General features: G+C 41.5%; 1 protein-coding gene across 2 annotated transcripts; it reads right to left on the bottom strand.

The window, feature by feature from the left end:
* Positions 1–24,757: 24,757 nt before the first annotated feature.
* rrn3 (RRN3 homolog, RNA polymerase I transcription factor) lies at positions 24,758–61,762 on the bottom strand. Of its 2 annotated transcripts, none has more exons than XM_019355937.2 (17): positions 61,443–61,762; positions 61,143–61,199; positions 60,980–61,069; positions 58,805–58,934; positions 57,693–57,752; positions 57,503–57,566; positions 53,092–53,161; positions 48,611–48,709; positions 46,959–47,054; positions 42,476–42,626; positions 41,969–42,099; positions 39,468–39,598; positions 39,170–39,357; positions 38,244–38,352; positions 37,783–37,935; positions 28,016–28,100; positions 24,758–25,399 (listed from the first exon to the last, which is right to left on the bottom strand). In XM_019355937.2, exons 1-17 carry the CDS (start codon positions 61,536–61,538, stop codon positions 25,250–25,252), a joined length of 1,860 nt encoding a protein of 619 aa, XP_019211482.1. In that variant the 5' UTR covers positions 61,539–61,762; the 3' UTR covers positions 24,758–25,249. The 2 variants fall into 2 exon arrangements, with proteins under 2 accessions (XP_019211482.1, XP_019211483.1); XM_019355938.2 differs by having other exon boundaries at positions 42,503–42,626; positions 61,443–61,761.
* Between the last annotated feature and the right edge of the window lie 10,327 nt (positions 61,763–72,089).

Here is a 72,089-nt window from a genome sequence, read left to right as displayed (position 1 = left end):
AGTAGAATGGGAGGCAGAGCCTTCAGTTTTCAGGCCCCTCTTCTGTGGAACCAACTTCCAGTTTGGATTCGGGAGACAGACACTATCTCTACTTTCAAGATTAGGCTTAAAACTTTCCTTTTTGCTAAAGCATATAGTTAGGGCTGGACCAGGTGACCCTGAATCCTCCCTTAGTTATGCTGCAATAGACGTAGGCTGCCGGGGATTCCCATGATGCATTGAGTTTTTCCCTTCCAGTCACCTTTCTCACTCACTATGTGCTAATAGACCTCTCTGCATCGAATCATATCTGTTATTAATCTCTGTCTCTCTTCCACAGCATGTCTTTCATCCTGTTTTCCTTCTTTCACCCCAACCGGTCGCAGCAGATGGCCCCGCCCCTCCCTGAGCCTGGTTCTGCCAGAGGTTTCTTCCTGTTAAAAGGGAGTTTTTCCTTCCCACTGTCGCCAAAGTGCTTGCTCATAGGGGGTCATATGATTGTTGGGTTTTTCTCTGTATTTATTATTGTGCTATCTACTGTACAATATAAAGCGCCTTGAGGCGACTTTTGTTGTGATTTGGCGCTATATAAATAAAATTGAATTGAATTGAATTGAACATTATCATCCTTCCGGCAGACAAGGGTAGGTGCACAGTATTGCTTAACCAGAAAGACTATCATGAGAAGATTTTGTCACTACTCAGTGATGAAAATACTTATGAGCCCCTGAAACGAGACCCAGGAAGTGGCTACAGGAAGAGGGTGAAAGACTGTCTGAAGCAGTTAGAACAAGACAAGGCTATCGACCGGACCTCATACCACAGGCTGTACCCAGGGGAGTCTACACCAAGTCTGTATGGTTTACCGAAAATACATAAGCAGGGTGCACCTTTAAGACCTATTGTCTGCATGATCAACTCGGTCACCTATAACATCTCCAAGTTTCTGGCTTCGATCCTCAACCCGCTGGTTGGCAGCTCTGAACACCACATCCAGAACACCCTGGATTTTGTTGAGAAGGTGAGAGATGTCATTATGGAGGCAGATGAAACCTTGGTCTCGTACGACGTTACATCTCTCTTCACTTGCATCCCAGTCACGGAAGCGTTGGAGGTAGTCCGTAAGAGATTACAGGATGACACCAACCTCAGCAACAGGACCACTCTCAGCATCGACCAAGTGTGTTTGCTTTTGGAACTGTGTCTTCATTCCACCTACTTCACATACAAGGGTCAGTTCTACAGGCAGAAACATGGGTGTGCCATGGGCTCCCCAGTTTCACCCATCGTGGCCAATTTGTACATGGAAGAAGTGGAAAAGAGGGCTTTGTTATCCTACCCTGGAACACCACCAAGCCATTGGTTCAGATATGTGGATGACACCTGGGTGAAAATCAAATCTCAGGACGTACTACATTTCACGGATCACATTAACTCGGTGGACCGACACATCAAATTCACCAGGGAGGATATGAAAAGTGGCAGGTTAGCCTTCTTAGACTGTGAGATTTCCATCAGTAATGGGGGACATCTAAAGGCTGACGTGTACCGTAAACCTACACATACGGATCAGTATCTAAGGTTTGACTCTCATCATCCACTGGAGCACAAACTGGGTGTCATCAGGACGCTACAACACAGAGCAAACACCATCCCCACTGACACAGCGGCCAGGCAAGCAGAAGAACATCACATCAAGAAGGCCCTGAGTAAATGTGGTTATCCCAGCTGGACTTTTGTCAAAGTGGGAAAGGCACCTAAAGAAAGCTCCAGTCGATCCAGGAGAGAAGGACAACCGCTGCCCAGGCGAAAACCTGTAGTGATCCCGTATGTGTCAGGAGTATCGGAACAGTTGAGACGCATTTTTTCTAAACACCGTGTCTCTGTGGCTTTTAAACCCCAAAACACGCTGCGCCAAAAACTGGTCCACCCCAAGGATCGGGTCCCCCGACACAAACAGAGTAACATAGTGTACGCTGTCAAGTGCCAGGAGGATTGCCAGGATTTATACATCAGGGAAACCAAACAACCTCTAGCGAAGCGGATGGCACAACACAGAAGAGCAACCTCATCAGGCCAGGACTCTGCAGTTTATTTACACCTACAGGCCAGTGGACACTCTTTCAACGATGAGGATGTACACATCCTGGACAGGGAGGAACGCTGGTTTGAGCGCGGAGTCAAGGAGGCCATTTACGTGAAGAGGGAAAGACCATCTCTGAATCGAGGAGGGGGCCTAAGGGTACATCTTTCGCCATCTTACAACGCTGTGATTGCAGCCATTCCCCAACTCTCTGTGAATGGTACTCATGGCCATTGATCAGTGTTCTTTGATCAGTGGGTTTTGGTCAGTGATTGTTGATCAATGGTCATGGAAATTTGCATAATTATGATTAAGGAACTGACCTCACAGCCCATTGTTCCTTCAGTGGGCTGGTTTCAGTCATTATGCAAATGTACTGTTTATAAGGTTTGGGGAAACCTGCAGTCAGCTGAGACTGAAGAAGTCACTTGGATGAGTGACGAAACGTTTCTCCCACAAAACGCTACGTCCAGATGAACAGATTCAACTTTTGGAGATTTACAAAACCACACATACAAACAGAAAATGCACTAACCTTACAGAGATAAGCTCATGAAGATTAATGCATAGACATTTATTTAACTTGGCTAAGAAAACAAACATACGCAATGAAGATCAGGTTGCTAGTTGTATGAGTGTTACAATGGTGTGAATGTTGAATAAAATACACTTGAGTTTGAAGTTGAGGAATAACTCAAAAGAAGCTGTATGACAAGGGAGTGAGTTATGGAAAAGAGAAGTGATTAAAGTAGTTTTAAAAGAGTGACTTAGGAGTGCTTTCGTATTGAGTGATCAAAACCAGTAATTATTATAGAAAGGAAAAGAAAATAATTCAATAATGTGTTAAGGTTTAAACAGGCATTTCTTTTGTCACGGCGACTTGTTGAGATATGACTCAGTATGCAAATTAGCTGAAAGGAGTGTGTGTCTGAGTGGTTGAGGCCTTAAGGAAGGGAAGCAAAGTAGACTGTTCAGAGGTGCAGATTTGGACAAGAAATTTATAATTTAGTGTTGACACATTGTTATAACGTGTTTATATGTTATACTGAATCTAAGTATGGTAAAGTGATTAAAGGGGGACATTGTTGTGTGCAAAACGGTGCAGCTTTTGACAAGGTTTTCAGTGTGTTGAACAGGTGACATTTAAGATTGTTGAAGATTTGTGAGGTTGTTGTTTTTATTTTTTAATAGAGGGAGTTTTAATAAACATGGACATGTCTAAAGGGGGCCCATTATTTTGTAACAGTGCACTTAGAAAAAACCTGACAGGTGATTTTGTTTTGTGTTTGATGAACTAATAATCAGCTCTCTCTTTTTCTCATTTTTGTTCTGAAGCAGGCCTGGAAGAGAGTGAACTAACAGCGCTGACAAAATTCTTGGGAGAACAATCATAAGGTGGGCTTTTCAGATTATAATTGGCTGAGGAGGAGTCTACCGGTGGGGACCTGATTGGTTGTGAGTCTCTGTTTAAAAGGATTGTAGCGATTCAATCCAGTCAAAAGCATAAAGAACTAACATGCTTACAGACACAAACATGACATAGATTTATTTTATAGGGCAAAGGTGGAACACATGTTGCTTTGTTTCTGCTTAGCAACTACTGAGGCAGAAGGTGTTAAAGATAAGTATGCAATAAGTGAACAGGAAACGTGTGGGGGTGAGACGGTGAAACAAAATGTTGTAGATAATGGAAACTTGTCTAACTGGCATTAACAGTAACTTTTGCATGTTATGTATATGCTTGAAGCAAAAAGAGGCGTAAATCCTGATAGAAAATTTTGAAGTGTGCTTTCTAGCGGAGATTTAGGCTGACATGGGGATGGTGTATATTTTACCCTGGGTGTGTTTAATAGAACTAAAAGCGTTGCTCACACACATAAAGAGCATTGAGATTAAGTAAAGTTAATATAAAGGATAAAGCCCAGAACATGATATTGTGAACCAACTTTGAATAATTAAAGGAACATTAGATGAACACAGTAGATTAGTGAGGTGTAGCAGAGAGAGGCTGTTTGTTTTCTATCCCTTACAGGAGAAGATTTCTACTAGAGAGGGACCCAGAAAAGGAGCAGAGACCACTTAAGCATGAAGTGTTTTCAAGTGGGAGCTGGCGTTTTATTACTGGACCACCCAGATGACCTGAGGTTATTGTCTGATTTGCTGAGTCAGAGGACGGCTAGAGAGGGTCAGAGCGAAGGCAGTGGACCTGGGAATGGTGGTTTCGGGGCCCATGATGCCATTAATGGATCTAGAGGTGACAGAGTGGGTCGAGGAGTGACACAAGAAAACGGTGTGGAGACGTCAAGAGAGGGAATTGTAGGATTAAAGAAATTATTTTACTGTTACTGTTCATAACCATCATCTTTATCGTTGCATTAATTATCATTTCATCAAAGCATTTATTGAAGCTGTTGGCATTATGTTATAATTTGTATTACAGGTGTTATCATAATCACATATTAACATGTTTATTACAGGTGCAGTTATAACCACTTTAAATTGTTGAGTTAAATCTATAATCTTAAAAAGCTTATATGCTGAGTATATTGTTACAGTAAAATAGTAGCTGAACACAGGCCTGAGTGCGTTCAGCAACATGTTGCACTAGAGTTTACTTGACAATAGGTGACAGAAGGAGGACAAGTCCATGGGGACCTCAAAGGCCTGAGATCATCACCATATTTGGAAGAGGGTGCCAGAAAGGGGAACTTCTGTGTCTGCATTTATCTCTTAAGATTGATCATTGTCTGTACAAGGGGCAAACAATGTTCTTAAGATGCAAATTATGTGCTTGTAAACGCAAGAGGGGGCGTTATAATACCCTGATGTTATAAAAGGAATCTGAAGTGTATTTTTGGGCGGAGATTTACAACTGATGTTTTGCAGTTTACACCTCCCCACGCTGCGTGTATTCATTAAAATCAATTGTGTTGATCAAGCTCTTCTGGACCATCGTTGTTTTACTCTCGTCCTCAATATCGGACCCTTAACAATACACAGAAAGTTTTGTTAGCAACCGCACAGTTCGCACAACACTAATATTGCCCATTAAGCACTTCCTAAACACTTTATGACAAAGTATCATCACTAAATTATAAATTTCTTCTCCAGATCTGCACTGCTGCATTTTAGTCACAGACTTTATTTAATTATCCTGTGGCTGCTATCGTATATTTTACCAAGCAATTCTTCTCACACAGTCATAGGTATGTTTCTCTCAGCACAAGCTTCACTCATGCACTCAAACAGTAAACTCGAGTTTCTTGTTTTTTGGTTTTTTTTGTCTCCACTCTAACTGACTCTGCTACATCCTGTTCACCCGAGAGATCAAATGATCTGTTCCTAATCCAACAACACTAATTTGCACTTCAGTTAATAACTCAATAAGTTGACAGGACAAAAGAAATGCATATTTAACATATTACCACAAAAAAGTATTTCCTTCACACAGTAATCACTTGTGTTGCTCAACCAGCAAAAGACCTCTTCCAACTTACTATTTTAAAACTACTTTGAGCATTTGATCACTGGTTGGTCATCCCAGTCTCTTTTTCCTTTTCACAAAAGTCACCCTGTTGTCCTGCAACTTTTTGAGCTATTCCTCAACAATGGATAACCTCAGCATTTAAGTCTGTTAAATCTACATTATTTAGCATTTATGTGATATATTAACATTCATGAGTGTAAGCTGGTCTTCATTGCATGTATGGGTTTGTATTCAGATTAATTCATGCATATTTGCACTGAGCTGTGGATTCAAACTGTTTCGCCCTGCTCCTGATTCTCTCCAAAAACAATTTCACATGTTTCTACTTGTGTATGTATGTTTTCTATTCATTTATATAATTATGAGTTTATTTATTTCTTCATTTCTTTATTTATTTTATTTACCTTTCTGTTGCGATGCTCTGGACATTTCAAAACCTCCACAAGTCCGCCACAATTTTCATGTGCTCTCACTTTAACCATCTCAGCTTTCATCTCCGTAGAATATATATTTATTCCGTAACACAAGTTAAATAAGTTGGGGGGGGGGGGGGAGGCAATAAGGTCAGGAGTCATTACCCTACACAGCCATCACTCGACCCGCCAGACCGGAAGTCTAAACTAATATATTAGTATATGCTAGTTTAGACTTCCATATAGCATATTAGCATATTATAGCATATTAGAATTAACTGCCTTGGTTGAGTTTAACGACAATAAACTAACATAATTATCCTGCTGTAGCCAGGTTTCTGTAAGGCAGAGCAAGTCGATTTGTTGATCAATTATTAAGTCATGTACTAACAGAGACTTGGAGGAGAGAGACCTAATATTTAATAATCCACATTTCACTGTTTTACTCTTTGGTTCAGATGTGGATACTGTATTGTTCTTTCTTTGTGATTTTTTATGTTTAAGTTGCTTTTTGCTGGTTTTTAATTTGTTTTTGTCTGTTTGGGAGCTGACACAGTCTCTAATGGGTTTTTGGGGGGGTAGCAGGAGGAGAGAAGCTGCAGAGAGGCGTGTAAGACTGCAACTCTGCTTCCTGGTCCCAAATCTGGATAGTCATATTTTGGGAGTTTTAATAAATTTGGCTAGATTTCTAGAAATGAGAGCTGCTCCATCCAAAGTGGGATGGATGCCGTCTCTCCTAACAAGACCGGGTTTCCTCCGGAAAGTTCCCCAATTATCTATGAAGCCCACATCATTTTTTGGACACCACTCAGACAGCCAGCAATTTAAGGAGAACATGCGGCTAAACATGTCACTCCTGGTCTGACTGGGGAGGGGACATTGTTTTGGCAAAGTTACACACTGATTCAATATTGATTTTAGTGACCTCCAATTGACGTAACCGGGTGTCATTACTGCCGACGTGAATTATAATTCTGCTCAATTTACGTTTACCCTTAGCCAAAAGTTTTAAATTTCCTTCAATGTCGCCTGCTCTGGCCCCTGGAAGACAATTGACTATGGCTGCCGGTGTCTCTAGCTTCAGATGTCTGAGAACAGAATCGCCAATTACCAGAGTTTGACCCCTGGCGGGTGTGTCGCCGAGTGGCGAAAAACGGTTAGACACATGAACAGGTTGGTGGTGTACCTGGGGATTTTTTTAAAGACTATGCTTCCTCCTCACCGTCACCCAGCCGTCCTCTTTCCCCAGCTGCTCGGGGCTTGCCGGGGAACAGCTAGCGGGGCCTACACTACCTTCGGCTGCACCGCCCATAGGGGCCTGGCTAGCTATGGGTGTGTCAAGGGTGCGAAGCCAAGTCTCCAAATCAGTAATCCTGGCCTCCAGAGCTGCAAATATGCTACATTTGTTACAAGTATCATTACTTCTAAAGGAGGCAGAGGAGTAACTAAACATCTGACACAATGAGCAGGAGGGACAGGTGAAGAGGCCATGCTGCTAACGAGTCGGCTACAAGCTAAGCTAAGCTAGCGAAACAGTAGAAACACAGTGAGTGAATACTTTGGCAATAAATTAAAGAGTGAGTACACAGAGAGTGTGCTTCGGATGAAGCATGTGAAGATTATACTATGAAAAAAGAAGTTATCTAAAAGTTTTTAATGAAATTGCTATGCAGATGTGGCGGGGCGGGGCCTGCGGTGCCGTGCAGGGAAGGCGGACGCACCTGCACGGCATCTGCAATCACGCCCCTCCGACTTAAATATTATACTGGGTCCTGTGGTTGGGGTTTGTTGTTGTTATGTTGAGCTGGCAGCGGGAGAGCTGCAGCTCTGGGGTCCGTTCTTCGTACCTCGCTAAGTAAGTTAGCTGGATTTGATTGTTGACGATTTCGCGTGATCTTGGATCGTTCGGTTCTCCGAAGCTCATCCGGGACTTGCTGTCATAGCAACAGATCCGTAAGCGTAAACCTGCTTGGGAGCAGGCTTACTTTATGTAAACAGGATTAGATCGCGGCCACTCAGGTATGTCCGCTTCATTTATATGAAAACAACAGCGATATTTCTCCACTGTTTTTCCATAAATGAATATTATCAATGTAACTAAATGCAGTATTTGATTCTTTTATTGATTTCATACAGATACATACAGGTCATTTCCTAAAAAAAGGGACTATTGATGTGTACTATTAATCATTCTATTTCATGTATTTGATTATTTCAGATGTAATTCATATTTTAGAGTAGTAATAGTAAAACACTTCGTGTAATCAAGATGAGAGACCACGGCTATAAAAGCGAAGGTGGATTTGGGAAGTCTGTCGCAGCCATGTCCTGTCCGTTTGTACGCGAGCAACCCATTGCGGAAGGTGCAAGATTGATAAGGAGAGTTTTCAGAATTCAGCGGATATTGCGGGATAGACAGGATCCTTTAGCTCAGCGCGACAGTGTGCTCATAGAGAGATATCAATTTTCCCGTGAGGGTATTATTTACTTAACACTCTCTCTCTCACACACACACACACACTCTCTCCCTCTCTCTCTCTCTCTCTCTCTATATATATAGATATATATAGATATATATAGATATATCTCCCAACTTACTGTGCATGCTTCAGTCACCCCTTGCATGGGAACAGGTAAAAGTGATGGAGTGTTATATAAAACTACACATAAAAAACCCCACAATGTCAATAAATGTCACAGTTCAAAAAGCCGGGGTGTGACGAGGGGGTGCAGGACCACCACCTGTCTTTATTTGCTCTGCCCTTTTCTTGGTTGCTGTTATAAACAAACAAACAGATTATTTCAGGGTCTCTTTTCAAGAGACTAAAAGCAATATAAGTGATAAATATTACCATTCTGTAGAATATTCTTATATTTCACTTTTACTTGTTCCCATGTTCTAGTGGGTCCTGTTGTGGCTCTAATGTGAAAGAGGATATAATGTAATATAATATAATAAATTACTTACGAGTTTAATTTGTCAGCAACTTTCTGCCAGCCCTCTCTCCTTGCTTTTGCAGCCTTTGCAGTGTTCCCTTGCGTTTTAATTAAACTCTGAAACTCCTGAAATCCCTCAATCAAGAGTTCTTGCTCTGCTGCCGAAAAATACTGAGCGCGCTCCTTCGACATCTTCGCCGACCAATCAAAGGGTTGCCGATCAATGTTTCTACTATCGATGCGTAGCCCCTTTTAAGCCACCCAGTGATCTCAGATTACTTCATCCAGCTATACTAATCGTCAACAACAGGTGTGTTCGGAGAACCGGATTAGCGAGCTCAAAGTTGGCGCGATGATTTGATCTTGGATGTGTCATTTGATCTTGGATGTAGTAAGCGAGGTACGAAGAACGGACCCCAGGGTGCGGATGTACAGCAACCATAAAAGTATTAATAAAGTATGCTGCAAAGCATGAACGTGCACCTGGGTCTGCTGTGGTCATTTACAGCAGATAAGCTATTCAAACACACCGCTGTGTATTGGAACAGGAACAGGAAGTGATACTCTACCGCAGACAGAGCAAACACCAAGTGACAGCGCCACCCAAAGGAGGAGCTGAGATACATATTGATATGGCATACAGCTTGATGTCTTCTATGACATACAGCTTGAGGTCATGTATGGCATACAGCTTGATGTCATGTATCGTATACAGCTTGAGGTCTATGGGTGTATTCTATACCAAGTGAGATACAGCTTGGTATACAGCTGTATCTGTGGCTATGTATCTGCATCTATGGCTGTATGCCATAGATGACCACAAGGTGTATGGCATACACCTTGTGGTCATGTTTGGTATACAGCTTGAGAGGATAGCAGCTTGGTTACATTACCAGTGTTGGGTTCAAATTATTGGGAAGAAAACACAGGAGGAATGCAAGTAACCACACTGGTCCAGAAGATGAGTTCAAGCGATGATTTTAATGAAACACACACGCGTGGGAGACACACCCTGCAGAACATCAAAGGTGGATCTCTCTGACAATGAACAAACCAAAGGTTTTTATAGGGTCGGGTCAATACATCACCCCTTCATGCATTAAGCAGATACAATACTTGCATACGTCAAATCAAAACCACAGACCCCCAGTTAACTTTTTGACCCATTTTAAAAGAACATTAGCTTCCATCTTCCTCCAGGTGCATCTTCCTCCTCAGGAACCGCGAAATCAAGTGGCGACGGCATCGCTGAGCAACCAAGGTAAACAGCTTTAATCTAGCTCGGCATGCAGGACCTGCAGGATGGCATCCACTGTCGTGGTGTTCACGGCAGGAAGTCCTAAGGTGTGGAGCCTCTCCCTCTCAGGGGCCAGGCTGTCAGCCACAGCAACCCTATAGGGGGGTCGTCGTCCTTCAGTGAGAAGCATAGAGGGCAGTGTCAATTCCTCCCGAGATGGTGCCAAAGTTGTTGGAACACCTGCAGGAGGAGCCTCCACTCCCCTGGGCTCGGGCCCCGCCGGACATGATGTCCATTGCCATGTTCAGGGGACAAGGCACGTGGACTGCTCTGAGAGGGAGGAATAGGGGGTGAGCCCACTGCCACAGCTTGGCAGCCAGTTTGCAGAAGGCAGGAGAGCCCAGCCCCTCCTGCCGGTTGATATAGGCCGCCGCAACCGTGCTGTCCGTCTGGGCAATCACGTGGAACCCATGCAACCTAGGCAGAAAGTGCAGAAGTGCCAGGATTACGGCCTGCAGCTCCAACATATTGATATGGCGAGATGTCCATGGGCCGGTCCAGCGGCAGTTGACCCCACAGCCTTCGTGGACTGCTCCCCACACTACCGGGGAAGCATCTGAGGAGACCAGCTAGCGGTGAGTCACTGGACCCATTGCCTGGTCCTGTTGGAGATTGGATGGGTCCCTCCACCACCGTAGAGGCTGGTGGATACCCTGGTCGATAGCCCGGTGGAAACCACCACTGTGGTCTGGTGGGACCACTGTGGACCCATGCTGAGACTTATCAGGCGACAATGGACTGGTCTCATGTGCAGGAGTGCCAATGGGACCACCTGCACCATTGCAGCCATCAGGCCCATGAGGCAGAGAAACAGGCCACCGGTCATCTGAGAGTGGATGCTGAAGTGGTCTAGACACATGCTAAGGGCCCGTCGCTGTTCCGTCGTGAGGGACACTGGGGCACTCCCAGAAAGGCTGATGGTTTGGGATGGTTCCAGCCTGCACTTCTTGGGATTCAGGCGGAGCCCCAGAGCCTGAAGATAGGAGAGCAGGAGGGCAACATGGCTGCGATACTGTTTACTGACGAGGCACAGACTAGCCAGTCATCCAGGTGATTCAAGATTCTCAGGCCCTGCAGTCTCATAGGAGCTAGGGCCACATCTATGCACCTGGTGAAGGTCCAGGGTGCCAGGGAGATGCCAAAGGGGAGGACTCAGAACTCGAAGATCTGCTCCTCAAACCTGAATCAGAGGAATCGCCAGTCCCCCTGCCAGATAGGGATCTGGAAGTAGGCATCCTTCAAATCGATTGTGGTAAACCAGTCCCCCATATTGATGGCCTGATGCACCCTGGGGACCGTCAGCATCTTTAATCTCAGGGGCCCTGAGAGAGGCTAAACATGTAGTGAGGGTGCACTGGAAACGCCTGGCAGGGGCCCTGGTCTGCGAGATCTTCAACTCCCACCCCCAGCAAAGCTTCAATGGCATTCCAAGGGAGCCTGGGTACATTGAGTCTGAATGGACCATGTTCAGCCCCTCCATTGCTGAAGCTGCTGCACTGAGTTGTGACCTCAAGGTGGTTGGTGCCTGCTCTGGTGATAACCCCCAAACCGGAGGGTGGACACCAGAGGTAAAGGGAACCATCAGGCTGAAGAAGGAGTCCTATTGGGGACTGTGGGGTTGTGGAGGCAGTCAATAGGTAGCAACAGTCCAAGCGGAACGTGGCTTGGGATATGGCTGAAGCAAAAACTCTAGTTTGGGAGGAGTTTGGGGAGGCCATGGAAAAAGACTTTCGGACTGCCTCAAAGAGATTCTGGCAAACCGTCAGTTGACTCAGGAGGGTATGGTGATGCTCTACCTGCACGGTGTATAGCGCAGGCGGAGTGCTGCTGACTTCAACTGAGGACATTGATATTCAGTTGAAGTCAGCAGCAGAAGGGCCTCCTTAATCCCACTGATACGTCTTCTATAGAGGAAGTAGAGTCTGGGGACGAGGGGGAGAACCTGTCCATCTCTGTGGAGGTGTGTCCCTCGGGTGTCCTGTGGGAGGTCCTTCGGGAGTATGGGGTGTCTGGCCCGTTGCTACAGGCCATTCAATCCTTATACAACCGTTGCAGGAGCTTCTTCCACATAGCTGGCAATAATTCGGACTCGTTTCCAGTGGGTGTTTGACTCAGCCAGGGCTGCCCTTTCTCACCAATTTTGTTCATAATTTTATGGACAGAATTTCTAGGTGTAGCCAAGTGACAGAAGGCTTCCACTTGGGTGGTCTCAGAATCTCATCTCTGCTTTTTGTAGATGTTGTGGTTCTGTTGGCTTCATCAGGTGATGACCTCCAGCTCGCACTGGAGCAGTTTGCAGCCTAGTGTGAAGTGGCTGGAATGAGAAGTACCTCTAAATCTGAGCCCATGGTCCTCAGCCGGAAAAGAGTCAGGGACAAGTTCCTGACCCAAGTTCAGGAATTTAAGTATCTCAGAGTCTTGTTCACGAGTGGGTGAGGGAGATCGACAGATGGATTGGTGCTGTGGCTGCAGTGATGCGGACACTGTACCGGTCCGTCATGGTGAAGAGAGTGCTGAGCGTAAAAGCGAACTGGATCACCTCTGAAACTGGGCCCCTTAGTATTGGTGCCCCTCAAGGATGTGTCCCCTCACCACTATTGTTCTCCCTCTACACTAATGACTGTACCTCCAAGAACTCAGCTGTTAAACTCCTAAAGTTTGTAGATGACACCACTGTCATTGGCCTCAGTCAGGATGGTGATGAGTCTACATACCGGCAGGAAGTTGAGTGGCTGGTACTCTGGTGCAGTCAGCACAATCTGGAGCTGAACACACTTAAGACTGTAGCGATGACAGTGGACTTCATGAGACATCCCTCAACACTGCTCTCCTCAACATATCAGACAGCCCAGTGTCAACTGTGGAGATCTTCAAGTTCCTGGGTACCACCAAGTCCCTGGACCTGAAGTGGTAGACCAACATCTCCTCCATCCTCAAAAAGACACAGCAGAGGATGTACTTCCTGAGACAACTGGGGAAGTACAGTCTTCCACAGGAGCTGCAGATCCAGTTCTACACTGCAGTCATTGAGTCTGTCCTGTGCTCCTCCATCACAGTCTGGTATGGCGCAGCCCCTAAACAGGACAGGAGAAGACTTCAGCGGACTATACAAGCAGCAGAAAAGATCATCGGCCCCACCCCTGCCCTCCATCCAGGACCTGCACCTCTCAAGAACCAGGAAACAGGCAGGGAAAATCATCACAGATCACTCACACCAGCTCCAGGACCAGGTCCAGTAGCAGACCATGTCGTTGGGAAATCACTCGGTCTGATGGCTTCCAGGCACCACCGCCTCTCACCCCAGCCCCACTGGTGACACTCTCCTAGGACCTAGGCCTTATTGGAAGTTTTCCAGGCAATGGTTTAGGGGTGTCGTTGCCTGTGGCTGCTCCCACTGATTTATAGGGAGGCCCAGTCAGCAGCCCTCAGTCTGCCCACTGAAGCAATGGCCTGCTTTGCAGGTGTCAGTTAGGTAGAAAGCAAAAAGCACAGAAAAAAGTGCTTTTATGAATGGGTGAATGAGTCAAGTATTACGCTAAACCAGGGTTACCAGGGTTTAGCGGACTTCGTACTCTGAGTGCTCAGAGTATCACATCTTCAGTTGTCTGTATTACCTGTCTCCATTAGTTACTGGTGCACTCTTGCTGACACATAGGATATTAAACACATATATAACAGTAATCAATATGTAGCTTTATGGGTAATAATCATATTAACGTCTGATCTTAATATCAGATTGGGGTAGCTCTACGACTTTCTTTCAGTATTTTAGTCCATCTGTACCCCTCTTCAGCCCAGTTTAATCTGAGCTGCATTTAACACCAACAGTAACTCATATAGAGCTGCTCATCACAAGATTGTGGCTTTTGTGTGTCCTGATCATCCTGGTAAGCTGCTTTGCTCATTTGGGGCCAATGTGGCTCAGGAGGTTGATGGTCCAAAAGCCAGTTCCTCTAGCCTGCATGTCAAAGTAAGCTTGGGCAAGAATGTGAGTGAAGTTGCCCCCCCTACCTTCTTCAAATCCAACAAAAGTGGTATCAAACGTTTGTGCTACATTTGTGCTGGTTTGTGCTGCAAAAAATTTCGTTTGTGCCGCTATCATTTTAAAGATATTAAAGAAAATTTCTAGAGGTTGTTAAGGTTCAAAATGTTGAGGAGGAATCCAAAATAACCACCACTGATCCGGCCGTGTGCTATTAGACGGCATTTTAATGAATACACATGTGTGAGTCCGAACGCTGTGCAGATTTCAGCGTCGAACTAACGTACAATAGTCAGACAAAGGTTTTATAGAGTTTCTGTTGTCAGGCAGATCCAGTACAGCATACGTCAGCCTAAACCACAAACGTTCAGTTAACTTTGACATAGTTTTAAAAGAACATCGTCTTCGCGTCGAAGCCAGATGCTTCCTGTCACCATCCTCGGACGCTCGCCTCCGCTGTCGCTTATCTCTGGGACATCTGGTGTACTTCCTGGAACAGACTAACAGGTACGCACCCCCACTTTGCAGCCATACCAAAACATGATTAAACTCTTACCTATATAAATCTGCTCTCTGTACCTTAGTTGACCTCAACTTAGGCAACCAGGCTAAAGCCATCCTGTGTGTAATGATCTTAACTTCTATGTAAAATGTATAAAACAAATGTTTCAATCTAATACAACTACTTGAAGCATAATCAAAAATAAATGCATAATAAAACCCCCTGCTCTTGGCTTACACTCAGACTCGGCTTTCAGTTTCACTTCTGCAAGCCTTGCAGAAGTGTTTCCTGTCTCATTTTGGCACAGAGTGTATTTCCTGTCCCTGCAGTCTACACAGAAACATTTAAGATTATTATATAGGAGCATTGAAAAACATTTAAAATTATAGATTCAACTCCACAGTTTAAAGTGGTTCTTCTTGGACCTGTAATAAAGACTAATATAATACCAATATATTTGAACATCTGAATGCATCTGAATGCAACATCACTATTAATAATGAAATGGTAATGATGATTATACTAATAGCAGCAAATAATAGCAGTAAATATTTCTCCTCTTGACACTCCCTCTCTCGACCGCCATACATTATGTTGGGTCACTCCTTGGCCCATTCATCTGCTTCCCTATCCACCCATGACGTCATGTACATTAGGATCACTTTTCCCACTCTGACCCTCTCTTGGCATTCTCTGACTTAGCGAACCAGACAACCCCATGTCATCTAGGTGGTCTTAATAATAAAAGGCCCGCTCCCACTTGAGAACACTCCATGGGTAAAGTTAGGTTCTTCCTCGGTCCCTCTCTCGTGGAAATCAGGCGCCCTGCAAAGGAAACAAAACAGCTTTTCCTCCTACGGCTCGCCAACTTACTCTGTTCCTCAATTGCTCTCTTTATTCAAACCTGATTCAACCTAATATTACTCAAAACATGAACCTAATTACGTATTTGGTTTTTCGACATTTATTTCTATATCTTAATCAACATCACTCAGCATTTGTAAAACTCTTAAAGCACTGCTTGCACGTCTCTGCATGTGCTTCCTGTTGCTCCTGTGCACAAAACTGTCGCTGCTGCACGGAGCTCTCCCTTAACGTCACCTTTCACAAGAAAAATCATCATAAACACTTATTCTACTAAAGGATCAAAGAAAAACAACCACTTTAATCACTAAGTGTAAGCACATAGTTAATTGCTCCTAGATAAATTTCATCATAGCTAAAAGCTGAACTCTAACTGTATTTTAGAACTCCCATTTCCTGTGTTATAACCTGTTCTAATATATCATTTTATTTCATGTTTGCTGCTCTTAATGTTATGATACATTCTAATTTATACTTTATCAGGCTTAAGCAAAATATATAAGCTTTCTCCCCTTTTGCTTCTACTTTAAAGCAAAAACTTGGTCACTTCAACAAGCATTTGTTATTCTGTAACTGCATTTTATATAATAAGACTAATTTAGAGCTGCATGTGTTATCTCAATATTTTACATGTCACACAATTTAGTTACAAGCTAAAGCCTACATTATAACAACCTATTCTAAAAGTCAAAAAGAGATCACACATTTTCTACTCATAAAATCTTCACTAATCTTCCCCATTATTATTATTCCCACAGTTTCCCTTTAAGTTTGGTGTACAACTTCTTATGAACACCAGCAATTTATCTTCTAAACCGAATTCAGTTCATTTTAATCCTTTCTTTAAAAATAACAATCTCTGCCCCAGTTTTACCATATCTACATTATCAAACAACCCCAATAGTTATAAAATCATACTAAAACCCATTTCAAATTAAACAAATTAAATCTTAAACCCCTCTCTTTTTTGACACATCTCATGTGGCAAAAAACTCAAAATGCTTCACCCAAGCTTAACCAATTAAAAGGAAAAAAGGTTAGTCATTTCATTTCTCCAAACACTTCAGCCATCCTCCTCTCCGGTATGTCGCTCCGGCCCTAAAAACCTGTACTTAAGGAATAAAATCAATTTAATCATCATGTCAAATCTTCTCGAACTCCTGCTCCCTTCGAAGTCTGGATCCTTGGAATTTCCTGGAAACAAAACCTGTACTCAACTCTCCCCCTTTATGATCCAATCTGTGTCATGACAAAAATTAACTTAAACAGAACAGTTATTAATCATGTGTTACCTCAGTTAATGGTAACTTAAGTTTCATAAAACAATGTTTCCCCTATAGCATTTAGCATTCTCCCAACAATATAATGTAATACCATAATCTAACCCCAGTAAAAAAGAAATGTTCTCCAAGCAAACATCAGCAACCCAAAATCAGCATCCCCAGATTTAAGTCTCCCACTTGTCCTGTTTGCCAACCTTTTATTTATTTCCCCCCTTGGTCCAATCACTCACATTCACTCACATGCATTCACACATAACATTTTTTTTTTTTGCTGATACTGCAGCCTTCTGCGCACGTCATCAGATGCTCCACATCAGCAAAATGAGCTCAATCATTTGTTTTATTTCGTTTTCCTTTTTAGGAAAATAGTTCTCTATACTTTTGACTGGATTGAATCGATACAATCCTTTTTTAGACAGAGACTCGCAACCAATCAGGTCTCCTCCGGTAGACTCCTCCGCCGCCAATTATAATCTGTAAAGCCCACCTGATTTTCGTACTCGGTAATTTTGTCAGCGCCGTCAGTTCACTCTCTTCCAGGCCTGCTTAGAACAAAAATGAAAAAAGAGAGCTGATTATTAGCTCATCAAAGTACAAAACAAAATCACCTGACAGGTTTTTTCTGAGTGCACTACTACAAAAATTTTGGGCCCCTCTCAGACATATCCATGTTTAATCAAACTCCCTCTCTTGAAATAGAAACAACAGCCTCAAAAATCTGAAACAATCTCAAAGTTCACCCGTTCACTGCAACCTGGACCTCATCACAAGCTGCACCATTCTGCACACAACGATGTCTCAGGCTCAGACTCAGCCTCAGATATAAGCCCATTACAACAACATATCCTCACTAAATTATAAATTTCCTGTCCCAATCTGCACCTCTGAACAGACCTGACCACCGTAATCAAATCTCCTGTTACTTTACCATTATATTTCACCAAATGATCCTCCCCAGTCACCGCTGTCTCTTGAACTGAAAGCCTCCGACACACACGCACACAGGAAGTGTCTTTGCTCCAGCTAATTTGCATAGTGATTCATCTCAACAAGTCAACTTGACAAAAGAAATACATGTTTAAACCTTACCACATTATTTAATTATTTTCATTTTCTTTCTATACTAATCACTGGTTTTGATCACTCAGTACGAGAGCACTCCTAAGTCACTCTTTTAGACTACTTTAATCACTTTTCTTTTGTTTGTTTTTTTTTTTTTGCATCTATGGCTTCACAGTCTCCCAGACACCTTCCCAATTCTCCAGTTAAGCAGTCAGTTTTCTCTTTCCCCGAATTACTAACCCAAATTTTCATTTCCCACTTTAAATGACAACCCTCCTGGTCTTCAGCCAGGTGTTAGGGCTTGCTTTTCAGGTTCATGGACACATCATGCTGTGAACAATTCAACCAGAAACTTGCCTTAACTTATCCATTGATGTTAACCTACAATTTCCTTCCGACTGCGGCATCTGGAGAACTGGTCCGGGTCTGCTTTACTCCTGAAAATAACCAAACTAAGACATTTTCATTATTATCACGAGTGCTTAAACGACCCACTTCTCTCTTTCCTGTCACAAATACCAGTTATGTCATGTTTATGTCATGAATATGAATGTAAGCATTTTCTTCCTCATTACATTTCATGTTAATTGAGTGTAAGCTGCTTTCTTCGTTGCATGCCAGGTGATCATCTTAATTAAGTGTAAGCTGCATCTTCATTGCATCCTTATGTATTCATATTTAATTTATGCATCTTCTCACTGAGCTTTAGATTCAAACTATCTCACTTCTGATTCATTTCAAAATAATTTCACAAGTAACAACTTGTGTATGTGTGTTTTCTATTCATTAATATAGTTGTCAGTTATTTTCTTTTATTATTCTTACCTTTTCTAATGTTTACCTCTTTGTTATGCTGTGGTGGACATCCCTAAACAATCATGAGTTCAGGCTTCAATTTTCAGTCCAATCATATCCTGTATTCTCGCAGTCAAACTCGTCCAGCTTCATCTCTCACTGGTCCTCTTTCATTCACAGTGTCCTGTTCGGGCTTCAAAGCTCCAGCAAACACAGTCTGTTTCTTCTCTGTTTTGATCTTTCAGTATTCTTCTTCCTTCAGTCTTATTTTCATTTGCTCTGTTTTCTTCTCCATTCATCTTTTCAGTCTTCTCTTCCAAGATTGCTCCAAGCTTGGCAAATATGAGAGTCAGTGCCTTCAAGCAGACACATCACACTGTTCTTCACCAGCATGCATGTTGCATCACGTGCTTTCTTTCATACTGCTGGACTCATCAGTCGTCGTCAGTGTTACTGCTTTCGCTTGCACTGTCTTTTAGCTTCAGTTAATTCTTCAAGTCCACGATGTTCTGTCGGTCTTCATCAGGAGATTGACTGTCCTTGACTGTCCTTGACTGTCCTTTGAGTTTCTTCTCAGTTTCAGGGACAAAGTGAGAGGTGAAGCTATAAATTTTAGCCAAAAAGTGGCCTGTTTTTCCCAATTGTTCCTCTATCCTTTTTGCCGGTTACTCAAAGTTCCATGTTGAGAGAAGTCCACCTGTATTGGCACACTAAAGCATATAATTAGTATCATATTCATTTTTTATCTTAAAACCTCCATTTGCTTCGTCTGCCTAGAGTTAACTCGTCTGTCTCTCCTCTCCAGGTGCGTCACCGTGAGTTTCCCCTTTTATGGGCATGCAAAGTTCCTGTCCCAGACACACACACACACACTTCCTGTTTCTCAGACTCTGCAGAGACCTTCTGCAGGCAACAGGCAGACTCTGTCTCCCTTTAAATTTCACAGTCTACAAACAATCAGTAATTCTACTAAATCTTGATCTAAAAACAATACACCTTCATTTCACTCACACACTTTTGAATAGAGCTCTTTCAAACATCAGGACAACTAACACTTCTCCACACACATCACCATTCCTTAGGTCAGTTTTGTAGCATCAGTCACACAATAATTTCTTGAGTGGGTGTACCAAGTGTATATACTTATGTGTTTTTGATCAGAAAAAATAAACTCAACCTCTCATAACATCACTCATGGATTTCTTGAATTAAAAGCACTTTCAAACTTTAAAACATCCTATTTTACATCACAAAAGAAATATATTTCATACACACTTTTAAATGTTCTAACCTCTTTCAGACGCCATAGATCGTCTCACACCCTGCCTTTTCTCTCAAACTCCCACCTTTTCACTCACTCAGACAAATCACGCAGAGTCACTCAAATCAAATACTGACAGCATTCACACGGTTAAAATCACTCAAAATACACTTTCATATGAGTATTTTGGACATGCTTTTCATCATCAGAAAGAGCAAGTCAAAAGGAACAAAGAAACTGAAACCTCTCATCATCCTTACGGCTGCTCACCACACACACATAACTGAAAAAATAAAACACACCACCATTTATGGCTCAAGAGAGGTTACTACAAGAAAATATATAATGGTCTTAGGTACTGTACAATACACTCAATCTATATACATATGTCAACACTCAGTCAATGACTATACATCCACAGTAATGACTTCAAACTGTATTTATACTCTCGTAATAAGCAAAACCAGCCTCTTATATACAGGCATTTAGCAATATTGGCAAACAATAGTTACAAAGCTCCATACACTCGAAACTGAAAGCAACACCCTTCATGCACGTCACCGCTGCTCATTTACATTCTCACACACACACACCATCAGTGCACATCCGGCTGTGCACTGGTGACCCAGAGACTTCTCTCCCAAAGATCTCTTATTTTATATTACACAGACGTCTTTTTAATTACAACTGCACAGCTTTTAGGCCTCTTAGCTCCTACAAATTTCGATAAATTTAACATAACGGCTCCAACCGATAAGTCCCAGACTTTTTGCGACCAATTCACCGGACCAGCTCCAACCGTTCTGTCCACATTTCTAGCCCTAACTTAATTTACAGGTAGCCAAAAAAGCGCAAAATAGAGGCTCCAACCCCTAGCAATTTTGAAGGTTCCCAAGTTCTTCCCGGTTTGTCGTACCGTACTATCCCTACTCGCCGGTAGGTCAAGGGTCAGCGTCCTGCCCAGGCGCAAGCGTTACCAAGGAGAAAAATGCGCTTCTTAACAGACGCCGCTGTCGTTCTACAAAGATTTAGAGTAATTTGAACCAACAATCTACATCCGAACCAGGATTAAGGACAACCCTCAACAGTTTTGGAGATTCCCCAGTTCTCCTCGGATGTTGCCCGAAACTATCCCTAGTCATCGCTAGGTGAAGGATAAATTTCTCTATCCAGCAGGGAGCGTCACCTCCGAGAAACTTCTTAAGGGTTGCATAACCAATGGGGCTCCAACCCACAAAATGACCAAATTCCCTACCACACTAAATTAGCAGCTCCAACTGCTTTAATTCTCTCAACGGCTCCAACCGTTCTTAATTCTCTCAGCGGCTCCAACCGCTTTTAACTTTCTCAGTACTGTACTTTATTACTTTCATTATCACCAAAATCAAAACAGACATTCACCAGTAATTTTCAGTGAGTAGACTTTAATTTGACATGTCCAATCTGGCACAGTTTGGAAAATTCAACAGGTATGTGCCTTACCTTTGTATAAGCCGGCTTGTCTCTCACTTTCGACCACTGACTCGTATCTGCCCGTCTAATCACCACGGACCCCGGATCTCTCCGTCTACACAAAAATTCCCCCTCTCACCGGACGATGCCCCCAAATGTTAAGGTTCAAAATGTTGAGGAGGAATCCAAAATAACCACCACTGATCCGGCCGTGTGCTATTAGACGGCATTTTAATGAATACACATGTGTGAGTCCGAACGCTGTGCAGATTTCAGCGTCGAACTAACGTACAATAGTCAGACAAAGGTTTTATAGGGTTTCTGTTGTCAGGCAGATCCAGTACAGCATACGTCAGCCTAAACCACAAACGTTCAGTTAACTTTGACATAGTTTTAAAAGAACATCGTCTTCGCGTCGAAGCCAGATGCTTCCTGTCACCATCCTCGGACGCTCGCCTCCGCTGTCGCTTATCTCTGGGACATCTGGTGTACTTCCTGGAACAGACTAACAGGTACGCACCCCCACTTTGCAGCCATACCAAAACATGATTAAACTCTTACCTATATAAATCTGCTCTCTGTACCTTAGTTGACCTCAACTTAGGCAACCAGGCTAAAGCCATCCTGTGTGTAATGATCTTACCTTCTATGTAAAATGTATAAAACAAATGTTTCAATCTAATACAACTACTTGAAGCATAATCAAAAATAAATGCATAATAAAACCCCCTGCTCTTGGCTTACACTCAGACTCGGCTTTCAGTTTCACTTCTGCAAGCCTTGCAGAAGTGTTTCCTGTCTCATTTTGGCACAGAGTGTATTTCCTGTCCCTGCAGTCTACACAGAAACATTTAAGATTATTATATAGGAGCATTGAAAAACATTTAAAATTATAGATTCAACTCCACAGTTTAAAGTGGTTCTTCTTGGACCTGTAATAAAGACTAATATAATACCAATATATTTGAACATCTGAATGCATCTGAATGCAACATCACTATTAATAATGAAATGGTAATGATGATTATACTAATAGCAGCAAATAATAGCAGTAAATATTTCTCCTCTTGACAAGGTCATCGGGGGTCAAGCAGCCCCCCCACTTTAACTTAATTTAAACAAAACTGGTGTTAATCAACTGTGCTACGTTTGTGCTGGTTTGTGCTGCTAAAATTGTCAGTTGTGCTGTTTCTGTTTTTAAAGATATTAATGAAAATTTAAAGGTGAAAAGGTCAACCAGCCCCCCCACATTACCCAAATCAAACAAAATTGATGTCAAACATGTGTGCTACATTTGTGCTGGTTTGTGCTGCAAAATATTTTGTTTGTGCTGCTATCATTTTAAAAATATTACTAAAATAAGGTCTTGATGCATGCTTAATCATCCAGGTAAGTAAATCCCAAAAGGTTGGTTCTGTTCATCTGGACTGAATGAACAATGGGCTGGGAGGTTAGTTCCATGATTGTTAATATGCAAATTAGGGATGGGTATCGAAACCTGGTTCTTGTTGAGAACCAGTTCCCACTGTTTCAATTCCTTGGAATTGTTTGCCATTTTTGCAATTCCCTTGGAGATGTTGATCACTCTATGTTGTAGCGTCCTGATGACACCCAGTTTGTGCTCCAGTGGATGATGAGATACTGATCCATATGCGTAGGTTTACGGTACACATCAGCTTTTAGATGTCCCCCATTACTGATGGAAATCTCACAGTCTAAGAAGGCTAACCTGCCACTTTTCATATCCTCCCTGGTGAATTTGATGTGTTGGTCCACCGATTTAATGTGATCCGTAAATTTTGCTATGTCCTGAGATTTGATTTTCACCCAGGTGTCATCCACATACCTGAACCAACAACTTGGTGGTGTTCCTGGGTAGGATAACTGTCACGGTACTGGGTCTGAGACCCAGTGTTTTCTGTACTTTTGTTTATTTTATTGATTATTGTATTTTTCTCTGTTTCCTGTTTTATTCTGAAAGAGTCTGGTGTGTTTTTGTCATTGTGTTTAGCTTCACTTCCCTGTGACATCATTATGTTTAATTTCAGTCAGCTGTTTCCCCATGTGTTCTCACTTCCCCTGATTACCTCCTGTGTATTTAAGTCCTCTGTTTTCTGTGTTTCATTGTCAGGTCGTCTGTTTTGCTACACCATAGTCTCATCATAGCTTTTATAGTTTGGTCACAGTTTCATAGTTGTCATAGCCTGTTTTCAGTTTAGTAGTTAGTTTCTGTTTTTACCTCAGCGTTTGTAGTGGGGGGTTTTTTTTCTTTCATCAGCCCTAATAAAGGCTCTCTTTTGGTTTAAGTTGAGTTCCGTCTCCTACAGTATCTGCTTTTGGGTCTTGTTTCCAAACACAACAGCATAACCTGCCGTGACAGATAACAAAGCCCGTTTTTTTTTCTTCCATACACAAATTGACCACATTGGGTGAAACTGGGGAACCCATGGCACACCCACGTTTCTGCCTGTAGTAATGACCCTTATGCGAAATAGGTGGAATTAAGAAACAGTTCCAAAAACAAACACAACTGATCAGTGCTGAGTGTGGTCCTGTTGCTGAGGTTGCGGTGATCCTGTAATCTCTTACGGACTACCTCCAACGCTTCCGTGACTGAGATGCAAGTCAAGAGAGATAAAATATCTCTCTTCACTGTACATGTACTGTTTATAAGATTGGGGAAACCTGCAGTCAGCTGAGACTGAAGAAGTCACTTGGATGAGTGACGAAAAGTTTCTCCCACTGAAAACACTACGTCCAGATGAACAGAATCAACCTTTTGGGATTTACTTACCTGGATGATTAAGCACACATCAAGACCTTATTTTATTAATATTTTTAAAATGATAGCAGCACAAACAAAATATTTTGCAGCACAAATGTTTGATATCAATTTTGTTTGATTTGGGTAATGTGGGGGGGCTGGTTGACCTTTTAATTTTCATTAATATCTTTAAAACAGAAGCAGCACAACTGACAATTTTAGCAGCACAAACCAGCACAAACATAGAACAAGTGATTGACACCAGTTTTGTTTGATTCCATTAATGTGGGGGGGCCTGGTTGACCTCTGATGACCTCTAGAAATTTTCTTTGTTATATTCCTGATCTCTTTTAACCTAAAATTCACATACTGACAGTCCAATGCATGGATCGGAAAAACTCAGGATTCAGTATCTTGCCCAATGTGAGTGAAGTTGGCCCCCCCACCTTCTTCAAATCCAACAAAAGTGGTATCAAACTTCTGTGCTGGTTTGTGCTGCAAAAAATTTCGTTTGTGCCGCTATCATTTTAAAGATATTAAAGTGTTTGTGTGAATAAGGCTTGTAGTAACAAAAGTGCTTAAATAGAGTAGAAAAGTGCTGTATAAGTCACAGTTCATTTATTGGTTATTTGAAAATGACTAAACATAAATAACCTGTACAAAATGGTTTCTTACTAAGTCTGCTTAACTTGCAGTGTCATGCATTTTCCCAATTGAAAAGATGCACGCACGCAGAGAAACACACACACACACACACACACACACACACACACAAACAAACTAACAAGGTTGGATAGAAAATTTTAGTACTGATGGACACTGTCACTACCATAAGTATTTGTGTGTGGTGAAGAACATTAACATAAAACTAATCAATGTCTGAACACTGTCACTTTAATAAAATAATGTCATCCCAGATCTAAAAAGGGCTTTAGTCACATCCATGTTGTCCTGGGCTGGTGTTCTTCAGACTGTGGTTGGAGCTTATAAAAGCATCATATGGAATAGTCAGTGTACAGGATCTGCTGTCTTTCTTTACAAGTTAAAGAAGTCATCAGCCCTTACTAGTACATGCCATACAACCGAAACTAAAATGGCCTCTGGAGGCTGTTGGGTGGTGAACCTAAGCTGCTTGGACTGCGGAAATTTGAATCATAGGAGTTGGGCGTCAGTCCCACAATGCCCTCAGCTTGAGGTGTCTCTCCAAATAGGAAGTCATCCTCATCCTCCCTCGAGCCCTGAAACACACAGAATGAACAATCACAGTCGGGCTTTTACATTTTAATGTTCTCTGAGTTTTAATATTTCCCCTTGCACTTGGTTGCAGTCTGAGGGGGAACAGTATTGAGTTCTTTTACTCTCCTGGAGTACTCAAAGCGCTCTATACAACATGCCACATTCACCCATTCACACAAGGACTTTCTTCTATGCTTTTAAGTGCTCCCTAACTACCATTCACACATATTCTTACTCCAATGGGTTAATATGAAGGATATTTGGCATGCAGACTGGGGGGAGCCAGGGATCGAACCACCAACCATCTGATCAGTAGATGACCTGCTCTACCTCCTGAGCAGGTCCTCCAGCTTAACTAGTAATGACTTCATGAACTTCTTCACAAATAAAATTTTAATCATTAGAGAAAAAATTACCAATAATCATCCCACAGATGTAATATTATCTACAGCTACTTTCAGTACCATTAATATTCATTTAGACTCTTTTTCTCCAATTGATCTTTCTGAGTTCACTTCAATAATTAATTCCTCCAAACCATCAACGTGTCTTTTAGACCCCATTCCTACAAAACTGCTCAAAGAAGTCCTGCCATTAATTAATTCTTCGATCTTAAATATGATCAACCTATCTCTAATAATCGGCTATGTACCACAGGCCTTCAAGGTGGCTGTAGTTAAACCTTTACTTAAAAAGCATCTCTAGACCCAGCTGTCTTAGCTAATTATAGGCCAATCTCCAACCTTCCTTTCATATCAAACATCCTTGAAAGAGTAGTTGTCAAACAGCTAACAGATCATCTGCAGAGGAATGGCTTATTTGAAGAGTTTCAGTCAGGTTTCAGAGCTCATCACAGCACAGAAACAGCTTTAGTGAAGGTTACAAATGATCTTCTTATGGCCTCTGACACATATATATATATATATATATACATATAAAAATTTAATAAATAAATTTAAAAAAATACATATAACATATAATGTAATTACAAGGAGGTATTTCTGTAGTCTATTGATTACTACATAGTGGAAAAGGGGTGGGATTAAATAAGCTTCTTCCTGCTCCTTTTTGAACATGAAAGTTATTTGTAGTTGTGGTTGCTTGTTTTTCCTTTTGTTTTGCTTTGTTTATTTGTCTCTTTGAATTCTATGTTGTTGTACTTTTTCAACATGTTCAAAATAAAGATTCAATCAATCAATCAATCTCAGTTTGTGTTATGATCGAAGCAGATAGTGCTGTCTGGTCAGAGGCATGGACTTTCACTGCACCTGCAAGTGACCAAAAGTTCCACCAGAGAATGGTACAAAAGAAAATCTGATGGTGTGGGTTCATGTTTGTGGATCTGACATATTTATTGTGGCTGTGGCTCGGGTGGTAGAGTAGGTCATCTCCTGATCAGAAGATTTGGTGGTCCAACCGCTGGTTGCTCCAGTCTGTATGCCCAAGTATCCTAGGGCAATATTCTAAACCCACGTTGCTCTTGATAGGTTCAACTCAGAGTGAATGATAGATAGAAAGCCCTTAGATGTAGGAAAAAAGTGCTTGTGTGTGAAAAAGGCATGTTGTAAAAGTGCTCAAGCAGAGTAGACAAAAGAAAAGCGCTATATAAGAACCATAAGTCCATTTACCATACTAGCATAAATGTAACTTGATAATCTCTAAACTGTAAAAGAGAGAAAAATTAACTATTCATTATTTTGCTTTTACATATGTTAGGCAGTGGGAAGCGCAGTGGTGTGGTGATTATCACTGTTAGTGGGGTTAGGTTCATTGGTGCTTTAAAATTTTATGAACCAGGTTATAATTTTATGCATGGTATGTGTGCCTCCACACCTGGGTGTGTAATTGTTCATTTTGTCTGTTGTTCCAGGTGGGAGCTGGTCAGTGCTTGGCGATTGAATAGGGCTGAGTATAATTTGGGACCTGTCCAGACTGGCAGGTGCCGCTTTTCCATTGTGCATCAGAAATTTCTGATTTTTGGCACCGCCATTGTTTAAAACCTTTTCTCTTGTTTAGGTTAGGCAGACTGGTAAGATGCTTGGATTTTCTTTTGGATTTTCATGGGAGCTAAGGTAGTTGTGTTTCCTTTCTACAATGTTTTGTTTGTTGTTTTGACCTATTCTGTTTTTTAAACCACAAACCCCACTGTAGCACTGGTCCTTCCTTGGGAGCATGAAAATAATTCTTTTGTTGTTATCTGGTTGAATGTGAATGGTTGTCACTCTTTGTTTAACCCTTTGACACTAGTGACCTGTCCAGGGTGCGCCCTGCCTCTTGCCTTGTAGCAGCTGGGCGAGGCTCCAGGCTATCAGACGGCTATGGGGGACATGCATTTTAGATTAAATTACAACAGGTACACTGCCCAGGATATGTCTGACCCATAATGTGATTCATATTTCTCAGTGGAGCCTTCAGAAAAAATAAGTTTTATGGGCATGCAATTAAAAGATGAACTGAATTTTCCCACAAACACAGTTGGTCTGTGTGGTTGCAACACCTCCCCTTTGATAATGTGTGTGATTCTGCTACATTTAGTTATAGGCCTAATGATTTTTTTGTCCTGTCCAAATCCCCTACTTTTAAAAAAACTCATAAATCTGTTACAATCATCATCTTACCTGTTGCCCTCTTTTGGTGGGAAATGGCTCTGTGTCTAATAGATCATCCCAAACCTGGTACAATGGTTCAATGAGCTGACCAGACCTGTAAATATACAGTTTATATTTACAATCCTGTTTGTGCAGACATAGGTGCTGGGAAAACTGTCATGCTTCAGTTTTTTCCATATAATCAGGAATCAAATTTCCAATAAACATATTGGAAAGATTAAAATACTCTGAGTAAAATAGTTTCACTGCTAAATCATGGAAATAGTAGAAAGAGGACTAAACAGAACTAGAAAGCGAAAATTTCAGAAGAAATTTTATGTGTGCCTATGCCGCTGCTAATCTGTGTAGTTTTCCATTCATATGGCTACAGACGGCAAAACTCAGAAGAGCAGCCATTCTCCACCATGAATTATGGTAAAAACAAACACCGCTCGCGCCTCACAGATGACAGCTTACAGTTTTGGGTAAAGATGAGGTCACTTTGTAAAGCCCCGATTTGCAGACGCTGTGCACACAGGTTCATAAGCAGAAGTCCCTCTGTACCACGGCAGACCCCGACAATGTTTGCACGAACACACTTTGAACCAGTACGTTATGGACCACTTTTCACACATGGTTGGTGTACCCTCCCAGCCAGCTGTAGCTTTTCAACTCACAGCCCGACACACACCCAAAAAACAGCCGAGAGAGCACAGACTACGCCCGAGAGGTGTGATTGCAGATGCCCCTCAGGTGGGTCCACCTCCCCTGCAGCGGCACTGCAGACCACGCCCCGCCACACATATCAAACACGTAAAATAAATATTTATGCACTTTTGCATTCACTTTTTGTTTTTTGTTATTTTTACACAGTGTTCTGAATGATGAACAATGGTCTACAGCCAATCTTGTGTATTATTATACAAACTTTGGTTGTAAGATTCAGATAACTATTTAATAAAAGCTAAATATTTTATACAGGGAGTGCAGAATTATTAGGCAAATGAGTATTTTGTCCACATCATCCCCTTCATGCATGTTGTCTTACTCCAAGCTGTATAGGCTCGAAAGCCTACTACCAATTAAGCATATTAGGTGATGTGCATCTCTGTAATGAGAAGGGGTATGGTCTAATGACATCAACACCCTATATCAGGTGTGCATAATTATTAGGCAACTTCCTTTCCTTTGGCAAAATGGGTCAAAAGAAGGACTTGACAGGCTCAGAAAAGTCAAAAATAGTGAGATATCTTGCAGAGGCATGCAGCAGTCTTAAAATTGCAAAGCTTCTGAAGCGTGATCATCGAACAATCAAGCGTTTCATTCAAAATAGTCAACAGGGTCGCAAGAAGCGTGTGGAAAAACCAAGGGGCAAAATAACTGCCCATGAACTGAGAAAAGTCAAGCGTGCAGCTGCCAAGATGCCACTTGCCACCAGTTTGGCCATATTTCAGAGCTGCAACATCACTGGAGTGCCCAAAAGCACAAGGTGTGCAATACTCAGAGACATGGCCAAGGTAAGAAAGGCTGAAAGACGACCACCACTGAACAAGACACACAAGCTGAAACGTCAAGACTGGGCCAAGAAATATCTCAAGACTGATTTTTCTAAGGTTTTATGGACTGATGAAATGAGAGTGAGTCTTGATGGGCCAGATGGATGGGCCCGTGGCTGGATTGGTAAAGGGCAGAGAGCTCCAGTCCCACTCAGACGCCAGCAAGGTGGAGGTGGAGTACTGGTTTGGGCTGGTATCATCAAAGGTGAGCTTGTGGGGCCTTTTCGGGTTGAGGATGGCGTCAAGCTCAACTCCCAGTCCTACTGCAAGTTTCTGGAAGACACCTTCTTCAAGCAGTGGTACAGGAAGAAGTCTGCATCCTTCAAGAAAAACATGATTTTCATGCAGGACAATGCTCCATCACACGCGTCCAAGTACTCCACAGCGTGGCTGGCAAGAAAGGGTTTAAAAGAAGAAAAACTAATGACATGGCCTCCTTGTTCACCTGATCTGAACCCCATTGAGAACCTGTGGTCCATCATCAAATGTGAGATTTACAAGGAGGGAAAACAGTACACCTCTCTGAACAGTGTCTGGGAGGCTGTGGTTGCTGCTGCACGCAATGTTGATGGTGAACAGATCAAAACACTGACAGAATCCATGGATGGCAGGCTTTTGAGTGTCCTTGCAAAGAAAGGTGGCTATATTGGTCGCTGATTTGTTTTTGTTTTGTTTTTGAATGTCAAATGTATATTTGTGAATGTGGAGATGTTATATTGGTTTCACTGGTAAAAATAAATAATTGAAATGGGTATATATTTGTTTTTTGTTAAGTTGCCTAATAATTATGCACAGTAATAGTCACCTGCACACACAGATATCCCCCTAAAATAGCTAAAACTAAACACAAACTAAAAACTACTTCCGAAAACATTCAGCTTTGATATTAATGTGTTTTTTGGGTTCATTGAAAACATGGTTGTTGTTCAATAATAAAATTATTCCTCAAAAATACAACTTGCCTAATAATTCTGCACTCCCTGTATGAGAGTAAGAAAGAAAAGTATATCTATCTTTGTGTCCACCTTTCTCTGTTAATGCCCTACCTGGCCCCCTGGCAAAAGCTTTGCTAGATCCGCCCCTGCACAGTTACCAGCTGTCAGCTAAATAAAAAAAGGAGCTTGGTGTTTATTTCTCTCAGAAACAGTTCATAACTTCCCTTCAACTCATTCATGTCACCTAAAAAAAAGGTAAACCTGTTTCTCCATCACCAGTTCAGCTCTGATGATTCAGTAAGGTCATCTCCTGGTTTCGACCAGCCGCTTCTACAGCTGTGGCTCCAGCAAACATCAGCTGATACTAGAAATTAAAATCAAATGAATTCTAACAACAGCTGATCAAGCTTAAACGTGCTGCTGTTGTTTAGCGCGATAAACAAACAAGAGAGAAAAGCCGATCATTGATCAGTTTCATGACTGAAGTTTGAACAGGCGAGAGAATGACAGGGGAGGCTGTCATAAAGTTCAACATCAGTAACTTAGCGCGCACACAGCTGTATAGAAACTCCATCGTGCTAGCTACCACGCAGTACGAGTTATTATAACTGATTGTAAAAAGTCAGCACAACGAAAATAAACTACACCTAAACTCGGTTTATATCTGACCCAAATAGAGTGCAGGTCATAACTTCTTACCTGAAATTCAGTTCACCTCACGCTCCGACCGGCAGCCGCCTGCTTCTCCTGCCTTCGGTTTCCCTGATCCACGATCTACCACCGGTCGATCGGCGGTCGCCTCGCCGCCTCGTTCCCCGCATGTTCTTTCTGACACACACCGGTGGATAGCTGCCCTCGGTTGTAGCTCCGCGTCAGCGACTACCAAACAATTCAGTTATTTTTTCCACATCGACCAGCATCTGGACAATCCACCGCCTTTCACTGTTAGTACCGTTACTAAAAAAAAACCCTCATCGGCTCATAAAAACGAAAAATAAGTCCAGCTATGACCCTGAGTCAAAAAGACAGCCAGCTCGGGTTAGCTAGCTACCTGTCTAGCTCTTTGCAGGCACCGAAAACATCAGAGCTAATATGGGATGTCTTGGTAACACGAGCAGATATTTGAAGTTTACATCTGGCCAATCCACCACCTTTCACTGTTTATACCGTTACTAAAATGAATAAATAAATAAATCATCGGTCCATATAAACGAAAAATAAGTCCAGCTAAAACACATACTGTCGGCGAGCGACCGGGTGCTGACACGAGTTTCACCCGCCTCAATATAAGCCAAGCCTGGGTGCTTTTTCACGAAGGGTCGCTAGCGGTGCTAGCTAACTATGCTAGCGGCGCTAGCTAGCTAGCCGGCTATCAGCAACACATAAGAGAACTGCTGCTAAATAAACTACACCTAAACTCGGTTTATATCTGACCCAAATAGAGTGCAGGTCATAACTTCTTACCTGAAATTCAGTTCACCTCACGCTCCTGCCTTCGCTTTCCCTGATCCACGATTGACCTCCGCGTTAGCAAACACCGGTCGATCGGCGGTCGCGGCATGTCCTTTCTGTCATACACCGGTGGATAGCTGCCCACTGTTGTAGCTCCGCATTATAGCACCACCAAACAACTCAGTTATTTTTTCCACATCCAGCTGTAACTCCGATTCTATGCGAGCATTTGCGAGAGACCAGGGAGGTGAAACGACAGAGAGAGTCCCCTCGCTATCCATTTGCAGCCAAGTGCGGCAGCTAGCTAGGTAGCCAGCTAGGTAGCCGGCTAGCTGTCAGGCAGGACCGACGTCGTCAGAGCACTGTCGCTAAATATGGGATGTCTTGATAAAACAAGCAGATATTTGAAGTTTACACACCTACATTCTCGCCTGAAAATATCTTAAAAGCTTATTTTGTGACCTAGAAACACGAATAAAAGACATATAAAACGAAGTGGTGGCCGCCATTGTTCACTCTGTAGAGGCGTGCTATGAATTGTGGGATATTGAGTTTTCCACCAAGCATTACCGTAACTTTTGAATGATTTGCGCAACCTTAAAAATTCCAAGGGCTCCTGAAAGCAGCGACGCTGTGCGCACCGTTGAAATTGTCATCATTACGGTAATCCAAATAAGGGTACACAGGCTGTACCACTCCCGGCATACCACTAGAGAGAGCCAAGACAGCACAAATGAAGTCTGTTTATTTGGCGCCAAAAGATGAATTGGCCTAAATTTGCACTAAAATATTAATATTTAAAAAACTATAAAAGTTATAAACACCAAAAGTCATAACATAATAGTCCAGCTCCAGCCGCACAAAATGATCTAACATATGTAACCCTAATGTCAAAACTGTTTGGCAGAGGAGCGCGGGAAAATTTTCACTAAATATTAATATTTAAAAAACTATAAAATTCATAAACACCAAAAGTCATAGCACACCATTCCAGATCCGGCCGCACAAAATGAGGTAACATATATGAAGCTTGTCTCAAAACTGCGGGGCGTGATACGTGCCGAAATTTAGGCGGAAGATGGAGAATAATAATAATAAGAACTAGAAAGCGAAAATTTCAGAAGAAATTTTATGTGTGCCTATGCCGCTGCTAATCACTGTAGTTGCCATTCATACGGCTACAGACAGCAAAACTCAGAAGAGCAGCCATTCTCCACCATGAACTATGGTAAAAACAAACACCGCTCACGCTTCACAGATGACAGCTTACAGTTTTGTGTAAAGATGAAGTTACTTCGTACAGCGCCGATTTGCAGACGCTGTGCACACAGGTTCATGAGCAGAAGTCCCATTGTACTACGGCAGACCCGACAATGTTTGCATGAACACGCTTTGAAGCATTACATTATAGACCACTTTTCACACATGCATTCACTTTTTGTTTTTTGTTATTTCTACACAGTGTTCTGAATTATGAACAATGGTCTACAGCCAATCTTGTGTATTATTATACAAACTTTGGTTGTAAGATTCAGATAAGTATTTAATAAAAGCTAAATATTTTATATGAGAGTAAGAAAGAAAAGTATATCTTTATGTCCACCTTTCTCTGTTAATGCCCTACCTGGCCCCCTGGCAAAAGCTTTGCTAGATCCGCCCCTGCACAGTTACCAGCTGTCAGCTACACAAAAAAAGGAGCTTGGTGTTTACAGGGAGTGCAGAATTATTAGGCAAATGAGTATTTTGTCCACATCATCCTCTTCATGCATGTTGTCTTACTCCAAGCTGTATAGGCTCGAAAGCCTACTACCAATTAAGCATATTAGGTGATGTGCATCTCTGTAATGAGAAGGGGTGTGGTCTAATGACATCAACACCCTATATCAGGTGTGCATAATTATTAGGCAACTTCCTTTCCTTTGGCAAAATGGGTCAAAAGAAGGACTTGACAGGCTCAGAAAAGTCAAAAATAGTGAGATATCTTGCAGAGGCATGCAGCAGTCTTAAAATTGCAAAGCTTCTGAAGCGTGATCATCGAACAATCAAGCGTTTCATTCAAAATAGTCAACAGGGTCGCAAGAAGCGTGTGGAAAAACCAAGGGGCAAAATAACTGCCCATGAACTGAGAAAAGTCAAGCGTGCAGCTGCCAAGATGCCACTTGCCACCAGTTTGGCCATATTTCAGAGCTGCAACATCACTGGAGTGCCCAAAAGCACAAGGTGTGCAATACTCAGAGACATGGCCAAGGTAAGAAAGGCTGAAAGACGACCACCACTGAACAAGACACACAAGCTGAAACGTCAAGACTGGGCCAAGAAATATCTCAAGACTGATTTTTCTAAGGTTTTATGGACTGATGAAATGAGAGTGAGTCTTGATGGGCCAGATGGATGGGCCCGTGGCTGGATTGGTAAAGGGCAGAGAGCTCCAGTCCGACTCAGACGCCAGCAAGGTGGAGGTGGAGTACTGGTTTGGGCTGGTATCATCAAAGATGAGCTTGTGGGGCCTTTTCGGGTTGAGGATGGAGTCAAGCTCAACTCCCAGTCCTACTGCCAGTTTCTGGAAGACACCTTCTTCAAGCAGTGGTACAGGAAGAAGTCTGCATCCTTCAAGAAAACATGATTTTCATGCAGGACAATGCTCCATCACACGCGTCCAAGTACTCCACAGCGTGGCTGGCAAGAAAGGGTATAAAAGAAGAAAAACTAATGACATGGCCTCCTTGTTCACCTGATCTGAACCCCATTGAGAACCTGTGGGCCATCATCAAATGTGAGATTTACAAGGAGGGAAAACAATACACCTCTCTGAACAGTGTCTGGGAGGCTGTGGTTGCTGCTGCACGCAATGTTGATGGTGAACAGATCAAAACACTGACAGAATCCATGGATGGCAGGCTTTTGAGTGTCCTTGCAAAGAAAGGTGGCTATATTGGTCGCTGATTTGTTTTGGTTTTGTTTTTGAATGTCAGAAATGTATATTTGTGAATGTGGAGATGTTATATTGGTTTCACTGGTAAAAATAAATAATTGAAATGGGTATATATTTGTTTTTTGTTAAGTTGCCTAATAATTATGCACAGTAATAGTCACCTGCACACACAGATATCCCCCTAAAATAGCTAAAACTAAAAACTACTTCCAAAAACATTCAGCTTTGGTATTAATGAGTTTTTTGGGTTCATTGAGAACATGGTTGTTGTTCAATAATAAAATTATTCCTCAAAAATACAACTTGCCTAATAATTCTGCACTCCCTGTATTTGTCTCTCAAAAATAGTTCATAACTTCCCTTCAACTTATTCATGTCACCTAAAGGGTAAACCTGTTTCTCCATCACCAGTTCAGCTCTGATGATTCAGTAAGGACATCTGCCGTTTTTACAGCTGTAGCTCCAGCAAACATCAGCTGATACCAGAAATTAAAAGCAAATGAATTCTAACAACAGCTGATCAAGCTTAAACGTGCTGCTGTTGTTTTGCGCGATAAACAAACAAGAGAGAAACGCCGATCATTGATCAGTTTCATGACTGAAGTTTCAACAGGCGAGAGAATGACAGGGGAGGCTGTCATAAAGTTCACCATGCGCACACAGCTGTATAGAAACTCTGTCGTGCTAGCTAGAACGCAGTACGAGTTATTGTAAGTGATTGAAAAAGTCAGCACAACGAAAATAAACTACACCTAAACTCGGTCATAACTTCTTACCTGAAATTCAGTTCACCTCACGCTCCTGCCTTCGCTTTCCCTGATCCATGATTGACCACCGCGTTAGCAATCGCCTGCCCGGCCTCGTATGTCTCGTTGGCGGCATGTCCTTTCTGTCACACACCGGTGGATAGCTGCCCTCTGTTGTAGCTCCACCACCAAACAACTCAGTTATTTTTTCCACATCGACCAGCATCATCGGCCCATATAAACGAAAAATAAGTCCAGCTAAGACACAGACCCTTGCTGAGCGATCGGGCGATTAAACAAATTTTAGCCACCTCACTATCAGCCAAGCCTGGGTGGTTTTTCACGAAGGGTCGCTAGCCGCGCTAGCTAGCTAAGCTAGCGGCGCTAGCTAGCTAGCCAGCCGGCTATCAGCAACACGTAAGAGAACTGTTGCTAAATAAACTACACCTAAACTCGGTTTATATCTGACCCAAATAGAGTGCAGGTCATAACTTCTTACCTGAAATTCAGTTCACCTCACGCTCCTGCCTTCGCTTTCCCTGATCCATGATTGACCTCCGCGTTAGCAAACACCGGACGATCGGCGGTAGCCTCACCGCCTTGTATGTCTCGTTCGCGGCATGTCCTTTCTGTCACACACCGGTGGATAGCTGCCCTCTGTTGTAGCTCCACCACCAAACAACTCAGTTATTTTTTCCACATCGACCAGCATCATCGGCCCATATAAACGAAAATAAGTCCAGCTAAGACACAGACCCTTGCCGAGCGATCGGGCGATTAAACAAATTTTAGCCACCTCACTATCAGCCAAGCCTGGGTGGTTTTTCACGAAGGGGCGCTAGCTAGCTAAGCTAGCGGCGCTAGCTAGCTAGCCGGCTATCAGCAACACTTAAAAGAATTGTCGCTAATATGGGATGTCTTGATAAAACGAGCAGATATTTGAAGTTTACACACCTACATTCTCGCCTGAAAATATCTTAAAAGTGTATTTTGTGACCTAGAAACACGAATAAAAGACATATAAAACGAAGTGGTGTCCGCCATTGTTTGACTCGGTAGAGGCATGCTATGAATTGTGGGATATGTAGTTTTCACCAAGCATGGCACCCTTTAGGCCGTACTACTCCCGGTATACCACTAGAGAGAGCCAACCCACCACAAATGAAGTCTGTTTCTATGGTGCCAAAAGCAGAATCTTTCTCAGGAGCCTAGAAATTGGCCTAAATTTGCACTAAAATCTAAATATTTCAAAAACTATAAAAGTTATGAACACCAAAAGTCACACCATACTAGCCCAGCTCCAGCCGCACAAAATGATGTAACATATGTACCCCTATTGTCAAAACTGTTTGGCAGAGGAGCGCGGGAAAATTTTCACTAAAATATTAATATTTTAAAAACTATAATAGTCATAAACACCAAAAGTCATAGCACACCATTCCAGATCCAGCCGCACAAAATGAGGTAACATATATGAAGCTTTTCTCAAAACTGCGGGGCGTGATACGTGCCGAAATTTAGGCGGAAGATGGAGAATAATAATAATAATAATAATAAGAATAATAAATCCGACGAATAGTAATATGTGTGCCTCTTGGCATAGGCACACATAATAATAAATCCGACGAATAGTAATATGTGTGCCTCTTGGCATAGGCACACATAATAATAGAAGTAAAAGATGCACTTAAACAATGACAATGAATGTATGCAAAATGATGGAAACATAGCAGATCTTCCTGCTCGTTTCTTTTAATGTGAGAAACATTACATTTTCCCCATGTCTCCAGCTTCTGCTGGAGCTGAAGTCACATGCTTCAAGTGGCTGATTTATTCAAGTTACAAAAAGTGTACGTTTTGTACTTTCAAGCAAATGTTACCTAATATGATTTTAGCTGTTTTTTTACTCTCGTACTAATTTTCTTTTCTCATCATGGTGGAAGTGGGAGATAAACTCCCCCAAGGGTGTTCACCAGCACCAGTGGCATAATGAAGGGCGGATAGCACCATCTTCATGGGTGCACATTAACTCGACCCCTCCACTCCAGAGACTTTGGTATCAGTATTGGTGATGGGAAACAAAGGGAGCAATCGGAGTATGAAGAGTGTCGCTTAACCCTAGCTGCTGAGTGTCTAAACCAAAAATAAATGGAAATAAATCAAACGATGAGTGTACCTCTTGAGCAGGTAGGGGTCGAAGGGGAAAAAACTGTCGAGTGGGTTGGTGTTGGTGGTCACACAGTCTCCTCCGGCAGAGCTGCGGACCACTGGCAGCACACACCGGTTGTTCCTCTCTATTATGGTGTAGCAGAACACCACTTGGTACTTCCTGCAACAAAAACGCAACTGTTGGTAGGAATGACCAGGAGGAAAAATACCAGCATTTTATGACTGATGTAAACACTTTCTTCTGGTGTACACACTAGTGCATGCACTGTGATCTACTAATAATGCTGTACACTTTAGCGTTTTTACATCAATTAGCAAAACAAATGTAGAACTTTTACTTGAAGTCGACCAGAGGTACCCTAAATATTAGCATGTGTAATAATCATTTAGTTCTTGAAAGGTTCCTGGAAAATAATCTAGAGCGTTCAGGATTACAGGAAGGTCGATGCTAATTGGGGGCATGTGCACCTTGTGATGGCAGCAAACATGTTGGTGATTGAAGGTAGGCAGACTCTGAGAGGATTCAGCTGACACATCACCACCCGCTCCAGGTTCAGACTCTGCAGGTACTCCAGACCTGATGTACACACACCCAGTCAAAAAGTGAGGAGGAGTCAGAACACACTCGATAAGGTGTGACCAAAAGGTCCGGAGAGCATCAAAAACAAAAACCATACCTGATTTAAAAACAGTTGATCAAGCACATGTTTTCTAGTCAGTCTAAATAAATTCCAGCATGGCTGCCATTTTCCCTAAAACCCCATTCTGACAACTTACACTGTGCACTATTTTTTACCATGGATATCTCAAACTGTCTGGAATTTTGTATGAAGGATCATTTCTGGTGATGACCAAGCAGTTTTCAAGTTAAGAGGCTTAAAGTTAGTCAACACCAAGTTCTAAGAACCATCCTGAGGCATCTGAGGGAGAAAAGTCACAGGAAATGTCCTAAACCATGCTGTGTGCCATTGTGTCATGGTGCGTCAGCACAGTGCTTTGAAAACAATCTTTGTTCCCCATCTGGTGGCCTCAACAGATCTGACACCCATCTACTTGATGAAAATTAAAATCCAAGCTGAAGGATCACTGTTGTGGCACGCAGGAAAGCACCCATCCCAGAAATGAAGGGATTTCTACAGAATGATCTAAAATAATTGCCTTGCTGAAAGCCATTAAAATACATGATAAAACAATCTTTAATGTGACACTAGAGACATTTAAATCAGGCAACGATTCAGGCCCCTTCCTGAAACCTGTGCTTACACCTAACTGATTTTAGTAAATTAAACCAAGCAGCCTGATGTAATTTTTGCTCCCATGCTATTTTGTATTTTTTTTTTTTACCTGAAATTAAAACAAATAAACTGATATTAGCTCAAAGTTTTCTGTTCTACCTTTCTTCATGTTGGCCTCTAGCATCGCTCTGTGTCTGAAGATGATTGTGTAGAAGACAGCCTGGCAGGAAGTGTAGAAGGGCCCGTGCAGGCTGACATCACAGCACACCTGTTTCCCACAGCTGTCCTGGCTGTCGATGTACTGATGGATCCAGGAGATCAGCAAATCCAGACAGGCCCACACAGTGCTGACAGAGAATGAGAAGAAGAGGTTAAAAAGAGGTTAAAAACCATTTACATTTCTTCCTCTGCACCAGCTGCATTTGTGCTGTCTTAAGCAGGTGTCGAATAAACTCACCTCAATGGGATGAACTTGGCTCGGGCCAGGAAACTTCCCAGGTATCCAGCAGCAGCCTGGCGAAGGACAGCAGGCAGAGACGGGTTCTGCAGGATCTTCCACAGGTGATCCAAGAAGGCCTCTGCCAGGGCCTGTGACATATATCACAGGAAACACATAATATACACAATTCCAGAAGCTCTTAGTCTCAAAGTAATGAATAATAAACGTCAGTACCAATAAACCAGCTAAATAAATACATGCATTATAAAACGTGTATTCTAAATGTTGAGGACAAGGATGATTTAGAAAAAGCCAGTCTAACCTTGAACATGAGTAAATATAATATATGTAGCAAAGTCAGCGGCAGCTGAGATATTATAAGAGACAGGGCACTCCGAAAGCCTGAATCTATGGAAGAGCTCTACAACAGCAGCAGGAGACCACACTGGGTGGCACTCTTGTCAGATCCACAGTCTCACCAAGACTGGATGATAGAAGCAAATTGTAGTCAGGTCTGATGGATCCATCCTGCCTTATATCAGTCAGGCTAACGGTGGTGTCATGTTGTGGGGCGTTTTCCTGACACACTTGGATTTTTGATAAAGCTTAGGGTCAGGGTTGGATCAGGTGACCATCCCTGCTGCGATAGGCTTAGGCTGCTGGGGCCTTCCTATGATGTACTGAGTGTTTCTTCTTCACTCTCCATTAGGGCTGCGTATCGTCACTCATTTCTATAATTGATTCAATTCGACTCAATTTGGACTCAGACAGAAATATTATAATTCTGATCATTATCCATATCAGATCCATATTTTTATATCTATGTATAAAAACAAAGTTGACACTTGGGAGACCTCATCACAGCAGATGCCTTTGTGTCAAAGTAACTGAGGATAAAACAGAGAAACATGAAGCAGATCTTTTTTTACAGCAGATAACCTTAAAAATATTCTGCAGTAGAACAAAAACTGAAGAAAACCATGAATCAGCATCTGAACATGACCTGATGCTGCTGAAGTGAAGCAGAGCAAAGTTACAGAGGTTTGATTACAGACACAGCTGAGAGTTTTGTCCAAAGTCGCCTCGCCTCTGTCAGTGCGCCCCAGGCTGGCTGTGGCTACAACGTAGCTTGCCATCACCAGTGTGTGAATGTGTGCGTGAATGGGTGAATGACTGGATATGTAAAGCGCTTTGGGGTCCTTAGGGACCAGAAAAGCGCTGTATAAATACAGGCCATTTACCATTTACCAAAGTCATTTTTGAAGAAAAGGAAAAGCCGCGGCCGACAGCGCTGTACACAGCGGTAGACTGGTGCGTCATAAGAAAGCAAATAATGCAGAAAACAGAGATTTGAGATGGGAAACTGTTCTTGAAGTACACAGAGAGACAGAGCTGTGCAGGAAGGGAGATTTTATTGTGGTGGAAGCTAAACAGCCAAAGTCAGAGTGAATTCATGACGATGTTTATCAAACATGAAGTTTGATCTTCTTTTGCTGCTGGTTCAGTGAATTTTGGTCAGAGTGATGAAACCTGCAGCATCAGAATCTGTGAGGCTTTCAACAGCCGACATGTCTGCATACGTGCTGTCGGGTGATCGATCCACGCTCTGTGTTTACATCTTTGAGCAGAATCCGTGTTCCTGCACTCATTTACTGTTTTAGCTGTTTGGTGGTGGTGAAATAGTTTTCTGAGCTTAAACCTGAGATTCTGGCAAAATACATTTTATATTTAAAAATTGATTTAGGATTTAATGAATCGATGTCGCTTTATTCAAGCTAAAATCGATTTGAAACGGAAAATCTATTTTTTAAACCCACCCAGTGAGAAAGGTGAAAAAGAAACACCCAGTGCATCATGGGAGTCCGCCAGCAGCCTACGCCTATTGCAGCATAACTAAGGGAGGATTCAGGGTCACCTGGTCCAGCCCTAACTATATGCTTTAGCAAAAAGGAAAGTTTGAAGCCTAATCTTGAAAGTAGAGATAGTGTCTGTCTCCTGAATCCAAACTGGAAGCTGGTTCCACAGGCACCCACACCTCACAATCAATATATCTCTCTTGATTGTAACTCAGCTGTAAATGCAGTGGCCAGGTTACAAATATAAAGAAGTGTACTTTGTCATACTGTGCCGTTCGTGAGGTACAGCAGGTGGCCTGTACAGATGCAGAAAGTGGAGTTTATCAGATAAATCTATCCTACTTATAGGCTGGAATATTACAATTTCTAATTACCAGGCTGCTCCAAATGTTCCTTTAAAAGCCTTGAGTTGATCCAGAATGCTACAGTAGGGGGACTGACACAATTAATATTATTATTATTATTTTTCTCCTATATGGCTTCTCTTCTCCAGAATTGAATTTAAAATCCTTCTCAAATTATCAGGCCCTATTTTATCTTTATCTAAGATGTAAGAGTTTGGAAACTTTCCTGTGCCTGTACGTCTCGTCGCTGAAACCCAGACTGCCAGTAAAATGCAAAAACCAAAGTTAACTGGTCCCAGTATATGTGGGGAGTACTGACCGGCTTGAAGCTGCAGAGGTAAAAGAGAGTGTACTGCACATGACAAGAAGCATGTGTTGGCAGAATGAGCTTGTCAAATACAGTCAACAAATCTCTGTACAGCTCCTTTGTCCTTTCCACATGAAAAGACCCTGAAACACAAGACAATACAATACATAAAAATATTAACATACAGGGTAACTTTCTCCATCTTCCTACATTACAAAAGTTTAGAAACTGAAGGATTCAGTATCAGTCAGGCCTGGAAAAGATGGTCTCATCTTAAGAAGTCGGGGTTAAACAATGGTTAGTATTTGGACTAAAATCAATCAATAAAGATGTGACTGAATCAGGCTTTGAGCTTCAATTCAGTGACTTAAAGTAGTGCATGAATGCATTAGGAGCCATTTTTATTTAAAAAAAAAAAAAAACTTTTTCAAACGTTGCTTGATTTAAATGCACTTTAGAAGTATATAAAGACAAAACTACAAAAGTATAGTCACTGTCCAAATATTTATGGATTTACACCTATAAAAAGCTGTTTTCTACATCTACCGTCGACATAGCAGATATCCTTGATGTAAGCCATAAGCACGGCCATGAGAGTGTCTAGTCTTTCTGCCACTGGATGGGCCATCACAGTCGTCCTGGTGGGCTCATCTGCTGACACGTCTTCATCCTAACAGAAACACAGATACACGCAGAGGTTATCAGGATTAAAAGAGAGAATAAAGAGAACAAATTCAAATTTGGGTCCAGGACGCTGTCCATGTTTCCTTATTTAGATTTTATATCTAGAATTAGTTTATTTTTATTCAGGCTGTCCACTTAGATGTTTCAGTTATAGTCAAAGGTCTCATGTTCAGATGATTTCATGTGGTCCCTTACACATGCAGTTTTAGAAGTTTTAGTGGCGAGGTGTTGGGTTCAACCACAGACTTAAAGACTGAATGAATTACTGGGTCTTTAACGTATAAAGGAGGATAGTATATGGCCAAAGGAATTGTGACACACCTCTCTGTGCTCATGAAACACCAGGAATGTTTGATCAAGAAATGTTATTAAATGGAAAATGTAGATCATACCATGCTCTCCAGTTCGGGGTCACCTGAAGGACCAGCCAAGGTGTGGAACAATCATCTGCTCCAGAGCAGTATGAAGGTTTTGACACCATCTTGGTTTCTGCCTCACAGACACCACTCACTCAGCCTTACTGCTGCCACCTGGCTGAACCTCATCGGCTCCCACCCTAAGACTGCATTAACTCATGGTGGTTCATATTGGTACTTCTATGGTCTGACGTGTGGCCGTACCTTGTGCTCTCCTGGTGTCTGTGTGAAAGATACTGCTCCAACTGCTCTGCAGCTGTTGAAAACCCATCACAAGGCCATTGCAATCGTTGTCCATACTGCTACTAATGACTTCTGTCAGCCAGTGAACTTTAAACAAGACTTTGTGCACCTTGTGGACAACCAGTGGGCCACTGGAAAGAGCAGTGTATCATCTCCGGTCCACTGCTGTGAAGTTTAGCCATCTCCATCATCTGCATATTTGGCTTTATGAGTTACTGCAGGAACAGAGACCTTCCTTTTGTCATCTTTCCTCAACTGCCCTGAACTTTTTAAACAAGATCACCTTCACACTAACCACTGCGGTTCAGGTATTTTTTCGACAAGCACTGACCTAACCCTACCTACACCCACTCACCCACTACAGCCTGACACTTGTACCACTAGTACACCCAGACTCAACCTTTTAAAAGAACAGCAGCCTGACATTTTGTGCAGTGTCGTTATGTTTTGGGCAGAAAGTATATTTATTGACATTTTCTATATTGGCATGTTTTTTTTCCCTTAAAGCCTGAAAACTTGTTTTTAAAAAACTGTTGCTGACTTAACAGCACAACAATATGTCACCTCCTCCTGCAAATTAGATTTCACATGTGCCAAAAATTTCCAATAACCTAACCCAACTACAGTTTCATTTGAGTTCTCATACATGCTGGCCGAAAACGTTGCCTTCTTAAGTTTTTTAATTTATGCACTGTAATAACAATTATTCATTTGCTTTTTATGACAGCCTCAACATCGCATTTAATCTGTTATTAGACTCAATTGGCTTCTCTCAAAATGTAAAAGAACCCACCCACCACTTTAATCACACTCTAGATCTTGTTTTAACATATGGCATAGAAACTGAATATTTAACAGTGTTTCCTGAAAACCCTCTGCTGTCTGATCATTTCCTGATAACATTTACATTTACAATAATTGATTACACAGCAGTGGAGAGTAGACTTTATCAAAGTAGATGTCTTTCCGAAAGTGCTGTAACTAAGTTTAAGAATATAATCCACCCACTGTTATCATCTTCAATGCCCTGTACCAACATAGAGCAGAGCAGCTATCTGAACGCTACTCCAACAGAGGTCGATTATCTTGTTAATAATTTTACCTCCTCACTACGTACGACTCTGGATACTGTAGCTCCTGTGAAAACTAAGGCCTCAAATCCAAAGTCCCTGACTCCGTGGTATAATTCTCAAACACGTAGCCTAAAGCAGATAACTCGTAAGCTGGAGAGGAAATGGCGTGTCACAAATTTAGAGGATCATCATTTAGCCTGGAGAAATAGTTTGCTGCTTTATAAGAAAGCCCTCCGCAAAGTCAGAACATCTTACTATTCGTCACTGATTGAAGAAAATAAGAACAACCCCAGGTTTCTCTTCAGCACTGTAGCCAGGCTGACAAACAGTCAGAGCTCTACTGAGCCAACAATCCCTTTAACGTTAACTAGTAATGACTTCATGAACTTCTTCACAAATAAAATTTTTATCATTAGAGAAAAAATTACCAATAATCATCCCACAGATGTAATATTATCTACAGCTACTTTTAGTACCATCAATGTTAAGTTAGACTCTTTTTCTCCAATTGATCTTTCTGAGTTAACTTCAATAATTAATTCCTCCAAACCATCAACGTGTCTTTTAGACCCCATTCCTACAAAACTGCTCAAAGAAGTCCTGCCATTAATTAATGCTTCAATCTTAAATATGATCAACCTATCTCTAATAATCGGCTATGTACCACAGGCCTTCAAGGTGGCTGTAGTTAAACCTTTACTTAAAAAGCCATCTCTAGACCCAGCTGTCTTAGCTAATTATAGGCCAATCTCCAACCTTCCTTTCATATCAAACATCCTTGAAAGAGTAGTTGTCAAACAGCTAACAGATCATCTGCAGAGGAATGGCTTATTTGAAGAGTTTCAGTCAGGTTTCAGAGCTCAGCACAGCACAGAAACAGCTTTAGTGAAGGTTACAAATGATCTTCTTATGGCCTCTGACAGTGGACTCATCTCTGTGCTTGTCCTGCTAGACCTCAGTGCTGCGTTTGATACTGTTGACCATAATATCCTATTAGAGCGATTAGAACATGCTGTAGGTATTACAGGTACTGCACTGCAGTGGTTTGTATCATATCTATCTAATAGACTCCAATTTGTACATGTAAATGGAGAGTCCTCTTCACACACTAAGGTCAATTATGGAGTTCCACAGGGTTCAGTGCTACGACCAATTCTATTTACATTATACATGCTTCCCTTAGGCAGCATCATTAGAAGACATAGCATAAATTTTCACTGCTATGCAGATGACACGCAGCTCTATCTATCCATGAAGCCAGGTATCACAGACCAATTAGTTAAACTGCAGGAATGTCTTAAAGACATAAAGACCTGGATGGCCGCTAACTTTCTGCTTCTTAATTCAGATAAAACTGAGGTTATTGTACTCGGCCCTGAAAATCTTAGAAATATGGTATCTAAGCAGATTCTTACTCTGGATGGCATTACCTTGGCCTCCAGTAATGCTGTGAGGAACCTTGGAGTCATTTTTGACCAGGACATGTCCTTCAACGCACATATTAAACAAATATGTAAGACTGCTTTCTTCCATTTGCGCAACATCTCTAAAATTAGAAATATCCTGTCTCAGAGTGATGCTGAAAAACTAGTTCATGCATTTATTACTTCCAGGCTGGACTACTGTAATTCTTTATTATCAGGATGTCCTAAAAACTCGCTGAAAAGCCTTCAGCTAATCCAAAATGCTGCAGCAAGAGTCCTGACAGGGACTAGAAAGAGAGAGCATATTTCTCCTGTTTTGGCTTCCCTTCATTGGCTTCCTGTTAAATCCAGAATTGAATTCAAAATCCTGCTCCTCACATACAAGGTCTTAAATAATCAGGCCCCATCTTATCTTAATGACCTTGTAGTACCATATCACCCTATTAGAGCACTTCGCTCTCGCACTGCAGGCCTACTTGTTGTTCCTAGAGTATTTAAAAGTAGAATGGGAGGCAGAGCCTTCAGTTTTCAGGCCCCTCTTCTGTGGAACCAGCTTCCAGTTTGGATTCGGGAGACAGACACTATCTCTACTTTCAAGATTAGGCTTAAAACTTTCCTTTTTGCTAAAGCATATAGTTAGGGCTGGACCAGGTGACCCTGAATCCTCCCTTAGTTATGCTGCAATAGACGTAGGCTGCCGGGGATTCCCATGATGCATTGAGTTTTTCCCTTCCAGTCACCTTTCTCACTCACTATGTGCTAATAGACCTCTCTGCATCGAATCATATCTGTTATTAATCTCTGTCTCTCTTCCACAGCATGTCTTTATCCTGTTTTCCTTCTTTCACCCCAACCGGTCGCAGCAGATGGCCGCCCCTCCCTGAGCCTGGTTCTGCCGGAGGTTTCTTCCTGTTAAAAGGGAGTTTTTCCTTCCCACTGTCGCCAAAGTACTTGCTCATAGGGGGTCATATGATTGTTGGGTTTTTCTCCGTATTTATTATTGTGCTATCTACTGTACAATATAAAGCGCCTTGAGGCGACTTTTGTTGTGATTTGGCGCTATATAAATAAAATTGAATTGAATTGAATTGAATTTTGAATAAGTCATTTTTATTTTATCTGTGGAAAAACGTTACTATCATCAAACCCTGTTGGCTCTTACCATGTCAAAAAGACACTCCTCAGACTGCTCCTCTGCCTTCTGGGTCTGCACTCGGTTTTCTTCAGCCTCCTCAATATGTGTGCGGGATGCATTCACCTAAAATGTACCGCACACACGCACACCTTTGACATATCTCACCAGTTTCCAGAAGAAAGCATCAGGTGATGTGTGAACTGATGCTACTTCTTCAGAAAAAAATGAATTGATCAATTTTATGTCTGAACATGTCTTTCTGCAACAAATAAGTCAGATATGACTCTAATTTATTTGCATGCATACGTTTCTACATATTTTGGCATTGACAGGCCTCTAAGAGACTATACAACTAGGTCCATAAGTTTTTGAAAGACGATACTTTTTTGTAATTTTGTCTCTCTAAATTCCCATGTGTTGCATAACCGCTTTGTTCGTCCTGGATCCAAGATTCGGCTAACTGATAGACTTTCCTCTCCAGTATCCTGGCAAGTGTTGATCCAGAGGTACTGTTGCCCCATTAATCAAGTCAGGAAAGAACTGACTTGTTTAATGTGGAATTGGTGATTCCACATTAAACAAGTCCACTTGTGACTTGGTGGAATCACCGAGTACACAGATATCAAATTCAGGGAGAGAGAGTTTCAGAGTCTGGGGGCTACTGTTGCAAAAGCTCTGTCTCTTTTAGTTTAGGTACAATAAGTAGGCCCTGATCACAAGACTTCAGGAACCTGCTGGAGATACATAGCTATGAAAGTTCACTGATGTAAGCTGATGCTTCTCCATGAAGAGCTCTAAAAGTCAGAACCGCAATCTTGAAATGGACTCTGAATTCAAAAGGGAACCAGTGATGCGGTGAGCAGGAAGTGGTTCCCCCCGTCTGAGTTATGTGATAGAAATGTCTCAAGGAAGACCAAACTTATTGCTCCAACGTCTCAGTGAATTACTCCCATACCCAAATTTTTGCTTCAGCTATTCCTGGAGACTTGGCCTGCAGGTACCTGTCAGCTGCCTCCACATTCCACGGGCTAACAAGTTAAACAAGACTCGGCGGTAGATCTGATGTTAATAATACAATTATTGACTTGTGACCAAGGATGTCTTGTTACTAAGAGCATGCTCATGCTGGTGATTTCTATGGACATAAACCGCAGGTCTCAGTCACACTGCCAAACAGCACCCGCGACTCGAAAAAGACATGAAATGGTTATTTTGGCACATAAGCAAAGAAAACAGTCCAGACTCCACTGTGGTGAAACCCAACGGACAGGCACCAAATCAGTGGGATACGACTGCTGTCTCTTATCTTTGAGCTGGAGATGTGAAGAGGGCAGGACCAGAAACTTCACTGAACTTCCACGCATTGAAGCAACTACCAATAAGAGTGTAGGACAGTGCTGACTGAGATACAGCCATTAAAGGATTATCTACAAAACTGGAGCCTCAAAATGATGCGCGATGACTGAATCACTTTCCATATGGACGCAGCTTCTTTTGTTAAACCTCTTGAATTAAAGCTCTGCACTATAGCAATGACCAGAGACAAAATTAGACAAACTGTATCACTATCCAAAACTTAATAAACCTACCTGAGCACCTACCACACAACTCATGTTGAGTTACTACTGTTAAGTTCAAATTAAACTACAAATAGCAGAATTTGGAGGTGTACCACTCACATCCAGTTTCAGCAGTTTTCCAATGATCAGCTCAAGTATGTCTCGCCGAATGGAGGGGATGTACACTGTTATCCTCAGGAGGTTATGGACGTAACACTCCTGTAAAGCATCCATCAGTTAACAGAGACGTACACTTTGAAAAAGAATCAAAAGCTTTTTTGATAAAACTGATGATGTCCCATTTTGTACAGTCTTTTTAATCTCAATGTCTAATCTACAATAGACAACAAGAAGCAGATTGTGTAAAAAGTTACATTTAAAGCCTTCAATAGGACTTATATTAAACAAACAAACACACATTTGAACACACAAATATTCAGAGGTACAAAATGACGGCTCAAAGGATCAATAAAAACACATTAAGCTGAAAGAGCTGTTACTAATAGCCTCTAAAGTTGTATATTAAGTAGTTCATAACAGACTGGGATCTCTAGTCTTAGCAAGAGTTTGAAAACAAAATAATAATGAAACAAAAAAGATTAAATTATGTAAGGACATTTAATTAGGTGAAATGAAAAGGGAAATAGCACTTCCTGAAAGGAAGAAGTTTTAACAATGATCTACAAAGAAGAAAGAGCGGACTCTTTAAGTATGGAACGCCAGGACTGCCATAATGAATTCATTAAATGCACCATTAAATAATTAATTAAATGTGTCAATAATTAATTAAAATCGGAAATAATTAAATAAATATTTACGACACATTTAATTAATTAATTATTGACACGTTTAATTAATTATTGACACATTTAATTATTGACATATTTAATTAATTAATAACACATTTAAATAATTATTGACAGTTTTAATTAATTATTTAATGATTTATTTATTTTATTAATTTTGGCACTTTGGCACAGCCGAGACATGATTTCATGTCTCGGCTTGAAATCATTTTATCTGTCAGCCTCACCCATCAAACTAAGTGGGCGGGGTTAACGCTGCCATTGCAGCTTCTCTAACATTTGATTGGTTGCCGTGCAAAGTAAGTCAAGACAGGTCGATCCTAGATAATTGATTGCTTGTATGGACTTGGTATCCCAGAATGTATTTCAAATCACAGGCAGCAATGGTGGTGGTGTAAAGTTTTAAAATACCCCGTTTTTCTGTCACCAACTACACTTTTAATAGTGTTTTAGCTGCGAATGTCGTGGCGTAATCTTCACATGTCTGGTCAGGTTGTCAACATAGAACATGTTTGCAAAAGTGCTCAGATGTTTTCAGAGATGTCACTCGCTCTGCTAACAGTCAGCTGACAGAGTGTACCGAGCTCACAGCCCCGGTGTTCCAGCTTAACTGTTTTTTTGTTTGTTTGTTAGTTGGGGTTTTTTTTTTGGGGGGGGGGGGAGTACGTTAACCGGTTTGTTTACATATTCTACTCTCTGTGTTTCACATGTTGCATTCACAGACTCTCGTTTGCACCAAACGATCGTCTCTTTCCGCCTGATCTTTTGTCTCTGTGCTCCTGTAACATAAAGAACGAGCTGACATGTTTCTCAGGACACCAGCGATCAGCTCAACAGGCCCTCAGTTTACCTGCATGCGTCCTCCTCACCTGTCAGCTGTTTAACACCTGCTGCTAATTCAAGAAACACGCCCACGTTACCTGGTGATAGTCACAGTTTAACTGGGCAGCCGGTGCTCGATATAACGCAATGTCGGCGCATTTTTCTGCACAAGATAAGTAAATATAGTTTTTTTCCTGAGCGTAGAGCTGCTGGAGCTTGTTTCCCTACAGAGCATTTTATAGGCGAACCAGCTTTATCAGCGGCTGATGTCCAATCACCGGCACACAGCTTTGAAACCTCACCTGAGTTTTAGCTCTCAGTGGTTAAACACTGGACTTCATTCACTCAGGTTTTGTCTGTCGGGTCACGTTTACTTCGCTGTTTTATTTACAACTGAGCAAATCGGTTTGGCTGAGGTCAAAGTTACGTTTCATAACCGCATAGTTTTACTGAAGTTTAATGGTTCACTGTGTTAGACTGAACCATTCGCTTTTCTGGTGTGTTTTGGATTTGACAGTCAATTTTGAGATTAAACTGACTTTAAAAATGTTTTTATACAAAGAGGAAAGAGAAGGCGCATTTCCACCGAGAGGAGCAGAGTTTGCAACAGCATGTTCATCATGAAGACCGCAACCTGGACAGAAATATTACATCATCATCAACTGTATTCTAAGCACCAGGTATCTGTTAGAATTTTTAGAGTTTACCTAACTAAAACTAAATGAGGTTAACATATAATTTGTGTGGAGGTTTTTTTTTTGTAGTTGTTGCTTTTTCGGTCATGTTATGTTTAACTGTCAAAGGCTTGTTAGAAACTATGAAACGTGCAGACTTCTGGATGTTAGAAGAAAACTAATTCATGAATGAGACTAAAGGCAGGAAGGTGTCCTTTAAAACTAAACATGTTAGTAGGACCTCCCTATTTATATCATAGTTTATGATATAGCACGTGTATTTCAGTAATAGCCTACTTATTTCAGTGTAGTGGTGAACAGTTGAACAGTCACACAGCTCCGTGGGCGTTATCTGTGATACTCCTTAACTATAATTTATCCAAGTTAAATTCAGTTAACCATTCAGACAGTTCTTTTGCAATGACAAACATAAACACTCATGTCGCCGGTAGGTTTCCGCTGTGCCAGCTGTTTAAATTACAGCTGCTTATGCGTCAATCCAGCAGAGCGGCTGGATTTTTTATATAATCTATATCTAATCTTCGCTCTCAAACATTTAAACAACAGCGAGTCTGCAGCTGAGGGAATACAAACTCAAACTGTCGGAACAGGTTTGCTCGTTTCTTGCGAGTATTAATTTGGTGATTTATTAAATGTATAAATGTTATTCTAATCTGCTGCTGAGTCTCTTACGCTGATAAAAACGCAGATAACACAGATCACGAACACCTGTTTAACCAATCACTTTCATTCCACTTTGATCTGTGACAAACTGATGCGTTCATCTCTGTTACAGTGTTGCTAGACTGCTATATTTTTCTGTTCTTTATGCTGTAGATTTCCACATCTCTGGAATAGTTGGCAGTGATAAGGATGATTTTCTGTAAAATCATATTGATATGACCCGTGACATATTCGTAGATGACCGTTAGATTAGTCAGCTGGGAAACTGGGTTAACTCAGAGAGCTGAAGATGTCGTGGAGATGCTGACCTCGCTCCGTGGTGTACAGGGCCGTTTACCCTCATGATTAATATTCACAATAAAAATATTAGCCCAACATCATGAAGTCTGTATGTGTTTCATACTTTCACACCTTGGCTCATGTGATTAGAGGATCATGTGATTAGAGGATCACCAGGGGGTCCTTTGTCCCTCTTTGGGGGGATACTCCCACTGGGTTTAAATCTGGGACTCTCGGCCATTTGACCTTAGAACTGAAGAAGCTTCTCGGATGAGAGGTGAAACGTCTTCAAGCAACTTAAAGAAGTCCAGACGCTTTTCTTTGCAAACTCCTTTGACTACGATGACCTGGATGACTGAGAACCTTCACAGACACATTGTGAAGTCTGTGTCTCACAAGCTTTGTACAGTTAAACCTAACAGTTACTACATGACAGAAACACCAGTGGTATCTCTTTTTATAAAGATTACGCGTGTGGTCACACTGATTATTGATCACTGATTATTTATTTGCTCTCTTCTCCTTAAACGTGTTTTTAATGTTTGTTATAATTCAGAATTGGCGACTGAAACACGTATGACACATAAGGACATCAGGAAATAAAGACCCGATAAATATAACCTCAGTGAATGAAGTCAGTGTATACTGCCGGGGTTATTACAGCTGTGTACCGGGGCCTGCGCTTTGTCGATGGTAATAACAGCTCGATTGCTTGGGAGGCGAGCGGGTCTGTCCCACGCTTTGCTGTGAGACTGGGCTGGGCAGACATCTCCAAAATCGTCAAAGCACTTTTGCAAAGAGGCTGTATCTTGACAAACTGACCAGACATCTGAAGATTAAACCACCACATTCTCGGCTAAAAAAAATACTAAAATGGTATTTGGTGACACACAAACAGGGTTTTTCAAAGTTCAGTTCTGTTAGTTTCCACATTCCGTTTTTTGGTGTGCAGAAACGCCTGCTAAAAACAATGGCCACCAGGCCAAAGCAATGGTTTTGACTCGATCAGTGTTAACCCCGCCCCCTGGGTTTGATGGGTGAGGTTGACAGATAAAATTATTTCATGGTGAGACCTGAAGGACTCAAGTGTGCCAAAATGAATTAATTAAATACACCATTAAATAATTATTTAAATGTGGCAATAATTAATTAAATGTGTCAAAAATATGTATTTAATTAATTATTTCCCATTTTAATTAATTATTGCCACATTTAATTAATTATTTAATGGTGTATTTAATTAATTCATTATGGCAGTCCTGGCGTTCCATATTTTAAGTTATAGACCACAGCCTATTAATAGTATGGGGAGGTCAGGGTCTTGCCTGTAACTTACCAGTGTTCTTGAGGATTTCTGTATGAAGGGAAAGCTTTCTTGCAAAATGGGCATCAGAAAGCGACTTGTGCTAAAAGAAGAGGACAAATCTTTACATTACAAAAACATTAAAAAAATGTAACATGAGGGGTGAAAATCACAGTGAAGCCACAATGCAGGGCTGACTGACATCAAATAAAACAAAGTGTACACAAAGTATCCATTTATGCTCGGTCCTGTGTGTTTATCTCGCAACAACATTAGTTACAAGATAACTTTTTTTTGTTTACAGTAACAAGCTAGCGGCTACTTGTTTGTATTAGTAGGTAAATTAATGTCAAAGAAGAAGAAGAAAGCAAGTTATATTATAATAAAGCCTGCTGAGACAAAAGGGAATTTGGCTGTTAGGCAAGAAATTCACTTGCAGCAATTGCAAGATAAGAATACCACCTTAAAGGGAAAAGATAAGCTAGTTAAATCAAACTCCGTGGGCAGATTTGGAAATGGGATTTTGCCAGATTTAAAGCTAGCTGGATATCTATTTCATACCTGCTTATGTTATGACTACCAAAAACATACCTAGCATGTGAACATGTGAGCAATACTGCAGTTTATTAAAGGGCAGTACCACCAACCCCATGGTTTTGTGAAGTTACAGCACTAGAGACATTACAACCTTTACACACAAAGGGGTTGAAAGAATATGGAGGGCCAGGAGTGACAAAAGGAATTGATTAAATACACCATTAAATAATTAATTAAATCTTTCATTAATTCATTAAAATTGGAATTAATGAAATAAATATTTAAATAATTCATTAAATGCCCATTCATTTCATTTAAAACATTTAATAAATTATGTATTTATTTATTTCAAATTGTATTTGATTCATGACACATTTAATTATTTCATTAATGACAAATGTAATTAATTATTTAATGACTTTTTTTTATTTAATTCCTTTTGGCACTCCTGGCCCTGCGGCTGTGTTCTTGAATCAATTTTATCTGTCAGCCTCACCCAGCAAACCCGGGGGCGGGGTTAATGCTGCCACTGCAGCTTGTCTAACATCTGATTGGTTACTGTGCAAAGTTAATCAAGACAGGTCGATCCTAGATAATCAATCGCTATGAACTGGTGGTAGTATGGACTTGGGGCAGCCAGGTATCCCAGAATGCATTTCAAAATGTAGTGGCGTAATCTTCACATCTCTGGTCAGGTTGTCAACATAGAACATGTTTGCAAAAGTGCTCAGATGTTTCCGGCAATGTTCCAGCTGACTGTTAGTGGAGCGTACCGTGTACAGAGTGTACTGAGCTCACAGCCCCGGTGTTCCAAGTTAACTTTAGTTAACTAAGTCAGACAATTCTTTTGTAATGAAAAACGTAAACACTCATATCGCCAGTAAGTTAAAGAAGTGCCAGCTGTTTCATGTACAGCAGGGTCCTGCTGTAAAACTGTGAAACACATGGAAATGTGTTGATGATGAAAACAGCCCGTCTGCCTCCAGTCTTTGTGTTTCCCTGATGGCCATCAGTAATATAAAGTCACAGACACAACTATATTTAACTTTCTCCTGTTGGCTAAAAACAATTTTACATATATGATCTTAGAACAGGACACAGACACTGTAACTACTGACCTCATGTCAAATGTGTACGTAGACTGAGTGTGTTTTATATGAAATCTTTGCTCTCAAACCTTTAAACAGCAGCGAGTCTGCAGCTGAGAGAATACAAACTCAAACAGCAGGTTTGATCATTTCGATTATAAATCAGCTGGAAGTGCCACGTTTTCACTTTTATTTACAGCATGTTTGAAGTGTTTTAAACGGGGAATGATGTGGGGAATATGTTTTAAATGAGCGTCGTGCTGTACTAAAATCACTGCGCAGACAGTGCGTGGCATTGTCACGGGAACATGCGTGGATTAATCTGGTGATTTGTTAAATGTATAAATGTTGTTCTGTTTGTTTCTGCTGCTGAGTCTCTTACACTGATGGAAATGCAGATAACACAGAACACACATCATGAACACCTGTTCAACCAGTCACATTCATTCCAATCTGATCTGCGACAAACGCAAGCGTCCATCTCTTTTACAACAGTGTTGCCTGAGACTGGTATATTTTATTGTCTGTTTATTGTAGAATTTCACATCTCTGTAATAGTTGGCACTAACAAGGTTGATTTTTAGTAAAAGAATATCGATATGACCCGTGAATTCGATTCGTAGATGACCGTTAGATTAGTTTGATGTTGCCGACACTTTCATGTGCCCGTGCTGGGAAACTCTGAGTTAACTCAGAGCGCTGATAACCAGCTTCATGTGACCGTTAATCCTGCTCCCAGTGTTAGGGTCAGTGATTCCAGATAACCGAAAGATATCCTGAATATGCTGACCTGATGGCAGCAGCTGGACTGCCCGTTTAGCCTCATGATTAATATTCACAATTAAAATATTAGTCAAACATTGTGAAGTCTGTCAAAGGAATTTGCAAAGAAAAGCATCTGGACTTCTTTAAGTTGCTTGAAGACGTTTCACCTCTCATCCGAGAAGCTTCTTCAGTTCTAAGGTCAGTCTGAGAAAAGAAGATCAGACACCAGCGAGGGAGGATAAGAAAGACAGACGCAACAACGTTGTCATCCCCTATGTAGCCGGTGTATCAGAGAAACTCAGGAGAGTTTTCTCCAAGCACGACATCCCAGTGTACTTCAGACCCAGCAACACACTCAGACAGAAACTGGTTCACCCGAAAGACAAAACTCCAAAACACAGACTGAACAACGTGGTGTATGCTGTACAGTGCAGCGAGGAATGCCCAGACCTCTACATTGGAGAGACCAAACAGCCACTTCACAAGCGCATGGCACAACATAGAAGAGCCACCTCCACAGAACAGACTCAGCAGTCCACCTGCATCTTAAGGATAAAGGTCACTCTTTCGAGGATGCCAATGTTCACATATTGGACAGAGAGGACAGATGGTTTGAAAGAGGAGTGAAAGAGGCCATCTATGTCCACTGTGAGCGACCATCTTTGAACAGAGGCGTGGTTTACGACACCAACTGTCTGCCATCTATAATCCAGTTTTGAGTTCCCTCCCCAGACGCCTTAACGCCCACTCACATCCTGGGCCATCTGACCTCAGGAATTCACATGATAGGGTGGGGCCAGGTTTCACAATGAGCTCACCCGAAACCCTGGCTGATTAGGTCCCACACCCACTTTCACACCTTGGCTCATGCGATTAGAGGATCACCAGGGGGTCCTTTGTCCCTCTTTGGGGGGATACTCCCACTGGGTTTAAATCTGGGACTCTCGGCCATTTGACCTTAGAACTGAAGAAGCTTCTCGGATGAGAGGTGAAACGTCTTCAAGCAACTTAAAGAAGTCCAGACGCTTTTCTTTGCAAACTCCTTTGACTACGATGACCTGGATGACTGAGAACCTTCACAGACACATTGTGAAGTCTGTGTCTCACAAGCTTTGTACAGTTAAACCTAACAGTTACTACATGACAGAAACACCAGTGGTATCTCTTTTTATAAAGATTACGCGTGTGGTCACACTGATTATTGATCACTGATTATTTATTTGCTCTCTTCTCCTTAAACATGTTTTTAATGTTAGTTATAATTCAGAATTGGCGACTGAAACAAGTATGACACATATGAACATCAGGAAATAAAGACCCGACAGATATAACCTCAGTAAATAATGTCGGTGTACAGTCAGCGGGGGTTATGACAGCTGTGTACCGGGACCTGAGCTTTGTCGACAGTTTAGCACCAGAGTGCTTGGGAGGCGAGCAGGTCTATCACACGCTGTGCTGTGAGACTGAGCTGGCAGACATCTCTGAAATCATCGAAGCACTTTTGCTCTGTCTTGAAAAACCCACCAGATACCTGAAGATTAAACCACTACATGCTCGGCTAAGAAAATATTAAAAGTGTATTTGGTGACACACAAACAGGTGATTTCAAAGCACAGTTCAGTTATTTTCTACATGCTGGTTGTGGAGAAACGCCCACTGAAAGAATGGTCACCAGGCCAAAGCAATGGAAGACTCCATCAGTGTTAACCCCGCCCCCTGAGTGCCAAAATGAATTAAATAAATACGTTATTAAATAATGAATTAAATGTGTCAATAATTAAATAAAATTTGAAATAACTAAATAAATAAATAATTTATTAAATGCTTCTAAATGAAATGAATGGGCATTTAATTAAGTAATTAAATATTTATTTCATTAATTCCAATGTTAATGAATTATTTAATGGTGCCTTTAATTAATTCATTTTGTTACTCGGGTCCTCCACAGAAAGAAGTCCAGTGATGAATCAAAGCTCAAGTGTACAAATTCAGAGTTTAAAGGCCAAACAAATAAAGAAGAGAAGCCAGCAGAATAATAGGGGACACAGACTTACGAGGGAACGTATCTGATGATGAGCTGCAGCGCCTGGTGACAGTGATCAAAGTTTCTGGGTAGATCTTAAAAAAAAAAAAAAAGCCATACAAGCTCACACCTGCGTCTCACTTCTTTGACAACACATGTGAACCACTGCAAGGTTATGATGTTTGAAACAACCACTTCATAGGAGAAGAGAAAAATCTTACTCTCATCTTCATCATCTGAATCAGAGATATCCACTCCTCCTTCACAGATGGTCACTCGCTCTGAAAAAACACACAAGTTGTTTCTCCATCATGCAATAGAGAAGTGATGACAACAAGAAAGACAACAATACTGTATCAGATCCTAAAAATGACTGTCAGATCAGATACCATTGGTTACAGTATAGACACTGTCTTTGCCTCATCCAGCTGTCACACAGCTGCCCGTCTGCACACAACCCCTCCCCTCATTACACCTGAACACGTGAGGAGGAGTTGCCATGCATAACACTGAACAGGTCTTTATGAGGAATATCAAGGATTAGTAAAGTTCCCATTTCCTCAACACTGAAGTATTAAACAGTTATCATAAAGGTTAACCTGGGCGGCACACACATTAGCATTAATCATTTAACCCAGGGGTCCCCAATCTCAGTCCACAAGGGCCGGTGTCTCTGCAGGTTTTAGATGTGTCCTTGATCCATCACAGCTGATTTAAATGGATAAATTACCTCCTCAACATGTCTTGAAGTTCTCCAGAGGCCTGGTAATGAGCTAATCATGTGATTCAGGTGTGTTGACCCAGGGTGAGATCTAAAACCTGCAGGGACACCGGCCCTCGTGGACTGAGATTGGGGACCCCTGATTTAACCCTTTAAGCACATTAGTCATCTCTTCAGTTACCATTAAGTTAGTGGCTATCGCTAACAATATAACACTAACATTAATTTAGGAGCTAAGCAGTGAAAGTTATCAGTCCTGCTCCTCAGTAAACTTGCAATGGATGGTGTTAATTTAAAAGGATAACACAATTATTTGTGAACTGTGTTGTTTTTCAGACTGAAGCTGGGAAAAGTCTATCATCAACTACACAGAAGATGTTTCAGCAAATCAGATTTGCAAATATGGAGCCGAGTCACCAGAAGCACAGCACTACCTGAAAATATTCTTGACTTTTGTTTGTTGCTTTTCTCCACATCTAACAGAATTTTTGAATATTTATCACATATATACATCTGATAGTCACGTATTTCCATCCCGTTGACCATCACAAGCCTACTACTGTAACACGTGTATGAATCATGATTACTTCAGTACCAGTCAGAGTAACATACTGGGGGTGAAGTGGGAGACCACCATGTTAAGGCAGGCACACAAGTAGACAGTCTGTGCCGACACCAGGTTACCCAGAAAGGCCAGGTACTCGTCCACCACAGCCTGGCTCCGGCCCAGCCAAGGAAGCCTCTATAAAACAAACACACACACACACACACACACACACACACACACACACACACAGTGTAATGTCTTCCAGCATATAAACACAATCAGCTTTTTGGACGTCTGCTGATTCACACCACATGAAGACACCTAAGGCCAAATAATCCACTGCTAGAGTTAGAAAGTACTTTATCTTCGACCGTATCAGTGGACTGAACGGTTTAAAATGTGTAACAAAATAACAGAATAGATGACACATTCTCAACAGTATATCATACTGACAAAAGTTTGTTTGTCCATGTTAAATCAACCACGGCTTTTCCCGTGAATTTTTTTTTTTTCATTTTATATTTGACTCTAATATTGGTCCTGATTCAAACTTGAACGCTGGTGTGGGGAATCAGTGATCAAGGGTTATTGTCTGGTTACTACAGGAGCAGAAGGCTAAACGGGTGTGGATTAAACTAAGAACAACGAGTCAGCGTTCTGGATGTGCGGTTCTCTCTGCAGGTCTGATCACAATAATACTTTCCCTGTCAACTGTAGAGGCGACTGTTGTTGCGATTTGGTGCAATATAAAGAAAATTGAATTTCATATTGGAATGAGGTCATTACAAATTTGGTGAAGGCATACATGTTCTATATCTTGTATATCTACCCTCTTTTTTCTTGGCTCAATTTAATTTCTTTGTTTTATTAATACATACTAGTTTAAGATGTTGCTTTAAAAAGCAAATGACCTCTCACCCACACTGAGGAACAGGGCTAGGTTATAAGTTATATTAGTTTTATAACAATATTTCAAAGAAATATGCGATAATATTCATGACAATATAATAAAAATATACTAATCAAGGTATTATCAGTGTAGCTTGCAATAGGCATTTATTTATTAGAGAAAACAAAATAAAAGGCATTTCCATCCTCTTTTTTTTTGAATGAGTCTATAATGACAGACTGCCTCATTCAAAGTTTGAATTTACTGCCACAAGAGGCCAGCAACAGCATTACAGTATGTTATTTACAGTCAATGCAAGTCAATCAAATACAAGAACAAAACCTGCCTAGGTCCTGTTTTTAGGCTATAATAGTGCTGTGAAAAAGTATTTGCCAAATTCCTGATGACTTTTTTTTTTTTTAACATTTACATGTTTAAGATCAAACAAATTCATTTTTTCTCTCAGTTGTGGGGTAGTTTGGGTGGGTTGCGAGGCAGCAGGTCCTACACAGGCCAGTTTGTCTTGCACTCGCTTTTTTTGTCTGTTGCTGATGGAGTGGATGGCTGGTGTGACGGCTCAGTGTGCAGATGGGCCCCAGACCCGAGGACTACAGTTCATCCTGTGTTTGATTCTATATGTTTTTCTGTCAGGTGACATTTGTTCTGTAACTGTGGTGATTAGTGTGAGCAGTAAGTTAACTTGGGGTTTGCCCTGCGCACTCACATGAGAGGGGTGGTGTTGGCAGTATCTAACTAAACTATAATGGGCATTTCACATGTCATGTGAAAATCCCACAATAAAGAGAAAATTCATGACAGCTCCAACAGAAACATTATCAAATAAATTTAAAAATCTATAGAACATAAAAATATACTGGTAAAATGCAACATGTGATCAGTGCTGCAGAAACTGGTTAATCTGGTCATTTAGTGCACTGCCTGCACTCAGTGCTGCTGTTTAGGTCTAAAGTAACAGCTGCATATTAAAAGCTCTGAAACTTTAAAATGGATCCTTTTAAAAATTAAAGCTTATGCCTCTTTTCCACTCGTACCTACTCTGCTCGGTTTTGGTGATTTTACAATATAACTGAGTACCACCTCAATGTTCGTGGGGTCGTTATAGCAACACCCAAAAGTCCCATGAGCTCATTTAAACGCTACACAACAATGGCGGACACCGAGGCAACGGTACATCTGCTGCTAAGCCGTCTGCTTGCCATGCTGACAGGCTAATCAGCAGCATGCAGTTTGTTGATGTGATGTTTGTTTTAGATCGACTCAGATCACTTGGACCCCCGGTGGAGTAAATATAGTACTCTTCTCCTTGCATCATGTTAATATTTACACTCACCAGTATAGTATAAATGAGCTGTTCATGATCCTTGGTCAGGTGGGTCACACAAGTCCGAAATTCTTGCAGCCAGTTGATGATCTGAGCATCCTGTCGGAGGAGAGGGCGTTCACTGAGAAGCAAAGTCCACCACACCACAGGGTGCCCTCACACTAATGCTTACCTTTATCTCAGGATCAACCAGCTGATGTTTCAGGAGTTCATAATCACTCGAGTCTCCCTTAAAAAACAAGGAGAAACAGCTCACCAAAAAAGCAGTTCACCAAAAGCGTAGGAAACATAGAGGTGTTTGTAAACAACTTTACGAAGGTCAGCAGAATCCACAGACAGGCCAGCAGGTGGGTCTAGATTCATTTAATAACTTAGTGGACCATCTCGTAGATGTGTCACCAGAATCAACAACCCTAAATAAATATCTCTCTTTATCATTTTCCAAGAATGACAACCCTAAGATATAACTCACGTGTTTGTGTTTCTCTAACGTCTCCGCAACACTACCTCCAAATCTGACCGTCTTCACAGAAGGGGTCTTCAGAAAGTCTCGACCGTCTATTTCCATAACCCACCGGGCAGCTAACGCTGGTCTTTGCTTGTTAAGCTGAAAGACAGAGCTGGAAAGGAGACTCGCTCGTTACATCTCTCACACCGTACAGCTCTCGATACTGTGGCGTTAACTAGTTTGATCAAAGGAAACACGCTTCCGGAAAACAAACTCCAGGACGTCCCGTCCAAAACCACGCGAAAGTAACAGGAAGAGAACTGCGTGTTTACGGAAGTGATTGTTCGGAGCAGGAGTGTCACATTAAAGGAGAACGTTCAAGGAATCCATTTCGCTCAGGAAGGTTCCTACCTGAGTGAAGTAACTTTATTGAGCTTATGTACAAACAAACACAGGCTGTGAGTCAAGGCTCACACCGTAACAATAACACAGGCTGAACAAATACAACAAACGAACAAACAAAAAGAATAAATGTAGCTTTTATAAAGCAACAAAAAAGGAAAGAAAAGCAGAGTAAACAGATTAAGATAAGATAAGATAGCCTTTATTAGTCCCACACGTGGGAAATTTGTTTTGTCACAGCAGGAAGTGGACAGTGCAAAAGTTATGAAGCAAAAATTAGAATACAATAAGAATAAATACAGTACACAACTGTACTGTACAGAATAGAATAAAATCAAAGTTGGATCAAAGATAACACATTTTTAACTCACTATCACAGAGCATGCAGCCATTTACATCAATTTTTATCAACTCAGCCTGATGAAATTATTATCATTGGATAAATTTCATGTATCCAACTAATTATATGCACCACTGACAAAGAAGCACATATCATGTAAATGATCATTATAATACTTCCGTTATACTTAGGTGTACTCTGTTAGTTTACTTAGTTCATAGTTGATAGCCCGTATTATATTAGTATGAATCTTAAAGACCTCATACTACTCTATATTACCCCAATAGAGCACTCGCTCTCACACTGCAGGCTTACTTGTGATTCCGCTCCCAGTTTGGATTCGTCATACAACAGTATTTTTTCTAACACTTTAAACAATATCTTACTGTTCAAATAAGAATTTTTTTTTTTAAATAGAACTAGAACAAAAAATAAAATCATTAAAAGCTGCCTAATGATTGCTTTGCCTCACCACAAGAACACATTATTAACAACCCAAGAAAGCTAAAACTAGAATTACATTAAGTAATTACCAAGAAAACGCAATTTCTGATGCAAAGGCTGTGTTTGGCGTGCTTTAAACAAGGCAATAAATCTGGAAAATTCTTTGCAAAGTTAAAACTAAATAAAGAAATAAACAACTATTAATTCTATAAAGGATTTGACCAGAAGCATTACTTATGATCCTCAACAAATAAAGAAACCTTTGAAAGACTTTTATATAGCTTCATACTCATCACAGTGTCATCTCCAGTGACATCTGATGCTGTCAGATTTGGGACTCATCTGCAAGACCACCCTTTGTGGTGGGGGCAGTCTTATATATACCCCCCTCCCCCCCACACACTCCCTCATACAACACATCACTCACACACGTAGGATCTACGTGTGTGAGTCATTACAGTTCACTGTCCTCCCCTCAGCCTCAGGTCTTCAGCTGGAGAGGAAATGGCGTGTCACAAATTTAGAGGATCATCATTTAGCCTGGAGAAATAGTTTGCTGCTTTATAAGAAAGCCCTCCGCAAAGCCAGAACATCTTACTATTCGTCACTGATTGAAGAAAATAAGAACAACCCCAGGTTTCTCTTCAGCACTGTAGCCAGGCTGACAAACAGTCAGAGCTCTACTGAGCCAACCATCCCTTTAACGTTAACTAGTAATGACTTCATGAACTTCTTCACAAATAAAATTTTAATCATTAGAGAAAAAATTACCAATAATCATCCCACAGATGTAATATTATCTACAGCTACTCTTAGTACCATTGATGTTAAGTTAGACTCTTTTTCTCCAATTGATCTTTCTGAGTTAACTTCAATAATTACTTCCTCCAAACCATCAACGTGTCTTTTAGACCCCATTCCTACAAAACTGCTCAAAGAAGTCCTGCCATTAATTAATTCTTCAATCTTAAATATGATCAACCTATCTCTAATAATCAGCTATGTACCACAGGCCTTCAAGCTGGCAGTAGTTAAACCTCTCCTGACTCTCCATTTACATGAACAAATTGGAGTCTATTAGATAGATATGATACAAACCACTGCAGCACAGTACCTGTAGTACCTACAGCGTGCTCTAATCACTCTAATAGGATATTATGGTCAACAGTATCGAACGCTGCACTGAGGTCTAGCAGGACAAGCATAGAGATGAGTCCACTGTTGAAGCTTGAAGGCCTGTGGTACATAGCCAATTATTAGAGATTGAAGCATAAATGCAGACACCATTTTATTTAGACAGAGATGGTTGTAAGTAACCCAGAACAGTTGGAACACCTGTAGGAATTAGTAGCACCAGCTTTCAAGACTTGAACCGCCGTTGCTGCAGAACAGCTTTAAATCGTTAACTCATTTTGTGTTCCCTGAAAAAGGCCTTTTTGTATAATTTTTGGGTAACCATTCTTTTTTTAAAACCTCTGTCAGTTCACCACTTACCTTTGTACCATTTCAAGCTATCCATTGAACTTCAACGACTTAAATTGCAATAAATAACTGGAAAAACTGGGGTGTTCTAAAACTTTTAACTGGTAGTGTGTGTATATGAATATATGAATGTGACAGGTGAGACCTGAGACTGGGAACCGCCCTTTGTAGGTGGGGCTGGGTGGTTGATTGGTGGCAATATTCACTTTCTTTGGGTGCCAGCTCATGGAGGAATCAGTGGAAATGATTGGCGGCGGTTGAGCACGACTGTTCCATGAGTGGGTCAGCTGTGTGCAGCTGGGAAGACTATGTTGATTTAGACGAAGAAGAGGAAATGCCTCTGGAGCAAATGCAAAGTGAGCAGAGGAGGGGAAAGCGTAAAAGAGGTGGGAGCAGTAGTGGTAGGGATGATTCTTTAGAAGCTAGAGAGAAAATGTTTGCTGTTCTGAGATTTACCGAAAGAACACAAGTCAATATTAAAAAACTGAGTCAGTTCGTGTTGACAGCTGAACTTAACAGTAAAGTGGGAGATCTAGTTTCTGCTAAGGTACTGTCAGATGGAAATCTTCTTGTGCAATGTGTAAATGAAGAGCAGTTCAACAAGGCTTTGAACTTAAAGCAGTTGGGGAAGTTTAAAGTGGAAAATGTTGGGCATGTGGGTGCACAGACAGGAGGTGGATGCAAGGGGGTAATTTCTGGGGTCCCCATTAGTGTGAAAATGGATGATCTGAAAAGAAAAAATCAAAGGAGGAAATGTGATTTCTGTGGGCAGGTTGAAAGCAACAAAAGAAGGAATTAAGGTAGATAGTGAAAGTATCCTGAGACACTTTGAAGAAGGAAATCTGCCAAGGAAAGTGTTTTTGGGTTTCATCAGTTATCCAGAATGAGCCTACGTTCCAAAACCTCTGAGGTGCTTTAACTGTCAAAGGTTTGGACACCTAGCGAAAAACTGTAAGGAAAAGAGGAGATGTGCTCTGTGTGGTGGAGATCACGAATATGGGAAATGTGGAGATGGAGTTCAACCAAAGTGTTGTAGTTGTGGTGGGAGTCACAGTGTTGCGTATGCTGGATGTGAGAGAATGAAACAAGAAAATCATATTCAAAAAGTGAGGGTGGAGAAGAAGATCTCCTATGCTGAAGCAGTGAGGGTGATGAGAGTGAGTGAACAGGTCAACGTCAACCCAGGACAGGGTACATCTCGGGGTCAAGGAGTTCCCCAGATCAACACGAATGGTATGGTTATTGATAAGATGGCGTTGGTTACATTCATTGCAGGAGTGATAAACACCACAGCTGATGTGAAATCTAAGCAGGAGAAAATTCAGCTTATTGTTAAGCCAGGGCGATTAAACACTTGGGTTTAGTAGGACTGACATGGGAAGAAGTGAGGGACAACCTCAATTATCAGTCAAGTCAGGAAGCATGATATTATTTTATGTACTCATGGTACTTATCCTTTAATGGAATGCAAGGAGTCTGTTGGCCAATGGCCAAGAGTTGAAGCATTTCATCAAACTACTTAATGTTAAACCGGATGTTATTTCTGTCCAGGAATCTTGGCTTAAATCTTCTTTGGATTTTGTGTTGTATGGGTACAAGATAATACGAAATGACAGCGACCGTGGTGGAGGGGGAGGATGTGCAACATTTGTCAAACAAGACATTCCATACAGACTCCTGGGTAAAGGCCATGATTTGGAGTATATTGCTATTCAGGTTTGGGACAGGAATAAACCAAATGTTATTGTGAATTTCTACAATCCTTGCGCCAGATTGGAGCTGCCGCGTCTTCGTTCAATTGAAGGAAGTGACTGTAGAGTTATTTGGTGCGGGGATTTTAATGCCCATAGCAGAGTGTGGGGGGTACACACACAGATCCTAATGGTAAGGTAATTGAGGAATTGATGGATACATGCAATTTGGTGTGCCTGAATGATGGTAGGGGGACCAGATGTAATGTTGTTAATGGAACGGAGTCAGTTTTGGATTTAACTCTGGTCTCAACTGTCCTTGCAGGAATAAGTCATTGGACCGTCAGAACAGACACTACCGTAGGAAGTGACCATTATCCTGTTTTCTGGGATGTTGGAGGGAAGATACAGGTATCTCTAAGAGAGGTGAATAAGAAGTGGAGTTTTCATAGGGCTGACTGGACAAAATTCCAAAAATTATGTGAGGAAACGATTGACAAGGTTGATGAATCTGGTAGCGTTGATCAAATGAATAATCAGTTTATTGAAGTAATTATGGTAGCCGCCAAGGCTTCAATCCCAACCAGTAAAGGCAAAGAAAGTAGGACTTTGGTGCCATGGTGGACAGAGGAATGTCGAACTGTTGTAAAGGAAAGAAACAAAGCGTTTAAATTTCTCCATAGAATCCTTAACATTCAAGCTCTGATTGCATACAGAAAAGCAGTGGCAGTGGTCAGGAGAACAGTGAGACAAGCAAAGCGGAGAAGTTGGAGGTTGTTCTGCTCTAATATAGGAAGAACCACTCCAGTGGGGGAGGTCTGGGGCATGGTCAGAAGAATGGGAGTTGACCGGCGGGAATGGGATTACCCAGTTCTATCTTCAGGCCAACAGAACTTTGTAACAGCCAGTGTTGGGGAGTAACGGAATACATGTACCGCCGTTACGTATTTAGAATACAAAATATGAGTAACTGTATTCCGTTACAGTTACCGTTTAAAAAGGTGGTATTCAGAATACAGTTACTTTGTTGAAATAAATGGATTACACGGCGGTACGTTCCTGTTTGATATTGTCGCGGGTCAGGACTGTTTGGGTTTGTTTGACAGCTACGTAATGTTGTTCCAGGCGGCAGCGTTACGGTTGCCTTGGTTACAGGGTGACTCTCTCTCTCTCTCTGCGTGTTTCCTGGGTGAGAGAGCGCTTTTTTGTTGTTGTTGTTGTGCTAAGCTAATAGGTAGAATGCTACAGGCATAGCTCTAAAGAATGTAGCCTCATGGGCAGTGTAGTCCATGCCGCAGCGAGAATGGACTGCCATACACGTTATGTGTCTGTGAGCGAGGGAGGGAGAGAAAGGAAGTCCGAGCTGTCACGGAGCAAAAACGGGAGCTGGAAGCATGTAAATATAATAATAACCACTGCAGCCAAGAAGAGTGCCTGACGAGCCCATTTGTAAGTAAGCTATTAAGACTCAACTGTACACTGTGTTCGTGTTTTCCTCCTGAAAAAATAAGTTCCGTTGGAGCAGCCTTTCAACGCCTCTCTCTGTCTCTGGCAAGCAAAGTTGACCCAGACAACAAAGTAAAGCTATTTTTCGGCTACCAGCCCGACACGGAACCCACCGTATTAGCCAGAGGTCCCTTTACTACTGTTCGGAGCCGCCAGTGTTGGGAAGGTTACTTTTAAAATGTATTCCATCACAGAATACAGAATACATGCCCCAAAATGTATTCTGTAACGTATTCCGTTACGTTACTCAATGAGAGTAACGTATTCTGAATACTTTGGATTACTTAATATATTATCGTGCTGTTTACAACTACGTGAATGTACTATTGCTGTGATTTATTACTGTTACTGAAGGTCCGCGGCTCCGAACCGTAGTAAAGGGACCTCTGGCTAATACGGTGGGTTCCGTGTTGGGCTGGTAGCCGAAAAATAGCTTTACTTTGTTGTCTGGGTCAACTTTGCTTGCCAGAGACAGAGAGAGGCGTTGAAAGGCTGCTCCAACGGAACTTATTTTTTCCGGAGGAAAACACGAACACAGTGTACAGTCGAGTCTTAATAGCTTACTTACAAATGGGCTCGTCAGGCACTCTTCTTGGCTGCAGTGGTTATTATTATATTTACATGCTTCCAGCTCCCGTTTTTGCTCCGTGACAGCTCGGACTTTTCCTTTCTCTCCCTACCTCGCTCACAGACACATAACGTGTATGGTAGTCCATTTTCGGTGCAGCACGGACTACACTGCCCATGAGGCTACATTCTTTAGGGCCATGCCTGTAGCATTCTGCCTTTTAGCTTAGCACAACAACAACAACAAATTAAAGCTGCAAGCAGCGATATTAGGGCCCTCGCAACCCAGCACGTCGAGCCACGCCCAACACCTACAACCAGCACTTCCGATCTGATGTCACATTAATGGAATTCATGCATTTAACCACCAGCTAAAATTTCATCTCATTCAATCATGATTATAGTCGTCCCACTAGGTGGCGCTCTAACCATTAATGACAAATGGCATAACAAACATTTCCGAGCTTGAGTCTCATCATAACTGCGACCTTTGGGAGAGATTGGACATTGTGTTTTTGAGTGATAACAGATTACTGCTTTTTGGCGAGTGATTGAAACTCCACGTGCCGCCATGACTACCCCGTTTCCCTGAACGTAAAAAGCTTCGCAATTTAACATCACAAAGGTCTTTAGATTCCACACACTGGAGATCGCGGCAATGTGATAAAATCCCTTGGAGGAGTTCGTCAAAGTATGAGGCCTGAAAAGAGGGGAAAATGTCGCCAAAATTACACATTAATTTTAAAATGGCTGACTTCCTGTTGGATTTGGGATATTGCTCCAAGAGACTTTTTTGTACATCTTGATATCTTCCACAATATTACCCGGTTTCAGACTCATACATAAAACACAGAGCAGGGGCTGTTGTTTTGAAATTTTGTAGGGGGCGCTGTGGAGCCATTTTGGGCTATTCAATGAAAATGGTCACATAACAAGAAAGCCCTCATCACATTGGAGGTGTGCGCCAAATTTCAAGACATTTTAAACTTTCCAAGCCCCTCAAAAGCCACTTCATTTTTCATGGTGAACCGCGTTGCCACTAGGTTGCGCCGTTCAGTTTAAAGTCACAATTTTCTCACTGAAGCATCATGAGGGACTGATGGTGATATTCACCGCTTTTGAGGTATCCACGATGAACCTGTGAAAATCAGTAGAAGAAAATGAAAGCCATGGCATTTCCTGTTGCCACTAGGTGGCGCTCTACCTATTCCTGATAATGGGCACATCATTCTGTTCAGGGCGGGTCTGACATCATGCTTGTAAAGTCTGGTACATATCAGACTGGATTTCATTGAGTTATACTAATTTGTTTCTTCATGGCGAGACATCACTGTTCGCCATGCTGCTGGGGTCACACTCTTTCGCGAAAACTCACAGTTTTCACTGTAACCCAAGACCAACTCCTTAAGGCTTTCCTGGAGAAATTTCAATTCAATTCAATTCAATTCAATTCAATTCAATTTTATTTATATAGCGCCAAATCACAACAAAAGTCGCCTCAAGGCGCTTTATATTGTACAATAGATCGCATAATAATAAATACAGAGAAAACCCCAACAATCATATCAAATGACCCCCTATGAGCAAGCACTTTGGCGACAGTGGGAAGGAAAAACTCCCTTTTAACAGGAAGAAACCTCCGGCAGAACCAGGCTCAGGGAGGGGCGGCCATCTGCTGCGACCGTTTGGGGTGAAGAAGGAAAACAGGATGAAAGACATGCTGTGGAAGAGAGACAGAAATTAATAACAGATATGATTCGATGCAGAGAGGTCTATTAACACATAGTGAGTGGCTGGAAAGGAAAAACTCAATGCATCATGGGAATCCCCGGCAGCCTACGTCTATTGCAGCATAACTAAGGGAGGATTCAGGGTCACCTGGTCCAGCCCTAACTATATGCTTTAGCAAAAAGGAAAGTTTTAAGCCTAATCTTGAAAGTAGAGATAGTGTCTGTCTCCCGAATCCAAACTGGAAGCTGGTTCCACAGAAGAGGGGCCTGAAAACTGAAGGCTCTGCCTCCCATTCTACTTTTAAATACTCTAGGAACAACAAGTAGGCCTGCAGAGCGAGAGCGAAGTGCTCTAATAGGGTGATATGGTACTACAAGGTCATTAAGATAAGATGGGGCCTGATTATTTAAGACCTTGTATGTGAGGAGCAGGATTTTGAATTCAATTCTGGATTTAACAGGAAGCCAATGAAGGGAAGCCAAAACAGGAGAAATATGTTCTCTCTTCCTAGTCCCTGTCAGTACTCTTGCTGCAGCATTTTGGATTAGCTGAAGACTTTTCAGCGAGTTTTTAGGACATCCTGATAATAATGAATTACAGTAGTCCAGCCTGGAAGTAATAAATGCATGAACTAGTTTTTCAGCGTCACTCTGAGACAGGATATTTCTAATTTTAGAGATGTTGCGCAAATGGAAGAAAGCAGTCTTACATATTTGTTTAATATGTGCATTAAAGGACATGTCCTGGTCAAAAATGACTCCAAGGTTCCTCACAGTGTTACTGGAGGCCAAGGTAATGCCATCCAGAGTAAGAATCTGGTTAGATACCATATTTCTAAGATTTTCAGGGCCGAGTACAATAACCTCAGTTTTATCTGAATTAAGAAGCAGAAAGTTAGCGGCCATCCAGGTCTTTATGTCTTTAAGACATTCCTGCAGTTTAACTAATTGGTGTGTGTTACCTGGCTTCATGGATAGATAGAGCTGCGTGTCATCTGCATAGCAGTGAAAATTTATGCTATGTCTTCTAATGATGCTGCCTAGGGGAAGCATGTATAATGTAAATAGAATTGGTCGTAGCACTGAACCCTGTGGAACACCATAATTGACCTTAGTGTGTGAAGAGGACTCTCCATTTACTTGAACAAATTGGAGTCTATTAGATAGATATGATACAAACCACTGCAGCGCAGTACCTGTAATACCTACAGCATGTTCTAATCGCTCTAATAGGATATTATGATCAACAGTATCAAACGCAGCACTGAGGTCTAGCAGGACAAGCACAGAGATGAGTCCACTGTCAGAGGCCATAAGAAGATCATTTGTAACCTTCACTAAAGCTGTTTCTGTGCTGTGATGAGCTCTGAAACCTGACTGAAACTCTTCAAATAAGCCATTCCTCTGCAGATGATCTGTTAGCTGTTTGACAACTACTCTTTCAAGGATTTTTGATATAAAAGGAAGGTTGGAAATTGGCCTGTAATTAGCTAAGACAGCTGGGTCTAGAGATGGCTTTTTGAGTAAAGGTTTAACTACAGCCACCTTGAAGGCCTGTGGTACATAGCCGATTATTAGAGATAGGTTGATCATACTTAAGATCGAAGAATTAATTAATGGCAGGACTTCTTTGAGCAGTTTTGTAGGAATGGGGTCTAAAAGACGCGTTGATGGTTTGGAGGAATTAATTATTGAAGTTAACTCAGAAAGATCAATTGGAAAAAAAGAGTCTAACTTAACATCAATGGTACTAAAAGTAGCTGTAGATAATATTACATCTGTGGGATGATTATTGGTAATTTTTTCTCTAATGATAAAAATTTTATTTGTGAAGAAGTTCATGAAGTCATTACTAGTTAACGTTAAAGGGATTGTTGGCTCAGTAGAGCTCTGACTTTTTGTCAGCCTGGCTACAGTGCTGAAGAAAAACCTGGGGTTGTTCTTATTTTCTTCAATCAGTGACGAATAGTAAGATGTTCTGGCTTTGCGGAGGGCTTTCTTATAAAGCAGCAAACTATTTCTCCAGGCTAAATGATGATCCTCTAAATTTGTGACACGCCATTTCCTCTCCAGCTTACGAGTTATCTGCTTTAGGCTACGTGTTTGAGAATTATACCATGGAGTCAGGTACTTCTGAATTGAGACCTTAGTTTTCACAGGAGCTACTGTGATAAAGTCTACTCTCCACTGCTGTGTAATCAATTATTGTAAATGTAAATGTTATCAGGAAATGATCAGACAGCAGAGGGTTTTCAGGAAACACTGTTAAATGTTCAGTTTCTATGCCATATGTTAAAACAAGATCTAGAGTGTGATTAAAGTGGTGGGTGGGTTCTTTTACATTTTGAGAGAAGCCAACTGAGTCTAATAACAGATTAAATGCGATGTTGAGGCTGTCATTTTTAGCATCTACATGGATGTTAAAATCACCCACAATAATTATTTTATCTGAGCTGAGCACTAAATCAGATAAAAAGTCTGAGAAATCAGAGAGAAACTGTGTGTAAGG

This window comes from Oreochromis niloticus, linkage group LG4 (assembly GCF_001858045.2).
Source record: "Oreochromis niloticus isolate F11D_XX linkage group LG4, O_niloticus_UMD_NMBU, whole genome shotgun sequence".
In the NCBI taxonomy this organism is placed as follows: domain Eukaryota; kingdom Metazoa; phylum Chordata; class Actinopteri; order Cichliformes; family Cichlidae; genus Oreochromis; species Oreochromis niloticus.
This window is presented reverse-complemented; position numbering and strand designations above follow the sequence as displayed.

Excerpts from the sequence above, each read along its gene's own strand:
- rrn3 (XM_019355937.2), bottom strand. The coding sequence starts at position 61,538 with ATGGAAATAGACGGTCGAGACTTTCTGAAGACCCCTTCTGTGAAGACG. Across the intron at positions 53,162-57,502 it reads ATCATCAGATACGTTCCCTC|CACAAGTCGCTTTCTGATGC; the intron begins GTAAGTCTGTGT and ends CTCTTCTTTTAG. Across the intron at positions 25,400-28,015 it reads CCACCAAAAGAGGGCAACAG|GGCTCGAGGGAGGATGAGGA; the intron begins GTAAGATGATGA and ends TGTGTGTTTCAG.